At 41.1% G+C, this 67,628-nt stretch overlaps 4 protein-coding genes across 9 annotated transcripts in view; all 4 read right to left on the reverse strand.

Moving 5' to 3' along the window:
* Positions 1 to 34,021: 34,021 nt before the first annotated feature.
* Positions 34,022 to 59,765, reverse strand: LOC121591348 (pectinesterase inhibitor 10-like). The gene is made up of 4 exons (XM_041911736.1): positions 59,628 to 59,765; positions 59,182 to 59,551; positions 34,113 to 34,285; positions 34,022 to 34,054 (listed from the first exon to the last, which is right to left on the reverse strand). The coding sequence occupies exons 2-4, from the start codon at positions 59,462 to 59,464 to the stop codon at positions 34,022 to 34,024; spliced, it is 489 nt and encodes a 162-aa protein (XP_041767670.1). The 5' UTR covers positions 59,465 to 59,551; positions 59,628 to 59,765.
* Positions 46,254 to 50,202, reverse strand: LOC121593736. The gene is made up of 2 exons (XM_041916383.1): positions 49,330 to 50,202; positions 46,254 to 49,274 (listed from the first exon to the last, which is right to left on the reverse strand). Exon 2 carries the CDS (start codon positions 48,779 to 48,781, stop codon positions 47,150 to 47,152), a length of 1,632 nt encoding a protein of 543 aa, XP_041772317.1. The 5' UTR covers positions 48,782 to 49,274; positions 49,330 to 50,202; the 3' UTR covers positions 46,254 to 47,149.
* On the reverse strand, positions 50,364 to 54,497 carry LOC121593735. The gene is made up of 2 exons (XM_041916381.1): positions 53,603 to 54,497; positions 50,364 to 53,547 (listed from the first exon to the last, which is right to left on the reverse strand). Exon 2 carries the CDS (start codon positions 53,052 to 53,054, stop codon positions 51,423 to 51,425), a length of 1,632 nt encoding a protein of 543 aa, XP_041772315.1. The 5' UTR covers positions 53,055 to 53,547; positions 53,603 to 54,497; the 3' UTR covers positions 50,364 to 51,422.
* Positions 59,766 to 62,947: 3,182 nt separating the features above from the next.
* Positions 62,948 to 67,628, reverse strand: part of LOC121592014 (O-acyltransferase like protein-like) — a 55,225-nt gene continuing 50,544 nt past the window's right edge. For all 6 annotated transcript variants that reach the window (XM_041913211.1, XM_041913212.1, XM_041913214.1 and 3 more), the window contains 6 exons: positions 65,748 to 65,904; positions 65,601 to 65,677; positions 65,403 to 65,516; positions 63,919 to 64,069; positions 63,528 to 63,857; positions 62,948 to 63,461 (listed from right to left, as the gene is read on the reverse strand). In XM_041913211.1, the coding sequence (XP_041769145.1) occupies positions 63,336 to 63,461; positions 63,528 to 63,857; positions 63,919 to 64,069; positions 65,403 to 65,516; positions 65,601 to 65,677; positions 65,748 to 65,904 (955 nt within the window). In that variant the 3' untranslated portion in view covers positions 62,948 to 63,335. The remainder of the gene's footprint in view (positions 63,462 to 63,527; positions 63,858 to 63,918; positions 64,070 to 65,402; positions 65,517 to 65,600; positions 65,678 to 65,747; positions 65,905 to 67,628) is intronic.

Below are 67,628 nucleotides of genomic sequence, written 5' to 3' on the forward strand. Positions count from 1 at the left end.
CCGTCAACACGACCACCAAACCTCATCTCCTATAGCCACCCGAAACCGCTTTACAACACGCACACCAGCTACTAGTACTGATCACCGCTACACCACACGCACACCAACAACGACTCACCGTTTAGCAGCACGCACGTCTACTCCACCTGGTCCTGAAACAACATCATCACAACAGTGTCACCCCCCGGTGAATGATACCTTGGAAGCACCCAACTCAACACTTGTTTCTGGACCGCCCCAAAACCACTGCGCTTCATCTCAGCACCTGCACCAGTCTACAATCGATCGCCTTTTTCACAACTAGACGAAGTTCCGCTCATTGCACGCAACAAATACGCCAAGCCTCATGCTCTGACAACGCAGCTTAATTGACCTACCGTATACCGCTGAGTATTTAAGCTGCTATTATCAAAACGTTAGAGGTTTGCGTACTAAAACAAAAGAATTTCATCTAGCTGTATCGGAGGCTGACTTCGACCTCATCGCCCTCACGGAAACTTGGCTTGTTGACAACATTCCATCTGCTCTTCTCTTCAACAACAACTTCTCTGTTTACCGCTGTGATCGCTCTCTCAGCGGCTCTAGCTCTCGCGGTGGTGGTGTTTTGCTAGCCGTTTCTAACGCATACGAGTCGATAGAATTACCTTCCCGTGATCGTTCTCTCGAGTATATTTGTGTGCGCGTCACCTTCAATAACGCACATTTGTACGTCATGGTAGTATACATTCCACCGCAGCTTAGCTCCGAGATATCGACTCTTCGCTCTCTACATGATTGTATCAGCGGCCTCACTCTCACACTGAAGCCTTCGGATCTGCTGTTTGTTATTGGCGATTTCAATCAGCCTAGCATAAGCTGGTCCACAGCTGATCCTTCGTCCTCGCCAGCATACTTATCAATCACGCTCTATGAACCAACTGTGCGCTCACTGGCCAACAACACCTTTGTGGATGGATTTAAATTTAACGGATTAGTGCAACTTAATCACATCAATAATTCGCACGGACGCATGCTTGACCTGCTCTATGCTAACAATGCTGCAGCTAAATTGTGTTCTCCTGTCTTTCCAAGTGTTGTTCCGCTTGTACCTCTTGACTCCTACCATCCAGCGTTTGACTTCAATATACGTATTAACTCGTCGACCCGACGCAATTCGACGACTCGACAAAACTCGACGACAACCGCATTTTATCGTTATAACTTTGCTAAAGCTGACTATGTGAAACTGAACGACATGATATCAATGTTTAACAATAGCTTTCATTGTTCCAATTTTGTTTCACTTGACGAAGCAGTATGTTCATTCTCGTCCTTCATGCTGCAAGCCTTTGTTGTATGCGTCCCAGTTCAGCGTCCTAAACCTAACCCCCCCTGGGCGGACCGCACACTCAAACGACTCAAACGTGTAAAAAGAGCTGCTTATCGTCACTACCAAACGCGCCGCTGCCAAAGATCTCGCTCGATCTACTTGGATACGCACTCTTTATACTGCAGCTATAACAGGTTTCGATATCGCAGATATTTGAGTAAAATTCAACGTAACCTCTGCAGGTGGCCTGACTCGTTTTGGCGCTTCTACAACAGCAAAACAAAATCCACGCATACACCGAAATCCATTACGTACAAAGGAGCAACAAGTGCCAACACTAATGAAATGTGCAATCTCTTCGCGGATCGCTTCGCAGATTGGTTTTCACCGGCCATGAATGATACCGATACCATTGATGCTGCTCTCGTCAACACTCCGGCTGGCGCAATTAACATGAGCACTCCTTTCATCGACAGTGAGATCGTTTTATCTGCCCTAGCGCAACTAAAGCCTTCCTTCGCTCCTGGACCCGACGGAATTCCTTCTACCGTGCTGAAACGCTGTCAAACGACAGTAGCACCTATCCTTGCAAAATTGTTCAATGCATCGCTAGCCAAGGGCTACTTTCCCAAAACATGGAGGAAATCTTTGATGGTTCCTATTTACAAAAAGGGCGACAGGACAGATGCCATCAACTACCGGGGTATTACATCTTTGTGTGCCATTGCCAAGGTGTTCGAACTAGTGATATACAAACATCTGCTACATGCATGCCGCAGCTACCTAAGCCCGTATCAACATGGATTCGTGCCAAAAAAGTCGACTACCACGAACCTGGTTGAATTTGTAACCTATTGCACTAGTCAAATTGATGCCGGAGCTCAAGTCGATGCAATTTATACAGATCTGAAAGCAGCATTCGACTCTCTTCCGCACGCAATTCTTCTCGCTAAACTCGATAAGCTAGGAGTTCCCAGCTCGCTCGTACAGTAGCTTAAGTCTTACTTAATTAATCGCACATACATCGTGAAAATTGATAAGCACATGTCCAAAGAAATAGTCAGCAGCTCGGGTGTACCACAAGGAAGCAATATTGGCCCGCTTCTCTTCATATTGTTTATCAACGATGTTACCCTCGCTTTACCTCCCGACAGTATCAGTCTGTTTGCCGACGACGCAAAAATTTTTGCGCCTATTCACAACTCAGGTGATTGTACATTCCTGCAAGACTGCATCAAAATTTTCTGTTCGTGGTGCAAGCGTAATGGACTGACTATCTGCATCGAGAAATGCTACTGTGTGTCTTTTAGTCGATGCAGGAGCCCAGTGACTGGGAGCTACTTCATGGACGGCACTGCAGTTAATCGACAGAATCATGCCAAAGACCTGGGCGTTCTGCTTGACTCTAGTTTGAACTTTAAACAGCATATCGATGACGTTGTAGTCAGAGGAAATCAATTACTTGGCGTGGTTATCCGGTCAACTAATGAATTCCGCAACCCCATGTGCATCAAATCTGTGTACAACTGTATCGTTCGTTCGGTTCTGGAATATTCGTGCGTAGTCTGGAGCCCAATTACCGCTTCTTCAATTGCTCCGGCTTTTGCCGTGGCCGCAGTGAATTGCGATGCAAATCTTGTTTCTGCTATGTTTTTTTTTATTTTTTTATTGAACTGTTACATCTTAATTAGGCCATACGGCCCGTTGAACATTAAATAAATAATAATAAAAGTGCGAAGTGCACGCACTGTGCGAAATGCGCGCACAGTGCGAAGTGCGCGCACAGTGCGAAGTGCGCGCACAGTGCGGAGAGCGCGTACAGTGCGAAATGTGCACCGCACACTGAGATGTGCGTGTACGCACAGCACACTTCATTGTGCAACTTTACCCAACACTAGTTAAAACAATGTGCTAGAAGATGTGCGCTTGAAAGCGCGCACCGTGAATTGTGAACCTTCGCTCCTGCGCATCGCACAATCGCTCCTGCGTGCAACGCTCCGTGAGGTGTGTAACTTTGCTCCTGGGAGCGCATCGCACAATCGCTCCTGCGTGCAGCGCTCAGTAAAGTGCGAAATTTCGCTCCTGGGAGCGTATCGCACAACCGCTCCTGGGAGCGCATCGCACAATCGCTCCTATGTGCAGCGTTCTGTGCGGAGCTACCTCAAGCGCACCACACACTTTAGAGAGCGAGAGCGGTGCGCTCCGCTCTTGCAAAAGATCTACTTGACAAAACGCTAGTCCCAACGGGTGCATGGTGCGTTGAAAAAAAAGGCCCTATCTTATTGTCCGATACTGTACGTATGACCATCCAGCTTTAATTTGTACATACAGAATATGACCATTGCTACAGTCAACCACAGTCTTCTGTTGAACACATATCGGCTGGAGGTTTATGCAAGCCATCCGCTAGCTTCCTTGACCAAGGATTGAAAATGGAGGAAATTTATCAAAGAACTCACAAGGATGGAAAACTGATTCAAAGTAAACGAATTGTTAATACATTTACAGACCTCCTCCAAACACATTTCCCTGATTTCAAAATTGAAATTCTATAAACATTTGCTAAACTTAGAATAATCATAAGAATGAGATTGATCAATATAAAAAAGAGGTAATTTGAAGGAACACCAATGGAAAGACAAACGGCTAAAAAATTTAGAAGAATAGTGAATTAGTCATTGTATGCATGGAATACTGTTGCTCATTTTATTTATTTATTTATTTATTTATTTATTTTTGTTCTTGTAACTTCGATATTAGTTTTGTTAATTGTTACTTAGTTCTGTTTATTGATTTTATTTATATTGACTTATTATGTTGAAAGGCATCATTCTTGATAGCTTTATTGGAAAAACTGTGATATTTTATTAATAGATTCTACGAAACTCATTAATTTAAAAAAATAATGATAAAATAAATCATTAAAATACTGTGGTAGTCCCTAGCTGGTGGGGTAATCGGAACCGGCTGGAGCTGCTGCAATCTTTACAAACTTTCTAAACTAATTGATATAGTGTGACCTCAAAAAGTTTCACCGAAGTTAGTGTAATGCCGTTGGCATTTATATTTTGGTATTAAGTGTAGACAAAATATAATATTAAGTGCAATATAATACAGCACTAAACATAATAACAAAATTTAGGGCCGGTCTGAAGGTATATACGATACACGCGCTGGCTCCAAAAAGCCCGGACGTGTTTGACTACATTACAAGTAAGAAATGGCTATCTGGTTGTGTCATACTGTAATAAGAGTCAGTGAAGACTTTATAAGCCAACATGACCTCGCAGAGAAGAAAGAAGAGCACAGGCGAAATGAATGTCAAAGTTTATATGTATATACATACTAGTGCAGAGAAACATACTATACTAACTGAACTATATCACACCAAAGACATTACACTAACCTAAGTCGCACGTAAAGATGTCGATCTGTATTATTCAGTTTAGAATATTTGTAACGCTGTCACCGGCTCCGAACGGGTTATATTATGCCAACGTGTTGGTAGAATTTCGCTAACCTTCCAAAGAAACTTTCGATTGTGGTAGCAGTAGTAAGATTTGTTTATAGAGATTTTGAGTCTTGCGACTACATTCATCTCTTTGCAGGTAGATTATTGGTGTGGAGTTGGGTTGATTTGATTATATTTTGTTGTATAGGTCTGTGTCTTTCAGAAATTTGAGGAAGTTCTTTTGATGGAGTTTGTTATAAGATAGAGCATCATCAATGTTGTTTGAGATGTTGTATTCTATGCGTTTATGTTCGTAACCACGGCATTCAACCAAAAGGTGTTTGACAGTAATGGAGACACCGCAATAACTGGATAGTGGGGGACTGCTATTTTCCATTAGATAGCTGTGGGTGAGGAGTGTGTGACCTATCCGCAGTCTAGACAAAACTTTTTGGTCTTTTCTAGAGTCTGTATCTGGCCAACCGTTTGTGGATGTTTTGATTTGGCGTAGAGTCCGACTTGATGTTGTGTGCCATATTCTTTGCCATGACGAAGAAACGATGTTTTTGCTGAATCTGATTAGGTCTTCTTTAGATAATTCATCATCTTGATTAGTCGATTCGACTCTTCCCTTGTAAGCAAGATGGTCTGTTTTTTCGTTTCCAGGTAGGCCCATATGGCTAGGTACCCAGCAGAAAGCTACTTTAGATGTTTCGAGTAGTTCTTCTATGCGCTGTATGTATGGGTCGTGTGATGCTCCTGCTTCTAATGATCGAAGTACGCTGGCGCTATCTGTGGAAATCACATTGGGTTTTTCAGTGTTGAGATCTTCCATAGCTATGAGTATTGCTATGGCTTCTGCAGAGCAAATGCTGGTATGGTTAGGTAATTTTATGGCACAATTACTGGTGGCTGATGTTATACCACAACCGGCATCGTCATTTTTAACTGATCCGTCTGTTTAGATATGGTGATAAATTGAATATTTTGTGTTGACCAGCGCATTGAAATGTTGTTGAACTTGTAATATTACGGAATTTTCGGAACGGAAATTAGGAAGAATCGGAAGGTGTGCGCTGTTCTGATTCTCGAGCACGAATGCCGTTTTATTCTGACGTTTACGCCTGCGATACTTAAATGTTAACGTATGACCGCGACCAAGGTGTTTATGTTTTTCGAGGTGTATTCACATACAATTTTCGGTTTCTACAAACTATTGTTCTATTGTGTTCTTGCTTGTGTAGATTTTCCATATTCCAATCAATTATTGGTTGTGGTTGGTACCATGGTCGAGACCCGTGACGAGGTAGTTTAATGGCGTTTGAAAGATGATAGTTTGTAAGATTTAAAAATTCTTCATGTGCTCTGTTAATGAAGCTGAACATTGGCATATTTTTCTCCTGTAGTCTTGCAGCGATAGCTGTCATGTTTAGTGTTGCTAGGTGATCGAATGGAAGCTGTCCGCTTTCGCATATGATCGATTCAATCGGAATTGATTTAAAAGCTCCGGTGGCATATCTCAGAGCTGTATGGTATATTGGACCTAAAGCTTTAATAAAACGTGATTTTTGTAAGGATACTAGTTCAATGCCATAGAATATTTTTGGAAGAAGCCAGGATTTGATGATTTTAAGCATGGTGGAGCGGGAGGGGTGGGAAGAGCTACAGGAAATCATGCGGAGTAAGTTAAGTTTATTTTTACATTCTTTTTTGACGTTTGAGCAGTGTTTTGCAAAAGTTAGACGGTTATCAATTGTTATACCCAAAATTCTGGCTGATTTAACGAATGGAATTTTTGTTTTGTTTATCTTTATCGGGGTTTTTGGAATTTTTGTCCAATTGCTGTTTGATGGACGTGAAATGTGTAGTACGTGGCACTTGTTTAGATTTAGATCATGTCCGGAACATTTTGTCCACTGATTGATCCTTCTCATGCTCTCTGTAATATTTTTTTTTTGCTGTTCTGCAGCAGCTTGAGGAAGTGGCAAGGATTATGTCGTCAGCGTATATGAATATTTGGGTGTGTTTGGGGATACAGTGGAGTAAGGATTCTATGCTAACCAGAAAAAGCGTTGGCGAGAGGATGGCACCTTGCGGTACACCATTTTCTATCGACTTGAAATTGGAGACTGTACTACCAACCCTATTTTGGAAGAACCTATCATTGAGGAAGTCCTGGATGAACGCTGTGAGGCGCCCTCCAAAACCCCATTTTTTGAGCTGTTTAAGAATAGACCATCTCCAAGTGCGATCAAACGCTTTGGATAGATCAATAACTGCACAGTTTGACACTTGTTTTTTCTCTTGAGCTGCGGTCAGAAAACCTTCCAGTGCAGCGAAGTATGTTTCAGTACCTCTGCCCGTTCTGAAAGCGTGCTGGTCTACACTCAAGAGTTTTCTTGATTCCAATTCATGCATTAAACGCCTGTTTATCATTCGCTCAAGGACTTTACTGATGCAGTTTAGTAATGAGATAGGTCTATAGCTGTTTTGGTCGGTTGGATCCTTTCCTGGTTTCAGTATAGGAATTCTGATGCTCAATTTCCAGTCTTCGGGCATTGTACCTTCATCCCATATTCTGTTGTACAAGTGGAGAAGTGTTTTTTTACATGCGTATGGGAGGTTTTGCAAAAAAGGGTATGGTATGTTGTCCGGGCCAGCAGATTTTCCTGTGCATCTCTTTAGACTCCATTCCAGTTCAGGCATTGAGAAGTCTTGATTGTATTGGAGATGATTAAGGTTTGGGAAAGCTATCGGTTTGGCTTCGGAGGTATTTTTATGAGAGAGAAAAGTTAGGGAATAATTAGATGATGCAGAGCTTTCATAAAAGTGATTTGCTAAAGATTACGCAACATCTTTAGGTTTAGTAAGGAAAGAGGAATTTTGTTGCAGTATAATGGAGCAGGTTGAAATCTTTAGCTTGCCATATAGAGCTGAGATGTTACTCCACATTTTCCGGCTGTCTGTATGAAAGTTGATTTCGTCCAAAAAGGTATCCCAGCTGTCCTTTTTGGCCTTCCGTATCCCTTCTTTAGCTAATCTGTTTGCTTCGCGGTATTCTTCCGCTAGAATTGGAGTACTTAAGTTGTCTTTGATTTTGCTGCTTTTATGTAGAGCATGAAGTAGTTTCCTCCTTTTCTTTATTAAAGAAGCTACAGTTTTGTTCCACCATGGGGCATTTCGTTTGCTTGGCTTTCCTTTTGTTTGAGGGAAACTATGGTTGGCAGCTGTTAGGATAAACTGCTGTAGTTGTTCTGTATTTGGTGTGTAACCTTCAGGGATTAGTTGGGTAAGCTTCTTCTGGATTAGATCCCAGTCAGCTTCCCCTAATTTCCATCTAGTTTTTGTTGGTGGATTATGCACATGCATATCAGAATAAATTAGGAGTGGAAAATGATCGCTTCCGTGCTTCCATCCGGAACTATTTCCAGGTTAAAATTAGAGAGCATGGAGCAGGGCATAACACAGTGGTTCAAGGTGTTTCCAGTTCCTCTGTTAGGGCATATTCTTGTTATTTTTGAGTTTGGTATAGGAGTGATATTGTGATGGTAGAACACTTCCTGTAAAATATTGCCTCTGTTTGAGTTGGATTTATTGCCCCATGAATGGTGGCTTGCGTTGAGATCTCCTAGTAGTATTGCTGGAGAAGAGAGTTGTGAGAGTAGTCCTGTTATATCTTCTAAAATGTTTGCGTCATTTATGTTTTTGAATGGAATGTATAGGGAAACTATAGAGCATTCTATGGGAGCTTTCATTTTAATGCCTACTGCTGGAAATTGTGAGCTGATTTGTAAATATTCTGATGGAATATTTTTTTTGATGCCAATGAGTGAGCTATTTGGATTGTCATTAGTAGTTGTATAATCTGAGTGAGTAGTTTTAAACGGGCAGGTGTTGGGAGGAGTATTTTTTTTTGTTTCTTGGAGAGCAATAATTAACGGGTTGTTTTTGTTTATTAATATAGCAAGCTCGTTTAGATTTGTGATAAGACCTCTTATATTCCATGAGAGAGCGAAACATGTTTGGTAATTGTTAGAATTTCTATGATATGCGAAGAGGAAGAGAAGGGAGATTTTTTTTTTTGGCTTTTATAAAAAGGTCGTAGATATAAAAACGGCGGTAATGTTCTTTTTCATGGCAAAGCTTGAGATGAATCCATATTGCATTTCGGTAGCAAGTGTGAGGGCGGTTTAGGTGGGACGGCATGCGTGGGAGTGGTGGTGTGGAGATTTGGTGGTGGAGTTGTAGATTGGAGATGTATTTTGGGGGGAAGTGCTTCTTCTTCTTCTGAGCTCTTTTTTTGTTGTTGCGTTGTCGTTTGCGTTTAGATGATGAAGCTGATTCAGTTTCTTTTTCTGTTGTAGTGGTGTCAGTGTCATTGGTTTCTTCTTGATTTTGAGTTTGTGGCTGTTTATTGTCGGCTTTGTTTAATTTTTTTGACATTTCTTCCATTTGTGTTCTCATACTGTTTAGTTCGTTGGTAAGTTCAGCGATGGTGCGAGACAGGTTTTCGATGATTATGTCTTTATTGTCACTATTGTTGTTCGCGCAAGCTTGTGCAAAATTTAGTCTATTTTGGACTGAGATTGTTGTTTGACAAGCCATACGTGCCTCTTTGTGGGTGAGATTGTTGTCTACTCAATACTTGATTATTTCTTCTTCTTTCATGTATACTGGGCAGCTCTTTTCGTATGCATTGTGTGTTCCGCTGCAGTTAGGGCATTTCGCTTGTTTATTACATTCACCGTGTTCAGGTTCGCCACAATTTTTGCATAATTGGTTTGTGTTGCACCGGATTTTGTGTGCCCGTAGCACAGCATAGCACTTGTGGCACATCATTGGGCGTGGGTAATAAACTCTTGTTCTTACCTGAAAGGCTTCTTCTTCTTTGGCTCAACAACCGATGCCGGTCTAGGCCTGCCAACCCACTTGTGGGGTTGGCTTTCAGTGACTTATTGATTTCCCCCCATAGCAGGATAGTCAGTCCTACGTATGGCGGCACGGTCTATTTGGGGCTTGAACCCATGACGGGCATGTTATTAAGTCGTACGAGTTGACGACTGTACCATGAGACCTGAAAGGCACCCTGACGAATAATTTCCGGAATTTTTGGAGGTTCGATTGTCAGAAGAAAAGAGTTTGTTGGTGTGATCATTTGGTTTGTTTTTCGTATAAATCGCCGAACCTCTACTACATTCTGTTCGTTTAGTTCTTCTATGATAGCGCTATCTGGCATTCCGGATAATTGCGGAGCATAGATTACGCATTGAACTGAATTCATCGTTGCGTGCGGTACTATTGAGACTTTGGTGCCATCAATAAGCTGTGTCATTTTTTGTATTTTTTCAAACTGTTTAGCGGAGCGGGTCTTTATCAGTACTTTAGAGCCGTTTTCTATTTTTATTGCCGGTAGGAAATTTCCAATCATGTTTTCGATACTTTTCCCAATTAAAAAGGGTTGTTTGGGAAGGTTTTAGCTTCTACTAGACTCATGACCAAATATTTCAGTATGCCCGAATTACCGGTACGGTCCATCCATATCGGCATTAACGGGTTTCTATTTTCCATGGGAAAAAATTCCCTTGGAGGGGCGGGGGGCCCCATCATTCTGCACTACGAAACCAGCTGTTCGTTTTTTTTTCTACCACAAATGGGGGGAAGACAGAAAAAACGGGCCACCTGCAAACTACAGTCAACCTAGCAAAAACACGTTCACACACGTTTGTATCAGTCGCCGTGCTGAAACTGAATCTTGGAAAGTCTCTGCACACACTTTCTCACACACACACACGGTATTGCGGCTGTTGGCGTTTTTTTTTTTTTTTTTTTTAGGTGGGGAGCGTAGCACGGACACGTCTGAACTGGACCACGATCAACACACGATTGATTTTCGATTGTGGTATTATAACACGGGTCAGCATGTAGTTATCATTTAACTATAGTCTATTAAAATTAAAATTTCATCAAACTGTATATTGCTATAAGCGGAGTTTACGCCGCAAGATTCTTATAATTAACTAGGGTACCAGTTTTTTTTATTAACTGTACCTGTTTTCGGCACGCTAGTGCAGCAGTTTCACAAAAACTGCACACACATAAACATTTTTTTATTATTTGTCATGAAAGTGATGTTATTCTGGTTGATAAACTATCAAAGTATGTTATACTATTTTTGATTTGCCGGTTCAAAGCCCTTTTTCATAAATATTCGTAAAAATGCAAACTTTGATTTTGCTCCTATTTTCGGCAGGCTGCGTTCCTTTTTCGGCAGCGCGAATACGGGTCAGGAATTTTTTTATCAATGTTAATATGTACAAAAAAATGTTTAAAGCAATTTAACACTCTTACTTTCCTAAGATTGGAGTTAAAAAGCACATTAATTATTAATTTTATGTTGCTTATTTTGGCCCGTTTTGGCAGCCATTTTGATGCGACGTTCAAACAGAGCAGCCATTGAAGAAAATTGACAGTTTGATGGTTATAGCGTACGGTGCAAACTCAAAGTGGGTAGAAAGGAGGTGTCGTCATGTAGAACAATTGGGCATCGAGGCTTTAGAAAAAAGCACAAAACCAAGATCGACGGCAGTTGTCAAATGCGACGAATGTTGCTGGTATTTAGATATGATATATGAATTGTTTTCGTTTAATACACATTTTTTAGCATTAAAAATTCGTATTTTGCATCCACACTCCATAAATCGACATTTTACACGTTATAATGTAGCTGATGCCTGTAAACAAATATCGACGGCTGTTGTCAAACTGAATTTCAAAATGGCAACATTCCAAACGCTAAGAAAACACCTTCTCTATATTCCACCTTGGTGCAAACTGTCTTACAAATACAGGCGGTCCCCGAAATACACGGTTAATGGGGACCGAAAACGGCCGCAAAATACCGCGTATCTCGAATTTCCTCGTAAGTCAAATCTCGTGATTTCCAGCTAAAATATCACTAATTTTCGTGCAATTTTGCAAGTAGGGGATTTTTTAAGCCACCAAATTAATCATTTGATATGTTTCTACTGAATTGAACAGTTTTAAACGATTTGAAATAGTATTTCACATTCGATCAATACGGAAATTATTTGGTATTTCGCAATGGATGTGTCAAATCAGTACAATTTGCTCAAAGAACTGTCAAATTTAGAAAAACGCGTATCTCCGAATCCGCGTATAAGAGGTACCGTGTATCTCGGGGACTGCCTGTATTTGTTTTTCTCTGAAGTTAGTGCATTGTTTGTCATAAAATTGGTGATATTTGGTACAAGAAAGGTCATATTATGTGTCGACATACGCATTGTATTGTTCTGATCAATTTTAAAACGAATATTCAGCCAAATCCAAGGTGTGTTATTGTTCCGAGTTTCGGCAGCAGCCCACAACATTGAGCTGTCAAAAATGAACAATTACTGTGTACCAAGGTGGAATGTATAATAAGGTGTAGTTCAAGGTGGAATGTATAATGAGGTGTAGTTATAGCGCTTTTGGCGATCCCCCCCCCCCCTGTGCTCCGATTTTGACAGATGGTTTTCCGCTTGTACAGGCGGACCCCAAGATACACGGTACCTCATATACGCGGATTCCGAGATACGCGGTTTTCAAAATTTGACAGTTCTTTGAGCAAATTGTACTGATTTGACACATCCATTGTGAAATGACAAGTAATTTTCATATTGTTCGAATTGAAAATACCATTTCAAAAGGTTTAAAACTGTTCAATTCAGTAGAAACATCAAGTAATTAATTTGGTGGCTTAAAACAACCCCCTACTGACAAAATTCCACCAAAAATTATTGATATTTTAGGTGGAAATCACAAGATTCGACTTACGCGGAAATTCGAGATACGCGGTATTTTGCGGCCGTTTTCGGTCCCCATTAACCGTGTATCTCGAGGACCGCCTGTACATGTATTGATGGATTGTTTACGTTTTGCATGGTCAATATATGGTGGAGATCAATTTGGGTGAATATTTTAGTTTATTAGAACACAGCCCGTGATTTAAAATGGAAATTTTCCTTCGAGAACAAGAATCGTTCGCGAAACTCGGAAAACTAACTGTCAGTTTTCTTCGTCGATTCTTCTCCCACCTAGCTGTCAAAACGGGCTTATAACTTGACCTGATATCTTTACGGTCCTTGCTGTGTACCTATTTTCTGCAGCATTTAATCGTAGAGTTGGCAACCAGATTTACACACGTAAGTTGGCAGCCGGCATACCCGGGTATTCCACACGTTTTGATGCAAAAAATTAACGATTTTCATAGGTAAACAATGCTCTCTATATTTTAATGCTGTAAGCAAGTAATGCCGACCATATATTCTCTTCCATTTCATTTATTCATTAAGTTTTTTTCATTTTATAATACAAATAACGGTCAAATTGAAATTAGGAATCGCTTGAATTTGACTCAAAAATACCCGAGCCGCAATGATGGGTGATTTTTGACAGCTTTACGGTGACATCCTCCGAAATGCTATTTCGCGGGGGAACTCAGTGGTACTCAAGTTGAAGCCATCATGGGCACTCAATTTCCATCATGGCTGCCGCTAGTTAAAAAAAACGACAGTTGGTATAAAAAAATGCTCTAGTGCAAAAAACATAGTCGTACCCCCCATCTTTTTGAACACTTTGGTTTCTGTATCTTTGAGGTGTGCTTTATCTCTTTCACACAAGTAGGCACACATAGGCCCCACCGTGACGTCATCGTCATATTCACTCCATCAAGCATGACCGTGTCTATATGTGCCGACTGTTAGCCGCATTTCAATGCTGTGAATAGAAGAAAGCTTATTTAGGAAAATCTTTTATCAAGAGGCATACTTACGAAAACTTCACTCCATATCGGCTTTGTGGCTGTCCAGAACCTTATACACCCAGGTAAGTTGATGAGGTGCTTTGAATCATGTTTGAATCTAATATGAATCAAAGGTTATTGAAACAATTATCTTTTTAGGAAAATGCAAAACATGGATCATGATCACGGATATGCATCATTTGCATTGCAACCGAGTACCGAAATGATGGAACTACGTCCTATCTAATGGTTTTTTTCTGCTCTGACGTCAGTTTCATCGGTCGTGCCCGCTACTCCTATTATTCTTGCTTCGACATTGTTGGCTGTCTCATCGTCAACACCACCTATATTTGTTTCGTCAGATATGTTGACCGTTCCATCGTCACCGCCACCCATCCGTGATGTTTGCGGTACATTTCTTTTGGGTGGATCTATGTCCGGTTCGTCAGCCAAGCCGGGACAGCGATCCTCTTCCGGACCGTCATTGTTGACCGTCCCATCGTCACCACCACCCATCTGTGATGTTTCCGGTAAGTTTCTTTTGGGTGGATCTATGCCCGGTTCGTCAGTCATACCGGGACAGCGATCCTCTTCCGGACTGTCATTGTTGATCGTCCCATCGTCACCACCACCCATCACTAATGTTTCCGGTTCGTTTCTGTTCAAAGGATCAATGCCCAGTTCGTCTGCCAAGCCGGGACAGCGATCCTCTTCCGAAACGTCATTGTTGGAACATTTGTAAGGTTCCAACATCTGTCAGACCAGGCGATGTTTTGATCCGGTTCAAAACACATAAAAAGGGAGAAAAATCGCGGAATCGGCCCTTAACGACAAGAGCGAACAAGTGTACAAACGATTATAAGAGAAAGAATAAAAAACACTAAGTTTTTGGCAATGCGTTAAAGGAGTCCAAAGAATTTAATTCTCTAACTTTTTTTACACGGGAAGCAAACGTTTTCCAACATTCCAAAAAAATAATTGTTTAACAGTTTACACGCTAATTCGTCGCGAGTCGTATAACCGAATCGATAAAGTACCGCGTAAGTGAGTTACACCCGCGTCCGCGTAGTGAAAACAATAAAACATAGTGGGAAGATTACGAAGGTTGAGAACCGAACAATGGATCAAGCACGGAATTTGCATTACGATGTACAGGAGGCTTATTCTACTCCTGTGACGAGTCATGCGACAGGGCACAACGGCGTTCAAACTCCAAGAGCGTCGTCAAGCTCGGTTCCGGAACGCGATGCTGTGAATAATATCCCGCTGGAAGCAGGCACGAACCGGTGCGTTACGGGCGGTAACGCAATACCGCAAAGGCAGGAGCGGGACGAGACAGCGTTGGATGCAAGATCCAGGACATCGACCGTCAGTATCGGTGAGTCAGTGAAGGGCAACGGCATTTCGGGCCAAAGTGTGGTGAAGGAGGTGCGTGAAAAGCCGTGAATGTCGTTCGAAGAACGACGGCAACGAGATGCCGACATTAGCAACGAGCTTCAAGAGCTGCTAGAAATGCATGAGCTCGAAAAGGCGGAAGAATGGTGCCGAGAAACTGACCGTTTGGGGGTACCAAGATCAGCACCGCTGGTACACGAGCATGGTAGGGTACGCGAACCTGATTTTGACGAATGGGTTCGCGGAATGGAAAATTCGTTGCAAATTTGTGATAGGAGAGAAATCGGACCGGCTCGGGTTCAAAACCCTCCGACACAGGTTCACGACCCAAACAATGATGGCGTGCAGAAGACGTACGGCAATGGCGATTACGCTGCACAGACGGAACATTGCACGATGAACGCGTGATGTATAATGAACGCACAGGGTTTGATGACCTGGGAATGTACAACCGAAGGGGAAGCGCACACTATGCCACAGGACGCTCTTCGTATGCGCCACACACCACTGCACACACTTACACACAACGAACACCAGCGAACACATTCCTTAACCAAAGCCAAGTAACAGCTCGAAACGGTTTCCCACGGGATCTGCCGAGTTTCTACGGATCCTTAGATGAGTGGCCACGATTCATATCTACATATAATCGAACCACTATTTCCTGCAACTACACTGATTGCGAAAACCTTGAGAGACTGCAGCACTGCCTCAAAGGTACTGCGTTGGATATAGTCGGTCACTTGTTACTGTTTCCGGAAGGTGTGAAAGCGGCTATTGACACTTTGAAAGCTCGTTTCGGAAGGCCGGATTTGATTGTGGATCGGACGGTGGAGAAAATAAAAATGATGTGCTGGCTTCTGGATTGGTGGTTTACATCCACGACGTTATGCTGCTGAAGGAGCTGGTAAAAAAGTTACCACCTGTACTGTGTATGGAATGGGCACGACTCCGAAAGCGACTGCGATCAGTGAACTTGTACCAGTTCGGAATGTGGATCGGTGAGCTAGCGGATGATATCTGTGCGGTTATCGACATGCCCGAAGCCAGCACGGAGCAAGCTGAGAGGAGCGCACCACCCGCGCGTCATAATGTGCAACGACATGCGCCACATCGACCCGCGGCAATGCAGCCTCACCGTACCGCTCCATATGTACGTACTACTCCAGCTTACTGCAACGCCGTGGTACTCCAGGATGAGTCCAGCAGCGGTGTACCTTCATCGAGTAGCCACCCGGAGTCACCGTCGTGTATCCTCTGTGGGGGGACGTGCGTGTCGTTGCGCGCCTGCAAGAAGTTTCTCAGGACTACGGTAGCTGCCAGGAAAGCGTTCATCAACGAACGCAAACTGTGTCGCAGATGTCTCGGCTACCACAACGGAAGATGCAACATCACAACTCCGTGTGGCGTAGATGGGTGCAGTATTTTGCATAATTCACTGCTGCACCAGGAAGGCACCCATGGTAACTGCGGTATATCTAATGAAGCAATTAATAATTATTTTAATACACATTCAGGAGTGAACGAGAGCGTGCTGTTAAAGTACGTACCAGTGACGCTGTACGGGCCACGAGGAAAGGTGGAAACCTTCGCTTTCTTAGACGATGGCTCAACGTCAACGTTTATGGACCATGGGTTGATGGACGAACTTGGTCTTGAAGGCACGCCCCACCCTATCCAGCTTCATTGGACCGGTGACGTTACGAGAGAGGAAAGGGACTCGGTACAGCTCTCGGTAAAAAAATCGGGTAGACAGGGTTCGGCCACGCCGTATCTTCTAACCGATGTTCATACCGTGAAGGAATTGGCTCTCCCGAGACAATCGGTCAACACTTCCCAGCTTGCGGCAAAATACCAGCACCTACGGGAACTTCAGCTGCCGTCGTATGCGGATGCAGCACCACGCATCCTCATAGGGATAGACAATTGCATCCTTGGGCGTTCGTTGAAATGCGTTGAAGGGAAATGGGGGCAGCCGATCGTCTCAAAAACTCGCCTAGGATGGGTAGCGTATGGGCCCTGTCCGATAGCGACCAATACACCAGGAGTTTCTTTGCAAGCTTTCCACACACGGGTACGCGAGAGTTCCGTCGATCTCGTGGCCGTTGAGTTGAATGCACAATCTTCGCCGCGAGTCACTAACGTCAAAAGTGCAGAGCGTAGAAAGGTCGAAATTAGGGAACCAATTCGAATGACAGCGGTACCGTGTATAGAAATGCGTTTCATAGAAAACACGGTAATTGGTACTTCGCCGCGTTGTACATATCTGAGGAAAGGCAGGATTGTTGTCTTAGACGGTTCACCAGAATGTAGTAGAAAACATTATACTCACTTGCCAATAGAGACGGCCAAAAAAGACGGTAAACAGGATAAACACGAGAGCGCCGATAATAATGCGGATTTGATGAATGTGGTTCGGTTGATAGAAGATAGTTACACGCATAGAAATCTTACTCGAATAGGTAGAATAGATTCGGAAAGGTCGAAGCGAATTACGAAACCACCAGCTGAAAAGAATTAGCAAGATAATTAACTGAACCGCGTATGAACTTACCTTTAGAAGCGTCGGCCGGGTAGAACCGCGTGTATGCACATTTCGTTGTAGCGCGGAAGTAAACAAAGCAACGGAACAAGAGTCTGACAGATATGCGGGAGTGCGACAGCGATAGCTTCACACTCGGGGGGACAATGTTGGAACATTTGTAAGGTTCCAACATCTGTCAGACCAGGCGATGTTATGATCCGGTTCAAAACACATAAAAAGGGAGAAAAACCGCGGAATCGGCCCTTAACGACAAGAGCGAACAAGTGTACAAACGATTATAAGAGAGAGAATAAAAAACACTAAGTTTTTGGCACTGCGTTAAAGTAGCCTAAAGAATTTAATTCTCTAACTTTTTTTACACGGGAAGCAAACGTTTTCCAACAGTCATTGTTGACCGCTTCATCGTCACCATCAACCATCCCTGACGTTTCCGGTACGTTCCTTTTCGATGGATCTTTGTCCGATTCGTCAGCTATGCTGGGACAGCGATTCTCTTCCGATTCGTCAGCTATGCCGGGACAGCGATTCTCTTCCGGATCGTCATCCTCAACCAGTCTGCCGTCTTTACCTGATACTTTTTCATCATCCGGTGTACATGAATGTGTTATAACTCGAAAACAAGTGGACAATCTTATTAAGCTATCGAAGCAGACTACGGCTCGAAATTATGTTTTCCGCAATGGATACTATAGCAGGGACAACATCACGCAATGCAGCCATTACTGCCATTGATACAGAAGAGGCATTATAAGCATTTAATGCTAACTTAGAAGCTAACACGTATGTGACTGAGATGCTCAGCTCACTTTTGAATATAACATATGTTAAAAGAAGACCAAATAATAGATGTATTGTTTACTAAAGATGTTTTTCTAAATGTTGGTCAGGGATTAGTAATAAAAATCCAACAATTGCATTTTTTTATCTTTGAAACTTTACCTAAAGTTGCATAATTTAAGAAGCTAAGATAATTATTAGTCCAACGTAAGTTTGAAATCATGGGTTCAAGTCCCGAATAGACCGCGTAGGACCCGTACGTAGATACGTAGGACTGACTATCCTGCTATGGTAACAATAAGTCACTGAAAGCCAAGCTCACTCCACTTGTGAGTACAGGCAGGCCTTGACCGACAGCGGTTGTTGTGCCAAACAAGAAGAGAAGAAGTTTGAAATAATTGTTACGGAAATAAAAAAACATTAAAAAAACTAACTATGGATTCAAGTTCAAGAATCAAGTTCAACATTTATTTATGTACGACATCTATTACCATAAAAAGTTCCTCCATTGGTATTAGTGCATAATTCTGAAGCAATGCATCTGCATACTTCAATTACATTCTTGATAGTATCACGAGGAGGTTGGGATAGGAGTTAAAAATACGTATGAAGTATCTTAGCATTTGCTAGCCAACTGATAACGAAAAGTAATATAAACAAAAATTTAAATATTGATGTTCTGTATTTACTGTTGTGAGTTCACTGATTTATTAGAAAAATACTTCGGGTTTACAAAATTCGTTTTATACGCGATAACAATGGAAATCGGAGAGAGCGAGAGTAAAAAAAGCGCGGACGCAAGCGGCGTGGTCTGCTTGGATGATAGCTGTTGACGTCTGTCACTTATCCTGCGTTCACATACATAACAATTGAAATAAAGCTACTCTCTGTCTATTTCTATTGCACTCTCTTACTAGCTAGCTACTCTTGAAATGTGTGCGTTAAAGGACCTAAATGAAAATAGACTTCTCCATCTAATGATATTGCCTAAAACTTACATTACATTACATGTACTGACTGTTTTGTGTCTAACTAATGCCTTCTTACATCTATTTGCTAAGCTAGTGCCTATTTCTGCCTATTTGCTAAGCTATTTAGGTGTCAAAATGCAAGTGTGATTGTAAGATCTTTCTGGTTCTGATGGAAGCTCGGTCACGTTGGTACCACGCATGCACTGGTGTCTCGTTCCCTACGCCGTGTTGTCTGCGGGCTGCAGTCCGGTGTCATCCGATGCTCCGCAGTGTAAGCTGGATTCGTCTGGTCAGTATGTGCAGGTGCATAGGTGATAAATGATTAACCTTTGTAAGGTAAAAGAAATAAATTAAATGTAATAAAAGTTTATATACAAGACAGTCTTTTTAGGCCGTTCACAAGGACAAAGGAGGCGTGGAGGCGTCTGTAGAGAATGGAAATAGCATAGGAGGAGCAAAAGAAGAGAGAACGTAAAACTTGTACTAAAAACATCAAGAAAGTAATTAATTTCACATAGAAGAACGTAACCGGCTTTGTGACGTAACAGAGATTTCAAATAGCCGGCGAATCAGAAGGAGATGGAAATGGAGAAGCAGAGAGAGATAGCAATATCAGGGCGAAATAAAACCGAAACGGAGGAAACGTCAGGCAAGGAAAATGAAGAAAACGTCAAAAGAAGGAAACGAGCCAGTCTTGTGTTTAGAGAAGTCGAAGACAGACGTAAAACAGGAACAGGCTAAATACAGTTTAAAGAACCTTTTTAATTGGAAGGAACTTGTTTTAAATAGAAAAAATGTCAAAAAGAACCTTAAATCACGACAATGGCGCAACTCGGTAAGTACAACCTACAGTAGACTGTGCGTGGAATATTAATCGATGAGAGTTGGCAAACACGACAAGTATGAGAGCGTGCGAATTCGCACATCAGCCTGGCAGCCATTTTGCTGCAGAAATCAAAAGAATTTTATAGAAAATATTACAAGACTCAAAAATGTATACGCTGATTCGGTGAAATAAGGTTGTCGGTTGTACCCATAATAAGTGAAATAGAAGTGACATATATATATATATATATATATATATATGTATATGTATATATATATGTATATGCATATATATGTGTGTATATGTGTATATATGTATATATGTATCTATATATATATATGTATATATGTGTGTATGTGTGTATGTATATATATATATTTATATATGTATGGGGAAAAAGTAGGAAGAAAGCGCTTACGCATGTAAATCGCGCGTGCGAGTTTTTTTTATTTTTTTCTCGTGATCAAGGAACGCTGCGCTAACAGTACAGGAGCGCGGCGTGAAAAACAGAAGAACAGAAAGGTTAATGTCCAGAGCGAAGGTTTCTATATGGTTGTTCTTTTCATACAACAAGTCAGCTAGGCAAAAAAAATGGTCTATGTGAAAGGTGCTAAAGTGGAAATGGTGACGCGCTACATTGAGCTGCCAAAGAGGCGCGTACAGAAAATGGCGTCTTCTAAAGAGAATAGCGTTGGATCGCATTTACCGGCTCGTACTCTGCGAACGGGACTTTACGGCTGCACTGTAGGCCGCTCCCGACTCATAATCGGTGTCCACGGGTGGACACAAAATCGAACAAAAATACTTATATAATTTTATCATGCCCTAACTAATAATATATAGTATATATCTTTAGAGGCGATTACAATTACAAAGGCTAGAATCCTTAAAACTTTATATAATTATATTAATTCGCTATTGTTTTATATGCAAATTAAACGGTATGGACATATGAGAGAAATATGCTTACGCTGTGTAAATCGTGTTAACCGAGAATTTTAACCGCAAACACACGATGAATTATTTTATTAAAAAAAAAAGGAAAAGAAATTTAATTACAAAGCGATACACTGCATTTTTTGATCAAGTACGCCTAGAAAATGGTGACTATTATAGAGAATATCAATGTTCTTTAAGGACGAGTCGTACTTTGCGCACGGGACTTCACGGACGCACAGTGGGTGGCTCCTAAATCATGATGTTACAGTGAGCGTAAATAAGAACTATTTTATATTTTGCATAATAAAAAAATAAATAAATAAATAAATAAATAAATATGGTTCGGTGTCTCCGAGTGGACGTAAACCGATAATTACCGCAAAAGATAGATACTCCCCGAGTTGAGAATTCAAGATATCAGGGAGGATAGCATAATATCGGTGTCTCCGAGTGGACATAAACCCGAAAATAATCTTAGAATTTGTATAATTAAATTAATTGAAAAAAAAAACATTGTTTGGTGTCCCCGAGAGGATGTAAAACCAATGATAATTATTATTATACTAATAGTAAAAATAATTATAACAAAGAAAAATACTCCCAGAGTGGAACATTCACGAACCCTACGAGAATATGAAGCCATCGGTGTCCCTGAGTGGACGTAAACCCGAAAATAATCATATAATTTAGATAAGTAAAACAACACAAATTAACTGAAAAATCGGTGTCTCCGAGTGGACGTAAAACCGATAACCTTAGAATTTGTATAATTAAATTAATAAAAAAAAAAAACATTGTTTGCTGTCCCCGAGTGGACGTAAAACCAATAACAATTATTATTATACTAATTGTAATAATAATTATAGCAAAGAAAAATACTCTCTGAGCGGAACATTCACAAATCCTACGAGGACATCAAGCCATCAGTGTCCCCGAGTGGACGTAAACCCGGAAATAATCATATAATTTAGATAAGTAAAACAACACAAATTAACTTAAAAAAAAAATCGGTGTCTCCGAGTGGACGTAAAACCGATAGTTACCGTAAAAGAGAGATGCCCTTCGAGCGTAGGATTCAAGATACCTGTGATGATAACAAAATATCGGTGTCCCCGAGTGGACGTAAACCCGATAATTATAACAAAAGAGAGATTCTCTCCGAGTGGAGAATTCGAAATCCCCGTGAGGATATTAGGACATCAGTGCTCCAGGTGGACGTAAACCTGAAAATGTACCTAAAAATGGAAAATTGGAGGAATATTGTTCGGTGTCTCCGAGTGGACATAAAGCCGATAATTACTGCATAAAAGAGATAAGTTTTTTTACTACAATTTACGACCCCTAACATTAACATAAAAAACAATAATTGCCGCATATAAGGTTATTTAACACATTATTCAAAAAAACATTTTTTTACGATATATCGATGCTTCGTTATCTACGAAAGAACACTAGTTCGAAATTACTAATGTCTTACAGTCATAGCGTGTGGGACCTTTCGGGAATACTTTATTTATATATGTATACGTATTTGAGAGTGTAAGTAGGTGTATGTATATATTTATATAGATGTATATGGTTTAATGTATATACATATATGTATGTATGTATATATGGATATATGTATATAGGCAGCAAGTATACTTCTTTAGAGCTAAATGCTCGTTAATTACCCTTACAATAATTATATATATAAAAAAAATCCGTATTACTTATAATTATATAAAATTCCAAGAAAATCAAGATCGTATTAAAGAAATACTTCACTGTCTATGATAATATATAATGATATGTACATGGGTATGTGTGTTTGTGTACGTGCATATGTGTGGATATGTGTATTTATGTATACAGATGTACATATGCATTTATGTATACATATGCAGTTGTATCCATCAATACGCGTCTACATATCTTACAAAACGCAATATGATAAATTCTTCAACATATAATTTTAGCAAAAGTAACAAAACAGCACTGGACGTCGAAGCGTTAGTAAAGGCTCTGCGAGAAGAGAAAATGCGTAACGCTAAATTGTCCTCACTATTGGCTAAAAAATCTACGCAGGCGAGTGGTTGGCTAGAAGAACCGATTGAAAATTCTGGGTTGGGAACATCATCACGGGCAGCTCCAATCCCACTTCATGATCCATTGCAATTTTCTAACGAACCATCCATAATATCAACAATGTCTTTCGCTACGCTTCAAATATCCGAGTGTAAGCCCAAAGAGGGGGAGGATGAAATCGATAAGAAAACATTCGTTCGTTGGAAGGATCAATTCGAAGCAGGAATGCATTTCGCTGGTATTTCGCTGGAATTCATGAAAATAAGCGCTTTCAAAATGAAGGCAGGTAGTAAGTTGATAGATATGCTCGATAGTATTCAGTCTAACATCAAGTATGCAAACGAAGAACTACGTCCATACTCAAATGCGATTCAAAGATTGGAGACGCATTACAACTCACGTGACTACATATTCCTGCGGAAGCAAAAACTACGATCGTCAACTCAAAATATCGATGAATCAGATTTGGCTTACGTTAAAAGAATAATCGAACTTGCTAAGCTATGTGACTACAATGACGAACAAATGACTGAAATAGTAGCAGACGTGATTCAATCGCATGCTTTGAACGTAAGGATTCGCGAAGCAGCAAGGAAAATTGTACGTAAAAACGGTACTATTACAAACTTAATAGACAAGGTGCGGGAATGCGAGATCGAAAAGCTAAACGAAGAAATATTTAAAAATAACCATCAGCAAACCAGGGCTCCTGCAGAAGTAGCGGCGGTATCACGCAGACCCCAAACTGGTTACGGAGCTCGATCCGAAACAATAGAGCGGGATAACTGGAAGAACATGTACGGACCTCAAAGACCTTATCAACGATCGGGGAGTATGCAAAAAGGCAGAGGTATGCATAGAGCTAATGCAGATAAAAATTCAGGCACACGACGACCGCAGTGCTGGAGATGCACGAGCTTTTTCCATAATCCAGGAAATTGTCACGCTATCGACAAACGCTGCCGTCGTTGTCAATCCATGGGCCACATCGAACGCGCGTGTAACAATTATGCAGGAACAAAACGCCGCCCAGCAGAGGAAGAAGGACCGCACCATCCAAAAATAGGGAAGATCGCAGCAATCACAAACGGCGAGGACAATGTGAACGTAATAGCGGATGAGGACAAAGAAACCGTAAGTCTGTCCGAAACAAACAATTAGGGATGTCATTTCATCGTATAATGTTTTTCGTATTATCCTTAAACGATATTAAAATTCTCATGGTATGTTTCCAATTTACTTAATAGTTATTGAATGGTACAACGAACTCCTTATTATACAATCTTATTAACGCTGAAATATAATCCACATTTTCAAAAATTAAATAACATCCCAATTAATCTAGTTCAACAAAACAACTTGCGACTGTGAAAGAAAAAAAATAGTTAGGAAAATGAATGTCGCTTGATAAATTCCATACACTCTTACTCACACATTTTTTTTACAGGCAGAAGTAATGGCAATCGATAGCCAACAATTCTACGCTTCACTTTGTTACGAAAACTTAAACAAAGCAATCATTCGAGGCTATGTTGCGGGAATTCCCGTGGATTTTTTAATTGACTCGGGAGCAGACGTGAATACAGTCGACGAGAATACCTTAACCCAATTAAAAACTAGCGGCGCTACCGAAGGAATTATATTTAATTTAAAAGGAGGCTCAGACCGACCGCTAAAAGCTTATGGAATGACGGGCGAAATTCCAGTTGTAGCCTCGTTTGCGGCTCAATTACATATTACTGAGGAGCGTCCCTGCTATATGGAACAGTTTTACGTTATACAACAAGCTAGACCGCTACTAAGCAGAAGTACATCATTGAGATACAGTGTACTACAACTCGGAATAAACGTTCCAATTAATTCTCCTCCAGGAAGATTCACACCAAAAATATCACCAGGAGAAATATTCGTTTTATCTACGACAAAGGAATTTCCAAAGTTCAACGTTGCCCCCGTCATGATTTTCTACGACAAAACCGCCGCACCATCAAGAAATATTTTTACTAATATTCCTCCGGCATTTAGAAAAGAAACCGAGCGACGGTTGGAGGAGTTATTATCGTCAGGAATTATAGAAAAGGTCACCAACACAATGGAGAAGTCATTTTGCTCGTCGCTGTTAGTCGTCCCAAAAGGAAAGAACGACATTCGCTTAGTGGTTGATTTAAGAGGGCCCAACAAGAACATCATACGGACACCCTTCAAAATGCCAACGCTCGAAGCAATTCTAGCTAAACTAAATGGAGCATCCTGGTTTTCTACAATCGATCTTACGAGCGCTTTCTTTCATGTTGAATTACACGAGGATTGTCGCCACCTAACAAACTTCTTCGGAGGAAATGGCACATATCGTTTCAAAAGATTACCATTTGGGCTGTGTAATTCACCCGACATATTTCAAGAGCTACTTCAAACCGTAGTTCTGGAGAATTGTCGGGGGGTTCTAAACTATCTGGACGATATTCTAGTTTACGGGCGTTCCAAACTAGAACATGATGAGAACTTGCAAGCAGCTCTTAAACGTTTACGTAGTCATAATGTCTGCCTTAACACCAGCAAGTGCGTATTCGCAGCCCGTTCCGTCAAATTCCTCGGATTTAAGTTATCGGGAGACGGTTGGAGAGTCGAAGAGGACAAAAAGAAGGCAATTGCAAATTTTCGCAGACCCGAAACACTATCGGAGGTGAAAAGCTTTTTAGGCTTAATTAACTTCATTGAAAGATTCGTCCCCCATCGAGCAGATAAAACAATAAAATTAAGATCATTAGCAAAATCTGACAATTTCTACTGGTCAGAAGAGGAAGAAAATGAATTCGGTTATCTTAAACACGAAGCACTCCAAGCTGTGACAAAACTGGGCTATTTCGATATCAAAGATAACACAGAATTATTTGTGGATGCATCACCAACGGGTCTAGGAGCAATCCTCATTCAATTCGATGAAAATAATACACCTCGTATTATAGCATGCGCATCAAAAGCCCTCACACATGCAGAACAACGATATCCACAGACACAAAGAGAGGCACTAGCTATCGTATGGGGCGTTGAGAGGTATAAGTACTACTTAATTAATAAATCATTTATTGTCAGGACGGATTCCGAGGCAAATCAATTCATATTCGGCGGGTAGCATCGTACAGGCAAGCGTGCTATGACCCGCGCGGAAGCATGGTCACTTCGGCTACAACCATACCAGTTCAGTATTGAAAGCGTACCGGGTCGCCTAAATGTTGCAGATGTGCTATCAAGACTAATACACAGTTCACAAACGGATGAACCCTTTGATGACGGGGACGATAAACACCTCCTGTACGCTTTAGATGCAGCAGATATGAACATTACGTGGACCGAAATACAAACCGCGTCGGAGGAAGACCCTGACCTGATAAAAGTACGTAAGGCACTAAAATGTGGAAAATGGACTAAGGAATTACAGCGGTACGAATCAGAATCAAAACATCTTCGTACTCTGGGACCGCTAGTGTTCAAAGAAGACTTAATTGTGCTGCCTGGTATCCTTCGGCCAAAGGCGTTTGAAGCGGCACATCGCGGACATGTCGGATGCGGAGCGACGAAACGAATACTTCACGAATTTTTCTGGTGGCCAAATATGGCAAAGGAAGCAGTGAACTACGTGGGCGGTTGCGAAACGTGCTCAATGATAACGAGAAAAGGTCCACCGATCCCATTATCCAGTCGTCAGCTCCCTAACGGACCATGGGAAATCCTCCAGATAGATTTTCTATCGATACAAGGTTGCGGAAGTGGTGAGTTTTTAATTATTGTTGATACGTATTCTCGATATTTACAGATAATCGAGATGAGACAAACGGACGCCAGACACACAAACAAGGCATTATGCAGCATTTTCTCCACTTGGGGCTTGCCTTTAATACTCCAGAGCGATAACGGGCCTCCGTTCCAGGGCACAGAGTTTGTAGATTTCTGGGAGTCCAAAGGGGTGAGAGTACGTAAATCCTTACCTCTGAGTGCACAATCAAATGGAGCTATTGAGCGACAAAATCAAGGAGTGATTAAGGCCATGGCCGCTGCTAAAACCGAAGGAAAACACTGGAAGACTGCAATGGATGAGTATATCCATACTCACAACACGAGGAAGCACCATTCTCGTTTAGGCATCACACCATTTGAGCTGTTAGTGGGATGGCGTTACCGAGGCACTTTCCCGTGCCTGTGGGAATCGAGGCAACCGCTGGACCGCTTGGCAGTACGAGAGGACGATGCGTTTGCGAAACTAGTTAGCAAAACGTATGCTGACAAACATCGGGGGGCAAAAGATAGCAATATAATGGTCGGCGATAGGGTGGTGGTTGCAATTGTACAAAAAACAAAAACCGATCCCACATTTTCAAACGAAAGGTATACTGTACTAGCCAGAGATGGGGCTAAAGTTGTACTAGTGAACGAAAGAGGGACAAAGTTAACTAGGAACGTAAGCGATGTTAAGCGTGCTCTAGAGGTAGACGATCAAAAAGAAAGGCAACAGCATAGCAATAGAGAGACATTGGAATACTCTGAACCAAAAATTGTTACACAAACGGCCGAATCCATTAGTAATAGTCGAACAAAACGAGAAGTTCGCTTACCAGAGAGGTTTAAAAATGCAGTTTTGTATAATATTAACCAGTAAAGAGTAGGAATCAATTAGTCACTGAAAGCCAAGCCCACAAGTGGGTACAGGCAGGCCTTGACCGACATCGGTTATTGAGCCAAAGAATAAGAAGAAAGAGTAGGAAAGGAGGAAGATGTAGAGAATGGAAATAGCATAGGAGGAGCAAAAGAAGAGAGAACGTAAAACTTGTACTAAAAACATCAAGAAAGTAATTAATTTCACATAGAAGAACGTAACCGGCTTTGTGACGTAACAGAGATTTCAAATAGCCGGCGAATCAGAAGGAGATGGAAATGGAGAAGCAGAGAGAGATAGCAATATCAGGGCGAAATAAAACCGAAACGGAGGAAACGTCAGGCAAGGAAAATGAAGAAAACGTCAAAAGAAGGAAACGAGCCAGTCTTGTGTTTAGAGAAGTCGAAGACAGACGTAAAACAGGAACAGGCTAAATACAGTTTAAAGAACCTTTTTAATTGGAAGGAACTTGTTTTAAATAGAAAAAATGTCAAAAAGAACCTTAAATCACGACAGCGTCCTCCATTAAGGCCGGGATAACGGACTGGCAGACGAAGGTTCGAGACCGTGAGCGGTTTCGGACACTTCCTGACACTCCTGCCTCCGTGTTGGAGATTGGTTGGAGGATTGGACCGTTAAACGTGTGCACACACAAACTGCACATTGGAGCACAATTCATTACCCTCATTGCTATATTAAAATCTATAGCACCAAATATATTCACTGTAAAACTTCGAGGCGTTTACAAAACCTTTTTTGGCTCGATCAGACGATAGATCGAGTCCGTTGCCAACGCGCTGGCAGTACCACCTTTTAAAGACGAGGAAAAAAAGAACTTCCGACACTGACACACAGATCCTTTCTCTTTTAGATCTAAATAGCAAGTGTTTATTCAGAATCAAAATGAATTCTTATATACTATTCTTCTATTGTAGGAAGGTTATTTTACCTTCCTTTTACGCATATGTTCGTGTCGCTAGCCATTTTCCTATTCGCCACGCCTACGCATTTTTCTGAGAGGTTTTCTGGTTCTGTTTTATGTCAAAAGCATTATCCTGAAGGAAATGTCATCCCTTTTTTTATTGCTTTCTCTGGTGAGAACAAATTGTTGCATTGATTGCAGGCGTTGTGGTTTTTTCCCTTTTTGGCGTGACTGTACCTAACACTTGAATTCTGTGGTGCATGTTCCGGATGTATTGCATCATTGACAAATACTTGAACTTATTGCTTTCGAATTCATGATCTGGTTAATGTTATTAACGCATCTACGTTTGAGTGATTTAGGTTTAACAATTTAACCTAAAATGAATGGCCATGAGAAAAATGTATGTAGAATTTTTCTACGCTTCTACGGAATTGGTCTAGCTTGACACACATGCATGCTGTAATCCTAACCCAAGTGCCACAAATCCACTAAACGACCACTAAACGGCTTCTAAACGACTCAAGTTCTCTACCTAAACGGAATATAGAAAGACTTCGTTTAGCAGACGGCAAACGACTCATGCATTCTAAAAATAGCGAAAAAGCTGGTGGCGCTCTCTGTTGGTGGGATACCCCAACCAGTTGAGCCTCATCGCTTGGAGGAGAGCTTTCTCATTTCCTCTGTACTGTTGTATGGTTTCGCATTGAAGTTATGCATCGCTAGAACTAGAACGGCGATACGATTGTTTAAATACTAAACTCCAACGGAAACCACCAGTACTGAAGCAAGTGAGATTTGAGTAATGGTCGTTGGTGTTGATACCCACGAATCTGACCACACGACCATTCATATAGATTTTTGCTCGGAAAGTTAGAAGGGTATATAGGTCATGATAAGATAAAACTTGTCGAAACACATTGCAAGAAAAGGATAGCAATATAATGATGAGTTGTAATACGCCATCTATTGATCAAACCAATGAAGCTGTGGAGCTTTCATTTTTTTTTCTATGGATATTCAATTTTCCGGTCGTTTAAGCTTAATCTGTGGCATTTGGGAAGTTAACCGTTATAGGTTCGAAATGAATTGATGTAATTGACTGCTAAAAAATGCAAGTCAAAAACCAGATGGCCCTACTTGAAGGGTTTTGGATAACATTATGTTTGTCTCCTTGATGGTACGTCTGTTCTCGAGTACTTTTAAACTATCATATTTTAGTCTATTTTATGGTTAGAAAGAAATATAAAAAATCTGGATTGTCGCGTTCTCAACACTCACCATGAACTAAGCACAATACGAAAAGAGGAAGATGAGAAACGTCATTCTCCATACAATACCCGAGCCGCAGAGCTGAGCGACTTCTGAAGGAAATGAGGGAAAGAGATAGCACATGAGCCTGCTTCGAATGTCATTTTGGCAGACAACAGGCCGAGACGTAAGAAGCGCCTGGATGCGGAGTGGAAGAATGGTTGCCAAATTCGTATGTGACGTGAGAAAAAGTAAACAAAATAGAAAAGCGCCAAAACAAACCGATTTTTATAATCACTCTTAACGCATCAGCACGCATTACTGCCAAAAACGCATTGAAACCCCTTCTGTATTTGACCAATAAAGAAATACAAACCAATTTTCTTTGCGTTGCAAGCACAATTCGCGATTTTGCGGCACAATTTTGTTTTATTTGTTTATTTTTAGGTTATTATCATCATGGATAAGGCCCAACAAGTACATACCATTCGGAAAAAATATACAACCGGCAAAGCAATATGGACCCGTTTGGAACAGGAATGGGAAGCAGAAAACAATTTAGCAACAGCTTCTATATCGAATTCAAGCCAGGAAGTTCATGGTGAGTACATTTGGTGCTATAGTTTTTAATATAGTACAGTGAAAGTAGTGAATTGTGCAAGCTATCATACGATAGCTAATTGCACAAATGTGTAGTGTGTGGGACGGTGCAATCCACCAACCAATAGAGAAAACTACTTTTTTAGAACGATGCTCAATGCTTTCCAAGGGGAATTTAGGGGTCACGGGGACGATCGTCAGCCTGCACAACTTAACAGCATGCCCGTCGTGATTTTAAGCCTCATTTGACCCCCCATCCCACAGACTGACAATCCGTTTGCTTGGTAGTGAATAAGTCTCTAGAACCTGAAAGCCCGGTATGTCCGCGTAGGACGTTTCGCCAAATAGAATAAGGAGACCTCGGAGAAAGTATGTTAATTTATTTTAGTGTTAGCTGCTGCCGTCATCAAAGAGGCACCCTATGCGTGATGATATCCTCTTGAATTAATTTAGCCTCTCAGACCCTTCCCCCACCGCTGACATAAAAGAGGCACAAACAAATAACCAAAATGAGCATCCTCCCTGCTTTTCTCCTACTTAGTTGTTACATGACTGAAATTTAAAATTCGCCAGATAATTAGAAGGTCTGATTAGAGCCATTCAAGTAGAATTTCTTAATGTAAGGGTGAATTTTCGGATATTTTTTTTAAATCTTGACCTAATTAATATATCAAATTTTATTATATTTATTTTATTGCGTTTACTTTACACAGGTCAACCGGATATATCAAGCGTATGCTTTGATGAAGATCCATCAATTGAATGGTTGGAAGATGATGAGGACGTCCGTATCTACCGCCTTTCCATATCTCAACCTGATGTGTTGAATGACTCCCATGATGAGGAACAATTTGTTGAATGGTTGGAAGAAGAAGAGGACGGTCACAGCTGCCACCAAATGTCGGACGAAAGCGACATTGAAGATCAGGATGAGTATAGTGAATTTGATAGAGCCCACAAGAATCAAGTATTTGTTGAAACGAAGCGATTGTGGGCTCTGAAACATCAAATCACGCATGCCGCTATTAATGATTTCTTAGAAGCAATACTAAAAACAACTGATTTTTATGTTTCTAAAGATTCCAGGACATTTCTGAAGACTCCTGTAGGCATGGGAAAAGAAATTGAAAATTTGGCTGGTGGACAAATGTGGTACAAAGGAATAGATAAATCTCTGCAAGAACAGTTTCGGTAGTAACATCAATTCAACTGTTACCTTATTTTACTAGCCATTAATGTTTTTGTTTATTTCAGCACTACTCCGCCTCCTGTAGATTCATTTGAATTGAATATTTCTATGGATGGTATTCCTCTGCATAATAGCGGAACTACCCAGTTCTGGCCCATTTTGATGCAGCTGCATGGTATTCCTGACGTTCCAATAATGACTATTGGAATATTTTGTGGAACTTCTAAACCGGATAATGCAGAGGATTATCTGCGCCGTCTGGTAACAGAAATAAATGATGTCCAGGACAACGGAGTAGTTATAAATGGAAAACGTATTTCCATCTCACTAAGAGCGATACTTGCAGACGCCCCTGCTAGAGCGTTCATCAAATGTAAGTATTCACGATTGTACGATTTCATGAGAAGGAAAGATATGTAACACATTAACATTGTATTCGATCGATTTTAGGTGTTAAAAACCACAATGGCATACAAGGATGCCATAAATGCAAAATTTTGGGTAGAAGCTACATGGGAAGGATGATCTTCGAGGGAACAGCAGAAGCACGAACGAACGAAGAATTTAGAAATGGAGATTACTCCATAGGACATCAGATACGCCCATCGCCGTTGTTAGATATTAAACACTTAAACATAGTATTAAGACTACCTACTTCGGACGATTTACATTTAGTATATTATGGAGTGTTGAGGAAATTAGTGATAGGTTTTACGACAGGATGTTTTATAAACGAGAAATGGAATTTAGATGAGCAGGATGAAATATCAGGGCTTCTAGTTCAAATTAAATTACCAGCAGAATTTCAGAGAGCAGTAAGGTCCCTTAAATGTTTAAAATTTTGGAAGGCGTCCGAATACCGAACCTTCCTACATCACATCAGCGTTCCTCTTCTAAAAGGCAGAATAAGTGACAGGGCATATCACCATTTTAAACTGTTGGTTGTAGGTATTACAATGTTTTCCTCTAAAATTTATCAAGACTACTGGAAGTACGCAGGGTCATTATTAGATCAATTTGTTTCAGAATTTAGTTCAATTTACGACCGTAAGTTTATGACTTACAATGTTCATACTCTATTGCATGTACAAGAAGATGTAGAAAATATCGGACCCCTTCCAACAATTTCAACGTTCCCAGCCGAAAACAAATATCAGCAATTTGAAAGATTTGTCGGGACAGGGAATAATTGCTTGAGCCAAGTCGTAGGTAGGATAGGCGAACTTAGTAGAATTGAAACAAGTACACAGAAAACAAAATTAACTTATCCATATATAAAATTAAGACAGGAAGAGGCAATTTTACACGTGAGGTCAGATTTTGTTTTAAGACAGGGAAATAGAAACGCATGGTTTTTAACAAGAAATAATGAAATAGTTCGTTACATCAGGGCAACCGAATTATCAGGAACGTTCGTTATTGAGGGGCACCAGATTTTAAGGAAAAGGGCAGCTTTCACGTATCCATGTAGTTCAGAAGTAATATTTAATTACATAGCTAGCGTAGATGATTTATCATCTGAAATAGTTAGGATAAATGTTAGGGATGTTAAATGTAAGTTTGTAGCGATATCGTTAGATGGAGGAGTATCTTTTCATTTTAGTCCTTTAACGCACACGTTTCAAGAGTAGCCAGCTAGTTAAATAGTGCAATATAAATAGGCAAAGAGGAGCTTTTTTCAATATTTAAAATTTTGTTTGTATTATTTTTCTTTTTCAGCTGGCTAGCAAATGCTAAGATACTTCATGCGTATCTTTAACTCCTATCCCAACCTCCTCGTGGTGCTAGCTGGATTATAATTGAAGAATGCAGATGTATTGCTTCACAATAATAAACTAATAGGGATGGAGGAACTTTTTATATGTTACTAAATTTGGTTCATAAATAAATGTATTACTTGATTTCATTGATTAATAATTGTTTACATTTTTTATATTTCTGTGAATCTTTACAAATTTACTTATAATATTCTAAGCTTCTAAAGTGAAACTATTTCCCGCAACGTTTTTGTTTCATTTCTTCCCTTCCCATGATCCATTTTACTCACTAAAATCTTCTTCACGTAGTCGTCATTCAATTGAAGAAATTTGTTTCCTCCAGCAAATTTGATTAATACGAATACATTTTCAAACGCAGCAAATGCGACTTTTTGATTGGGACGACCAATCCCTGACCAACTACATTTTGAAAGAAATTCCCCAGTAAACAATAGATCTATTATTTTGTCAAGTCTTTCTTTAACATATTTTATATGATCAATTGCATACAAAAGCGAGCATAGCATCTCAGCCATATACGTATTAACTTCTAAGTTAGCATTAAAGGTTTCTAACTCTTCTTCTGTTTCAATGGCAGTGATGGCTGTATTGCGTGAGGTTGTCCCAGCTCTCGGATTCATTGCATTAAACATAATTTTGACCTCAGCCGCAGTCTGCTTCGATAGTTTAATAAGAATGTCCACTTTTTTATCAAGTGAATTATTATGCGCGCCGGTTGATGAAGATGAACCAGGTAAAGACGGCAGACTGGGCGAGGATGACGGTCCGGAAGAGGATCGCTGTCCCGGCATGGCTGACGAACTGGGCATAGATCCTTTGAAAAGAAATGTACCGAGAACATCAGTGATGGGTGGCGGTGACGATGGGATGGTCAAAAATGACGGTCCGGAAGAGGATTTCTGTCCCGGTATGGCTGACGAACCGGGCATAAATCCATCGAATGTCGAATCAAGATTAACAGCGGGGACGACCGATGGAACCCAAGCGCCACAGATTAAGCTTAAACGACCGGAAAATTGAATATCCATAGAAAAAAAATGAAAGCTCCTCAGCTTCATTGGTTTGATCAATAGATGGCGTATTACAACTCATCATTATATTGCTATCCTTTTCTTGCAATGTGTTTCGACAAGTTGCATTTTATTATGACCTATATACCCTTCTAACTTTCCGAGCAAAAATCTATATGAATGGTCGTGTGGTCAGATTCGTGGGTATCAACACCAACGACCATTACTCAAATCTCACTTGCTTCAGTACTGGTGGTTTCCGTTGGAGTTTAGTATTTAAACAATCGTATCGCCGTTCTAGTTCTAGCGATGCATAACTTCAATGCGAAACCATACAACAGTACAGAGGAAATGAGAAAGCTCTCCTCCAAGCGATGAAGCTCAACTGGTTGGGGTATCCCACCAACAGAGAGCGCCACCAGCTTTTTCGCTATTTTTAGAATGCATGAGTCGTTTGCCGTCTGCTAAACGAAGTCTTTCTATATTCCGTTTAGGTAGAGAACTTGAGTCGTTTAGAAGCCGTTTAGTGGTCGTTTAGTGGATTTGTGGCACTTGGGTTAGGATTACAGCATGCATGTGTGTCAAGCTAGACCAATTCCGTAGAAGCGTAGAAAAATTCTACATACATTTTTCTCATGGCCATTCATTTTAGGTTAAATTGTTAAACCTAAATCACTCAAACGTAGATGCGTTAATAACATTAACCAGATCATGAATTCGAAAGCAATAAGTTCAAGTATTTGTCAATGATGCAATACATCCGGAACATGCACCACAGAATTCAAGTGTTAGGTACAGTCACGCCAAAAAGAGAAAAAACCACAACGCCTGCAATCAATGCAACAATTTGTTCTCACCAGAGAAAGCAATAAAAAAAGGGATGACATTTCCTTCAGGATAATGCTTTTGACATAAAACAGAACCAGAAAACCTCTCAGAAAAATGCGTAGGCGTGGCGAATAGGAAAATGGCTAGCGACACGAACATATGCGTAAAAGGAAGATAAAATAACCTTCCTACAATAGAAGAATAGTACAGGCGGTCCCCGAGATACACGGTTAATGGGGACCGAAAACGACCGCAAAATACCGCGTATCTCGAATTTCCGCGTAAGTCGAATCTCGTGATTTCCAGCCAAAATATCACTAATTTTCGTGCAATTTTGCAAGTAGGGAGTGGTTTTCGCCACCAAATAAATTATTTGACATGTTTCACCCAATTGAACAATTTTAAACCTTTTTAAATAGTATTTTACATTCGTACAATACGGAAATTATTTGGTATTTCACAATGGATGTGTCAAATCAGTACAATTTGCTCAAAGAACTGTCAAATTTGGAAAACCGCGTATCTCCGAATCCGCGTATAAGAGGTACCGTGTATCTCGGGGACCGCCTGTATATAAGAATTCATTTTGATTCTGAATAAACACTTGCTATTTAGATCTAAAAGAGAAAGGATCTGTGTGTCAGTGTCGGAAGTTCTTTTTTTCCTCGTCTTTAAAAGGTGGTACTGCCAGCGCGTTGGCAACGGACTCGATCTATCGTCTGATCGAGCCAAAAAAGGTGTTGTAAACGCCTCGAAGTTTTACAGTGAGTATATTTGGTGCTATAGATTTTAATATAGCAATGAGAGTAATGAATTGTGCTCCAATGTGCAGTTTGTGTGTGCACACGTTTAACGGTCCAATCCTCCAACCAATCTCCAACACGGAGGCAGGAGTGTCAGGAAGTGTCCGAAACCGCTCACGGTCTCGAACCTTCGTCTGCCAGTCCGTTATCCCGGCCTTAATGGAGGACGCTGTCGTGATTTAAGGTTCTTTTTGACATTTTTTCTATTTAAAACAAGTTCCTTCCAATTAAAAAGGTTCTTTAAACTGTATTTAGCCTGTTCCTGTTTTACGTCTGTCTTCGACTTCTCTAACCACAAGACTGGCTCGTTTCCTTCTTTTGACGTTTTCTTCATTTTCCTTGCCTGACGTTTCCTCCGTTTCGGTTTTATTTCGCCCTGATATTGCTATCTCTCTCTGCTTCTCCATTTCCATCTCCTTCTGATTCGCCGGCTATTTGAAATCTCTGTTACGTCACAAAGCCGGTTACGTTCTTCTATGTGAAATTAATTACTTTCTTGATGTTTTTAGTACAAGTTTTACGTTCTCTCTTCTTTTGCTCCTCCTATGCTATTTCCATTCTCTACATCTTCCTCCTTTCCTACTCTTTCTTCTTATTCTTTGGCTCAATAACCGATGTCGGTCAAGGCCTGCCTGTACCCACTTGTGGGCTTGGCTTTCAGTGACTAATTGATTCCTACTCTTTACTGGTTAATATTATACAAAACTGCATTTTTAAACCTCTCTGGTAAGCGAACTTCTCGTTTTGTTCGACTATTACTAATGGATTCGGCCGTTTGTGTAACAATTTTTGGTTCAGAGTATTCCAATGTCTCTCTATTGCTATGCTGTTGCCTTTCTTTTTGATCGTCTACCTCTAGAGCACGCTTAACATCGCTTACGTTCCTAGTTAACTTTGTCCCTCTTTCGTTCACTAGTACAACTTTTGCCCCATCTCTGGCTAGTACAGTATACCTTTCGTTTGAAAATGTGGGATCGGTTTTTGTTTTTTGTACAATTGCAACCACCACCCTATCGCCATAATGGTCGGCGCCATTGCTATCTTTTGCCCCCCGATGTTTGTCAGCATACGTTTTGCTAACTAGTTTCGCAAACGCATCGTCCTCTCGTACTGCCAAGCGGTCCAGCGGTTGCCTCGATTCCCACAGGCACGGGAAAGTGCCTCGGTAACGCCATCCCACTAACAGCTCAAATGGTGTGATGCCTAAACGAGAATGGTGCTTCCTCGTGTTGTGAGTATGGATATACTCATCCATTGCAGTCTTCCAGTGTTTTCCTTCGGTTTTAACAGCGGCCATGGCCTTAATCACTCCTTGATTTTGTCGCTCAATAGCTCCATTTGATTGTGCACTCAGAGGTAAGGATTTACGTACTCTCACCCCTTTGGACTCCCAGAAATCTAGAAACTCTGTGCCCTGGAACGGAGGCCCGTTATCGCTCTGGAGTATTAAAGGCAAGCCCCAAGTGGAGAAAATGCTGCATAATGCCTTGTTTGTGTGTCTGGCGTCCGTTTGTCTCTTCTCGATTATCTGTAAATATCGAGAATACGTATCAACAATAATTAAAAACTCACCACTTCCGCAACCTTGTATCGATAGAAAATCTATCTGGAGGATTTCCCATGGTCCGTTAGGGAGCTGACGACTGGATAATGGGATCGGTGGACCTTTTCTCGTTATCATTAAGCACGTTTCGCAACCGCCCACGTAGTTCACTGCTTCCTTTGCCATATTTGGCCACCAGAAAAATTCGCGAAGTATTCGTTTCGTCGCTCCGCATCCGACATGTCCGCGATGTGCCGCTTCAAACGCCTTTGGCCGAAGGATACCAGGCAGCACAATTAAGTCTTCTTTGAACACTAGCGGTCCCAGATTACGAAGATGTTTTGATTCTGATTCGTACCGCTGTAATTCCTTAGTCCATTTTCCACATTTTAGTGCCTTACGTACTTTTATCAGGTCAGGGTCTTCCTCCGACGCGGTTTGTATTTCGGTCCACGTAATGTTCATATCTGCTGCATCTAAAGCGTACAGGAGGTGTTTATCGTCCCCGTCATCAAAGGGTTCATCCGTTTGTGAACTGTGTATTAGTCTTGATAGCACATCTGCAACATTTAGGCGACCCGGTACGCTTTCAATACTGAACTGGTATGGTTGTAGCCGAAGTGACCATGCTTCCGCGCGGGTCATAGCACGCTTGCCTGTACGATGCTGCCCGCCGAATATGAATTGATTTGCCTCGGAATCCGTCCTGACAATAAATGATTTATTAATTAAGTAGTACTTATACCTCTCAACGCCCCATACGATAGCTAGTGCCTCTCTTTGTGTCTGTGGATATCGTTGTTCTGCATGTGTGAGGGCTTTTGATGCGCATGCTATAATACGAGGTGTATTATTTTCATCGAATTGAATGAGGATTGCTCCTAGACCCGTTGGTGATGCATCCACAAATAATTCTGTGTTATCTTTGATATCGAAATAGCCCAGTTTTGTCACAGCTTGGAGTGCTTCGTGTTTAAGATAACCGAATACATTTTCTTCCTCTTCTGACCAGTAGAAGTAGTCAGATTTTGCTAATGATCTTAATTTTATTGTTTTATCTGCTCGATGGGGGACGAATCTTTCAATGAAGTTAATTAAGCCTAAAAAGCTTTTCACCTCCGATAGTGTTTCGGGTCTGCGAAAATTTGCAATTGCCTTCTTTTTGTCCTCTTCGACTCTCCAACCGTCTCCCGATAACTTAAATCCGAGGAATTTGACGGAACGGGCTGCGAATACGCACTTGCTGGTGTTAAGGCAGACATTATGACTACGTAAACGTTTAAGAGCTGCTTGCAAGTTCTCATCATGTTCTAGTTTGGAACGCCCGTAAACTAGAATATCGTCCAGATAGTTTAGAACCCCCCGACAATTCTCCAGAACTACGGTTTGAAGTAGCTCTTGAAATATGTCGGGTGAATTACACAGCCCAAATGGTAATCTTTTGAAACGATATGTGCCATTTCCTCCGAAGAAGTTTGTTAGGTGGCGACAATCCTCGTGTAATTCAACATGAAAGAAAGCGCTCGTAAGATCGATTGTAGAAAACCAGGATGCTCCATTTAGTTTAGCTAGAATTGCTTCGAGCGTTGGCATTTTGAAGGGTGTCCGTATGATGTTCTTGTTGGGCCCTCTTAAATCAACCACTAAGCGAATGTCGTTCTTTCCTTTTGGGACGACTAACAGCGACGAGCAAAATGACTTCTCCATTGTGTTGGTGACCTTTTCTATAATTCCTGACGATAATAACTCCTCCAACCGTCGCTCGGTTTCTTTTCTAAATGCCGGAGGAATATTAGTAAAAATATTTCTTGATGGTGCGGCGGTTTTGTCGTAGAAAATCATGACGGGGGCAACGTTGAACTTTGGAAATTCCTTTGTCGTAGATAAAACGAATATTTCTCCTGGTGATATTTTTGGTGTGAATCTTCCTGGAGGAGAATTAATTGGAACGTTTATTCCGAGTTGTAGTACACTGTATCTCAATGATGTACTTCTGCTTAGTAGCGGTCTAGCTTGTTGTATAACGTAAAACTGTTCCATATAGCAGGGACGCTCCTCAGTAATATGTAATTGAGCCGCAAACGAGGCTACAACTGGAATTTCGCCCGTCATTCCATAAGCTTTTAGCGGTCGGTCTGAGCCTCCTTTTAAATTAAATATAATTCCTTCGGTAGCGCCGCTATTTTTTAATTGGGTGAAGGTATTCTCGTCGACTGTATTCACGTCTGCTCCCGAGTCAATTAAAAAATCCACGGGAATTCCCGCAACATAGCCTCGAATGATTGCTTTGTGTAAGTTTTCGTAACAAAGTGAAGCGTAGAATTGTTGGCTATCGATTGCCATTACTTCTGCCTGTAAAAAAAATGTGTGAGTAAGAGTGTATGGAATTTATCAAGCGACATTCATTTTCCTAACTATTTTTTTTCTTTCACAGTCGCAAGTTGTTTTGTTGAACTAGATTAATTGGGATGTTATTTAATTTTTGAAAATGTGGATTATATTTCAGCGTTAATAAGATTGTATAATAAGGAGTTCGTTGTACCATTCAATAACTATTAAGTAAATTGGAAACATACCATGAGAATTTTAATATCGTTTAAGGATAATACGAAAAACATTATACGATGAAATGACATCCCTAATTGTTTGTTTCGGACAGACTTACGGTTTCTTTGTCCTCATCCGCTATTACGTTCACATTGTCCTCGCCGTTTGTGATTGCTGCGATCTTCCCTATTTTTGGATGGTGCGGTCCTTCTTCCTCTGCTGGGCGGCGTTTTGTTCCTGCATAATTGTTACACGCGCGTTCGATGTGGCCCATGGATTGACAACGACGGCAGCGTTTGTCGATAGCGTGACAATTTCCTGGAGTATGGAAAAAGCTCGTGCATCTCCAGCACTGCGGTCGTCGTGTGCCTGAATTTTTATCTGCATTAGCTCTATGCATACCTCTGCCTTTTTGCATACTCCCCGATCGTTGATAAGGTCTTTGAGGTCCGTACATGTTCTTCCAGTTATCCCGCTCTATTGTTTCGGATCGAGCTCCGTAACCAGTTTGGGGTCTGCGTGATACCGCCGCTACTTCTGCAGGAGCCCTGGTTTGCTGATGGTTATTTTTAAATATTTCTTCGTTTAGCTTTTCGATCTCGCATTCCCGCACCTTGTCTATTAAGTTTGTAATAGTACCGTTTTTACGTACAATTTTCCTTGCTGCTTCGCGAATCCTTACGTTCAAAGCATGCGATTGAATCAGGTCTGCTACTATTTCAGTCATTTGTTCGTCATTGTAGTCACATAGCTTAGCAAGTTCGATTATTCTTTTAACGTAAGCCAAATCTGATTCATCGATATTTTGAGTTGACGATCGTAGTTTTTGCTTCCGCAGGAATATGTAGTCACGTGAGTTGTAATGCGTCTCCAATCTTTGAATCGCATTTGAGTATGGACGTAGTTCTTCGTTTGCATACTTGATGTTAGACTGAATACTATCGAGCATATCTATCAACTTACTTCCTGCCTTCATTTTGAAAGCGCTTATTTTCATGAATTCCAGCGAAATACCAGCGAAATGCATTCCTGCTTCGAATTGATCCTTCCAACGAACGAATGTTTTCTTATCGATTTCATCCTCCCCCTCTTTGGGCTTACACTCGGATATTTGAAGCGTAGCGAAAGACATTGTTGATATTATGGATGGTTCGTTAGAAAATTGCAATGGATCATGAAGTGGGATTGGAGCTGCCCGTGATGATGTTCCCAACCCAGAATTTTCAATCGGTTCTTCTAGCCAACCACTCGCCTGCGTAGATTTTTTAGCCAATAGTGAGGACAATTTAGCGTTACGCATTTTCTCTTCTCGCAGAGCCTTTACTAACGCTTCGACGTCCAGTGCTGTTTTGTTACTTTTGCTAAAATTATATGTTGAAGAATTTATCATATTGCGTTTTGTAAGATATGTAGACGCGTATTGATGGATACAACTGCATATGTATACATAAATGCATATGTACATCTGTATACATAAATACACATATCCACACATATGCACGTACACAAACACACATACCCATGTACATATCATTATATATTATCATAGACAGTGAAGTATTTCTTTAATACGATCTTGATTTTCTTGGAATTTTATATAATTATAAGTAATACGGATTTTTTTTTTTATATATAATTATTGTAAGGGTAATTAACGAGCATTTAGCTCTAAAGAAGTATACTTGCTGCCTATATACATATATCCATATATACATACATACATATATGTATATACATTAAACCATATACATCTATATAAATATATACATACACCTACTTACACTCTCAAATACGTATACATATATAAATAAAGTATTCCCGAAAGGTCCCACACGCTATGACTGTAAGACATTAGTAATTTCGAACTAGTGTTCTTTCGTAGATAACGAAGCATCGATATATCGTAAAAAAATGTTTTTTTGAATAATGTGTTAAATAACCTTATATGCGGCAATTATTGTTTTTTATGTTAATGTTAGGGGTCGTAAATTGTAGTAAAAAAACTTATCTCTTTTATGCAGTAATTATCGGCTTTATGTCCACTCGGAGACACCGAACAATATTCCTCCAATTTTCCATTTTTAGGTACATTTTCAGGTTTACGTCCACCTGGAGCACTGATGTCCTAATATCCTCACGGGGATTTCGAATTCTCCACTCGGAGAGAATCTCTCTTTTGTTATAATTATCGGGTTTACGTCCACTCGGGGACACCGATATTTTGTTATCATCACAGGTATCTTGAATCCTACGCTCGAAGGGCATCTCTCTTTTACGGTAACTATCGGTTTTACGTCCACTCGGAGACACCGATTTTTTTTTTAAGTTAATTTGTGTTGTTTTACTTATCTAAATTATATGATTATTTCCGGGTTTACGTCCACTCGGGGACACCGATGGCTTGATGTCCTCGTAGGATTTGTGAATGTTCCGCTCAGAGAGTATTTTTCTTTGCTATAATTATTATTACAATTAGTATAATAATAATTGTTATTGGTTTTACGTCCACTCGGGGACAGCAAACAATGTTTTTTTTTTTTTATTAATTTAATTATACAAATTCTAAGGTTATCGGTTTTACGTCCACTCGGAGACACCGATTTTTCAGTTAATTTGTGTTGTTTTACTTATCTAAATTATATGATTATTTTCGGGTTTACGTCCACTCAGGGACACCGATGGCTTCATATTCTCGTAGGGTTCGTGAATGTTCCACTCTGGGAGTATTTTTCTTTGTTATAATTATTTTTACTATTAGTATAATAATAATTATCATTGGTTTTACATCCTCTCGGGGACACCAAACAATGTTTTTTTTCAATTAATTTAATTATACAAATTCTAAGATTATTTTCGGGTTTATGTCCACTCGGAGACACCGATATTATGCTATCCTCCCTGATATCTTGAATTCTCAACTCGGGGAGTATCTATCTTTTGCGGTAATTATCGGTTTACGTCCACTCGGAGACACCGAACCATATTTATTTATTTATTTATTTATTTATTTTTTTATTATGCAAAATATAAAATAGTTCTTATTTACGCTCACTGTAACATCATGATTTAGGAGCCACCCACTGTGCGTCCGTGAAGTCCCGTGCGCAGAGTACGACTCGTCCTTAAAGAACATTGATATTCTCTATAATAGTCACCATTTTCTAGGCGTACTTGATCAAAAAATGCAGTGTATCGCTTTGTAATTAAATTTCTTTTCCTTTTTTTTTTTACAAAATAATTCATCGTGTGTTTGCGGTTAAAATTCTCGGTTAACACGATTTACACAGCGTAAGCATATTTCTCTCATATGTCCATACCGTTTAATTTGCATATAAAACAATAGCGAATCAATATAATTATATAAAGTTTTAAGGATTCTAGCCTTTGTAATTGTAATCGCCTCTAAAGATATATACTATATATTATTAGTTAGGGCATGATAAAATTATATAAGTATTTTTGTTCGATTTTGTGTCCACCCGTGGACACCGATTATGAGTCGGGAGCGGCCCACAGTGCAGCCGTAAAGTCGCGTTCGCAGAGTACGAGCCGGTAAATGCGATCCAACGCTATTCTCTTTAGAAGACGCCATTTTCTGTACGCGCCTCTTTGGCAGCTCAATGTAGCGCTTCACCATTTCCATTTTAGCACCTTTCACATAGACCATTTTTTTTGCCTAGCTGACTTGTTGTATGAAAAGAACAACCATATAGAAACCTTCGCTCTGGACATTAACCTTTCTGTTCTTCTGTTTTTCACGCCGGGCTCCTGTACTGTTAGCGCAGCGTTCCTTGATCACGAGAAAAAAATAAAAAAAAACTCGCACGCGCGATTTACATGCGTAAGCGCTTTCTTCCTACTTTTTCCCCATACATATATAAATATATATATACATACACACATACACACATATATACATATATATATAAATACATATATACATATACACATATACACACATATATGCATATACATATATATATACATATACATATATATATATATATATATATATATATATATATATATATATATATATATATATATATATATATATATATATATATATATATAGATATATATATATATATATATATATATATATATATATATATATATATATATACATATATGTCACTTCTATTTCACTTATTATGGGTACAACCGACAACCTTATTTCACCGAATCAGCGTATACATTTTTGAGTCTTGTAATATTTTCTATAAAATTCTTTTGATTTCTGCAGCAAAATGGCTGCCAGGCTGATGTGCGAATTCGCACGCTCTCATACTTGTCGTGTTTGCCAACTCTCATCGATTAATATTCCACGCACAGTCTACTGTAGGTTGTACTTACCGAGTTGCGCCATTGTCGTGATTTAAGGTTCTTTTTGACATTTTTTCTATTTAAAACAAGTTCCTTCCAATTAAAAAGGTTCTTTAAACTGTATTTAGCCTGTTCCTGTTTTACGTCTGTCTTCGACTTCTCTAAACACAAGACTGGCTCGTTTCCTTCTTTTGACGTTTTCTTCATTTTCCTTGCCTGACGTTTCCTCCGTTTCGGTTTTATTTCGCCCTGATATTGCTATCTCTCTCTGCTTCTCCATTTCCATCTCCTTCTGATTCGCCGGCTATTTGAAATCTCTGTTACGTCACAAAGCCGGTTACGTTCTTCTATGTGAAATTAATTACTTTCTTGATGTTTTTAGTACAAGTTTTACGTTCTCTCTTCTTTTGCTCCTCCTATGCTATTTCCATTCTCTACAGACGCCTCCACGCCTCCTTTGTCCTTGTGAACGGCCTAAAAAGACTGTCTTGTATATAAACTTTTATTTCATTTAATTTATTTCTTTTACCTTACAAAGGTTAATCATTTATCACCTATGCACCTGCACATACTGACCAGACGAATCCAGCTTACACTGCGGAGCATCGGATGACACCGGACTGCAGCCCGCAGACAACACGGCGTAGGGAACGAGACACCAGTGCATGCGTGGTACCAACGTGACCGAGCTTCCATCAGAACCAGAAAGATCTTACAATCACACTTGCATTTTGACACCTAAATAGCTTAGCAAATAGGCAGAAATAGGCACTAGCTTAGCAAATAGATGTAAGAAGGCATTAGTTAGACACAAAACAGTCAGTACATGTAATGTAATGTAAGTTTTAGGCAATATCATTAGATGGAGAAGTCTATTTTCATTTAGGTCCTTTAACGCACACATTTCAAGAGTAGCTAGCTAGTAAGAGAGTGCAATAGAAATAGACAGAGAGTAGCTTTATTTCAATTGTTATGTATGTGAACGCAGGATAAGTGACAGACGTCAACAGCTATCATCCAAGCAGACCACGCCGCTTGCGTCCGCGCTTTTTTTACTCTCGCTCTCTCCGATTTCCATTGTTATCGCGTATAAAACGAATTTTGTAAACCCGAAGTATTTTTCTAATAAATCAGTGAACTCACAACAGTAAATACAGAACATCAATATTTAAATTTTTGTTTATATTCGTTATCAGTTGGCTAGCAAATGCTAAGATACTTCATACGTATTTTTAACTCCTATCACAACCTCCTCGTGATACTATCAAGAATGTAATTGAAGTATGCAGATGCATTGCTTCAGAATTATGCACTAATACCAATGGAGGAACTTTTTATGGTAATAGATGTCGTACATAAATAAATGTTGAACTTGATTCTTGAACTTGAATCCATAGTTAGTTTTTTTAATGTTTTTTTATTTCCGTAACAATTATTTCAAACTTCTTCTCTTCTTGTTTGGCACAACAACCGCTGTCGGTCAAGGCCTGCCTGTACTCACAAGTGGAGTGAGCTTGGCTTTCAGTGACTTATTGTTACCATAGCAGGATAGTCAGTCCTACGTATGGGGTCCTACGCGGTCTATTCGGGACTTGAACCCATGATTTCAAACTTACGTTGGATTAATTATCTTAGCTTCTTAAATTATGCAACTTTAGGTAAAGTTTCAAAGATAAAAAAATGCAATTTTTGGATTTTTATTACTAATCCCTGACCAACATTTAGAAAAACATCTTTAGTAAACAATACATCTATTATTTGGTCTTCTTTTAACATATGTTATATTCAAAAGTGAGCTGAGCATCTCAGTCACATACGTGTTAGCTTCTAAGTTAGCATTAAATGCTTATAATGCCTCTTCTGTATCAATGGCAGTAATGGCTGCATTGCGTGATGTTGTCCCTGCTATAGTATCCATTGCGGAAAACATAATTTCGAGCCGTAGTCTGCTTCGATAGCTTAATAAGATTGTCCACTTGTTTTCGAGTTATAACACATTCATGTACACCGGATGATGAAAAAGTATCAGGTAAAGACGGCAGACTGGTTGAGGATGACGATCCGGAAGAGAATCGCTGTCCCGGCATAGCTGACGAATCGGAAGAGAATCGCTGTCCCAGCATAGCTGACGAATCGGACAAAGATCCATCGAAAAGGAACGTACCGGAAACGTCAGGGATGGTTGATGGTGACGATGAAGCGGTCAACAATGACTGTTGGAAAACGTTTGCTTCCCGTGTAAAAAAAGTTAGAGAATTAAATTCTTTAGGCTACTTTAACGCAGTGCCAAAAACTTAGTGTTTTTTATTCTCTCTCTTATAATCGTTTGTACACTTGTTCGCTCTTGTCGTTAAGGGCCGATTGCGCGGTTTTTCTCCCTTTTTATGTGTTTTGAACCGGATCATAACATCGCCTGGTCTGACAGATGTTGGAACCTTACAAATGTTCCAACATTGTCCCCCCGAGTGTGAAGCTATCGCTGTCGCACTCCCGCATATCTGTCAGACTCTTGTTCCGTTGCTTTGTTTACTTCCGCGCTACAACGAAATGTGCATACACGCGGTTCTACCCGGCCGACGCTTCTAAAGGTAAGTTCATACGCGGTTCAGTTAATTATCTTGCTAATTCTTTTCAGCTGGTGGTTTCGTAATTCGCTTCGACCTTTCCGAATCTATTCTACCTATTCGAGTAAGATTTCTATGCGTGTAACTATCTTCTATCAACCGAACCACATTCATCAAATCCGCATTATTATCGGCGCTCTCGTGTTTATCCTGTTTACCGTCTTTTTTGGCCGTCTCTATTGGCAAGTGAGTATAATGTTTTCTACTACATTCTGGTGAACCGTCTAAGACAACAATCCTGCCTTTCCTCAGATATGTACAACGCGGCGAAGTACCAATTACCGTGTTTTCTATGAAACGCATTTCTATACACGGTACCGCTGTCATTCGAATTGGTTCCCTAATTTCGACCTTTCTACGCTCTGCACTTTTGACGTTAGTGACTCGCGGCGAAGATCGTGCATTCAACTCAACGGCCACGAGATCGACGGAACTCTCGCGTACCCGTGTGTGGAAAGCTTGCAAAGAAACTCCTGGTGTATTGGTCGCTATCGGACAGGGCCCATACGCTACCCATCCTAGGCGAGTTTTTGAGACGATCGGCTGCCCCCATTTCCCTTCAACGCATTTCAACGAACGCCCAAGGATGCAATTGTCTATCTCTATGAGGATGCGTGGTGCTGCATCCGCATACGACGGCAGCTGAAGTTCCCGTAGGTGCTGGTATTTTGCCGCAAGCTGGGAAGTGTTGACCGATTGTCTCGGGAGAGCCAATTCCTTCACGGTATGAACATCGGTTAGAAGATACGGCGTGGCCGAACCCTGTCTACCCGATTTTTTTACCGAGAGCTGTACCGAGTCCCTTTCCTCTCTCGTAACGTCACCGGTCCAATGAAGCTGGATAGGGTGGGGCGTGCCTTCAAGACCAAGTTCGTCCATCAACCCATGGTCCATAAACGTTGACGTTGAGCCATCGTCTAAGAAAGCGAAGGTTTCTACCTTTCCTCGTGGCCCGTACAGCGTCACTGGTACGTACTTTAACAGCACGCTCTCGTTCACTCCTGAATGTGTATTAAAACAATTATTAATTGCTTCATTAGATATACCGCAGTTACCATGGGTGCCTTCCTGGTGCAGCAGTGAATTATGCAAAATACTGCACCCATCTACGCCACACGGAGTTGTGATGTTGCATCTTCCGTTGTGGTAGCCGAGACATCTGCGACACAGTTTGCGTTCGTTGATGAACGCTTTCCTGGCAGCTACCGTAGTCCTGAGAAACTTCTTGCAGGCGCGCAACGACACGCACGTCCCCCCACAGAGGATACACGACGGTGACTCCGGGTGGCTACTCGATGAAGGTACACCGCTGCTGGACTCATCCTGGAGTACCACGGCGTTGCAGTAAGCTGGAGTAGTACGTACATATGGAGCGGTACGGTGAGGCTGCATTGCCGCGGGTCGATGTGGCGCATGTCGTTGCACATTATGACGCGCGGGTGGTGCGCTCCTCTCAGCTTGCTCCGTGCTGGCTTCGGGCATGTCGATAACCGCACAGATATCATCCGCTAGCTCACCGATCCACATTCCGAACTGGTACAAGTTCACTGATCGCAGTCGCTTTCGGAGTCGTGCCCATTCCATACACAGTACAGGTGGTAACTTTTTTACCAGCTCCTTCAGCAGCATAACGTCGTGGATGTAATCCACCAATCCAGAAGCCAGCACATCATTTTTATTTTCTCCACCGTCCGATCCACAATCAAATCCGGCCTTCCGAAACGAGCTTTCAAAGTGTCAATAGCCGCTTTCACACCTTCCGGAAACAGTAACAAGTGACCGACTATATCCAACGCAGTACCTTTGAGGCAGTGCTGCAGTCTCTCTCGTTTCCTTCTTTTGACGTTTTCTTCATTTTCCTTGCCTGACGTTTCCTCCGTTTCGGTTTTATTTCGCCCTGATATTGCTATCTCTCTCTGCTTCTCCATTTCCATCTCCTTCTGATTCGCCGGCTATTTGAAATCTCTGTTACGTCACAAAGCCGGTTACGTTCTTCTATGTGAAATTAATTACTTTCTTGATGTTTTTAGTACAAGTTTTACGTTCTCTCTTCTTTTGCTCCTCCTATGCTATTTCCATTCTCTACAGACGCCTCCACGCCTCCTTTGTCCTTGTGAACGGCCTAAAAAGACTGTCTTGTATATAAACTTTTATTTCATTTAATTTATTTCTTTTACCTTACAAAGGTTAATCATTTATCACCTATGCACCTGCACATACTGACCAGACGAATCCAGCTTACACTGCGGAGCATCGGATGACACCGGACTGCAGCCCGCAGACAACACGGCGTAGGGAACGAGACACCAGTGCATGCGTGGTACCAACGTGACCGAGCTTCCATCAGAACCAGAAAGATCTTACAATCACACTTGCATTTTGACACCTAAATAGCTTAGCAAATAGGCAGAAATAGGCACTAGCTTAGCAAATAGATGTAAGAAGGCATTAGTTAGACACAAAACAGTCAGTACATGTAATGTAATGTAAGTTTTAGGCAATATCATTAGATGGAGAAGTCTATTTTCATTTAGGTCCTTTAACGCACACATTTCAAGAGTAGCTAGCTAGTAAGAGAGTGCAATAGAAATAGACAGAGAGTAGCTTTATTTCAATTGTTATGTATGTGAACGCAGGATAAGTGACAGACGTCAACAGCTATCATCCAAGCAGACCACGCCGCTTGCGTCCGCGCTTTTTTTACTCTCGCTCTCTCCGATTTCCATTGTTATCGCGTATAAAACGAATTTTGTAAACCCGAAGTATTTTTCTAATAAATCAGTGAACTCACAACAGTAAATACAGAACATCAATATTTAAATTTTTGTTTATATTCGTTATCAGTTGGCTAGCAAATGCTAAGATACTTCATACGTATTTTTAACTCCTATCACAACCTCCTCGTGATACTATCAAGAATGTAATTGAAGTATGCAGATGCATTGCTTCAGAATTATGCACTAATACCAATGGAGGAACTTTTTATGGTAATAGATGTCGTACATAAATAAATGTTGAACTTGATTCTTGAACTTGAATCCATAGTTAGTTTTTTTAATGTTTTTTTATTTCCGTAACAATTATTTCAAACTTCTTCTCTTCTTGTTTGGCACAACAACCGCTGTCGGTCAAGGCCTGCCTGTACTCACAAGTGGAGTGAGCTTGGCTTTCAGTGACTTATTGTTACCATAGCAGGATAGTCAGTCCTACGTATGGGGTCCTACGCGGTCTATTCGGGACTTGAACCCATGATTTCAAACTTACGTTGGATTAATTATCTTAGCTTCTTAAATTATGCAACTTTAGGTAAAGTTTCAAAGATAAAAAAAATGCAATTTTTGGATTTTTATTACTAATCCCTGACCAACATTTAGAAAAACATCTTTAGTAAACAATACATCTATTATTTGGTCTTCTTTTAACATATGTTATATTCAAAAGTGAGCTGAGCATCTCAGTCACATACGTGTTAGCTTCTAAGTTAGCATTAAATGCTTATAATGCCTCTTCTGTATCAATGGCAGTAATGGCTGCATTGCGTGATGTTGTCCCTGCTATAGTATCCATTGCGGAAAACATAATTTCGAGCCGTAGTCTGCTTCGATAGCTTAATAAGATTGTCCACTTGTTTTCGAGTTATAACACATTCATGTACACCGGATGATGAAAAAGTATCAGGTAAAGACGGCAGACTGGTTGAGGATGACGATCCGGAAGAGAATCGCTGTCCCGGCATAGCTGACGAATCGGAAGAGAATCGCTGTCCCAGCATAGCTGACGAATCGGACAAAGATCCATCGAAAAGGAACGTACCGGAAACGTCAGGGATGGTTGATGGTGACGATGAAGCGGTCAACAATGACTGTTGGAAAACGTTTGCTTCCCGTGTAAAAAAAGTTAGAGAATTAAATTCTTTAGGCTACTTTAACGCAGTGCCAAAAACTTAGTGTTTTTTATTCTCTCTCTTATAATCGTTTGTACACTTGTTCGCTCTTGTCGTTAAGGGCCGATTGCGCGGTTTTTCTCCCTTTTTATGTGTTTTGAACCGGATCATAACATCGCCTGGTCTGACAGATGTTGGAACCTTACAAATGTTCCAACATTGTCCCCCCGAGTGTGAAGCTATCGCTGTCGCACTCCCGCATATCTGTCAGACTCTTGTTCCGTTGCTTTGTTTACTTCCGCGCTACAACGAAATGTGCATACACGCGGTTCTACCCGGCCGACGCTTCTAAAGGTAAGTTCATACGCGGTTCAGTTAATTATCTTGCTAATTCTTTTCAGCTGGTGGTTTCGTAATTCGCTTCGACCTTTCCGAATCTATTCTACCTATTCGAGTAAGATTTCTATGCGTGTAACTATCTTCTATCAACCGAACCACATTCATCAAATCCGCATTATTATCGGCGCTCTCGTGTTTATCCTGTTTACCGTCTTTTTTGGCCGTCTCTATTGGCAAGTGAGTATAATGTTTTCTACTACATTCTGGTGAACCGTCTAAGACAACAATCCTGCCTTTCCTCAGATATGTACAACGCGGCGAAGTACCAATTACCGTGTTTTCTATGAAACGCATTTCTATACACGGTACCGCTGTCATTCGAATTGGTTCCCTAATTTCGACCTTTCTACGCTCTGCACTTTTGACGTTAGTGACTCGCGGCGAAGATCGTGCATTCAACTCAACGGCCACGAGATCGACGGAACTCTCGCGTACCCGTGTGTGGAAAGCTTGCAAAGAAACTCCTGGTGTATTGGTCGCTATCGGACAGGGCCCATACGCTACCCATCCTAGGCGAGTTTTTGAGACGATCGGCTGCCCCCATTTCCCTTCAACGCATTTCAACGAACGCCCAAGGATGCAATTGTCTATCTCTATGAGGATGCGTGGTGCTGCATCCGCATACGACGGCAGCTGAAGTTCCCGTAGGTGCTGGTATTTTGCCGCAAGCTGGGAAGTGTTGACCGATTGTCTCGGGAGAGCCAATTCCTTCACGGTATGAACATCGGTTAGAAGATACGGCGTGGCCGAACCCTGTCTACCCGATTTTTTTACCGAGAGCTGTACCGAGTCCCTTTCCTCTCTCGTAACGTCACCGGTCCAATGAAGCTGGATAGGGTGGGGCGTGCCTTCAAGACCAAGTTCGTCCATCAACCCATGGTCCATAAACGTTGACGTTGAGCCATCGTCTAAGAAAGCGAAGGTTTCTACCTTTCCTCGTGGCCCGTACAGCGTCACTGGTACGTACTTTAACAGCACGCTCTCGTTCACTCCTGAATGTGTATTAAAACAATTATTAATTGCTTCATTAGATATACCGCAGTTACCATGGGTGCCTTCCTGGTGCAGCAGTGAATTATGCAAAATACTGCACCCATCTACGCCACACGGAGTTGTGATGTTGCATCTTCCGTTGTGGTAGCCGAGACATCTGCGACACAGTTTGCGTTCGTTGATGAACGCTTTCCTGGCAGCTACCGTAGTCCTGAGAAACTTCTTGCAGGCGCGCAACGACACGCACGTCCCCCCACAGAGGATACACGACGGTGACTCCGGGTGGCTACTCGATGAAGGTACACCGCTGCTGGACTCATCCTGGAGTACCACGGCGTTGCAGTAAGCTGGAGTAGTACGTACATATGGAGCGGTACGGTGAGGCTGCATTGCCGCGGGTCGATGTGGCGCATGTCGTTGCACATTATGACGCGCGGGTGGTGCGCTCCTCTCAGCTTGCTCCGTGCTGGCTTCGGGCATGTCGATAACCGCACAGATATCATCCGCTAGCTCACCGATCCACATTCCGAACTGGTACAAGTTCACTGATCGCAGTCGCTTTCGGAGTCGTGCCCATTCCATACACAGTACAGGTGGTAACTTTTTTACCAGCTCCTTCAGCAGCATAACGTCGTGGATGTAATCCACCAATCCAGAAGCCTGCACATCATTTTTATTTTCTCCACCGTCCGATCCACAATCAAATCCGGCCTTCCGAAACGAGCTTTCAAAGTGTCAATAGCCGCTTTCACACCTTCCGGAAACAGTAACAAGTGACCGACTATATCCAACGCAGTACCTTTGAGGCAGTGCTGCAGTCTCTCTCGTTTCCTTCTTTTGACGTTTTCTTCATTTTCCTTGCCTGACGTTTCCTCCGTTTCGGTTTTATTTCGCCCTGATATTGCTATCTCTCTCTGCTTCTCCATTTCCATCTCCTTCTGATTCGCCGGCTATTTGAAATCTCTGTTACGTCACAAAGCCGGTTACGTTCTTCTATGTGAAATTAATTACTTTCTTGATGTTTTTAGTACAAGTTTTACGTTCTCTCTTCTTTTGCTCCTCCTATGCTATTTCCATTCTCTACAGACGCCTCCACGCCTCCTTTGTCCTTGTGAACGGCCTAAAAAGACTGTCTTGTATATAAACTTTTATTTCATTTAATTTATTTCTTTTACCTTACAAAGGTTAATCATTTATCACCTATGCACCTGCACATACTGACCAGACGAATCCAGCTTACACTGCGGAGCATCGGATGACACCGGACTGCAGCCCGCAGACAACACGGCGTAGGGAACGAGACACCAGTGCATGCGTGGTACCAACGTGACCGAGCTTCCATCAGAACCAGAAAGATCTTACAATCACACTTGCATTTTGACACCTAAATAGCTTAGCAAATAGGCAGAAATAGGCACTAGCTTAGCAAATAGATGTAAGAAGGCATTAGTTAGACACAAAACAGTCAGTACATGTAATGTAATGTAAGTTTTAGGCAATATCATTAGATGGAGAAGTCTATTTTCATTTAGGTCCTTTAACGCACACATTTCAAGAGTAGCTAGCTAGTAAGAGAGTGCAATAGAAATAGACAGAGAGTAGCTTTATTTCAATTGTTATGTATGTGAACGCAGGATAAGTGACAGACGTCAACAGCTATCATCCAAGCAGACCACGCCGCTTGCGTCCGCGCTTTTTTTACTCTCGCTCTCTCCGATTTCCATTGTTATCGCGTATAAAACGAATTTTGTAAACCCGAAGTATTTTTCTAATAAATCAGTGAACTCACAACAGTAAATACAGAACATCAATATTTAAATTTTTGTTTATATTCGTTATCAGTTGGCTAGCAAATGCTAAGATACTTCATACGTATTTTTAACTCCTATCACAACCTCCTCGTGATACTATCAAGAATGTAATTGAAGTATGCAGATGCATTGCTTCAGAATTATGCACTAATACCAATGGAGGAACTTTTTATGGTAATAGATGTCGTACATAAATAAATGTTGAACTTGATTCTTGAACTTGAATCCATAGTTAGTTTTTTTAATGTTTTTTTATTTCCGTAACAATTATTTCAAACTTCTTCTCTTCTTGTTTGGCACAACAACCGCTGTCGGTCAAGGCCTGCCTGTACTCACAAGTGGAGTGAGCTTGGCTTTCAGTGACTTATTGTTACCATAGCAGGATAGTCAGTCCTACGTATGGGGTCCTACGCGGTCTATTCGGGACTTGAACCCATGATTTCAAACTTACGTTGGATTAATTATCTTAGCTTCTTAAATTATGCAACTTTAGGTAAAGTTTCAAAGATAAAAAAAATGCAATTTTTGGATTTTTATTACTAATCCCTGACCAACATTTAGAAAAACATCTTTAGTAAACAATACATCTATTATTTGGTCTTCTTTTAACATATGTTATATTCAAAAGTGAGCTGAGCATCTCAGTCACATACGTGTTAGCTTCTAAGTTAGCATTAAATGCTTATAATGCCTCTTCTGTATCAATGGCAGTAATGGCTGCATTGCGTGATGTTGTCCCTGCTATAGTATCCATTGCGGAAAACATAATTTCGAGCCGTAGTCTGCTTCGATAGCTTAATAAGATTGTCCACTTGTTTTCGAGTTATAACACATTCATGTACACCGGATGATGAAAAAGTATCAGGTAAAGACGGCAGACTGGTTGAGGATGACGATCCGGAAGAGAATCGCTGTCCCGGCATAGCTGACGAATCGGAAGAGAATCGCTGTCCCAGCATAGCTGACGAATCGGACAAAGATCCATCGAAAAGGAACGTACCGGAAACGTCAGGGATGGTTGATGGTGACGATGAAGCGGTCAACAATGACTGTTGGAAAACGTTTGCTTCCCGTGTAAAAAAAGTTAGAGAATTAAATTCTTTAGGCTACTTTAACGCAGTGCCAAAAACTTAGTGTTTTTTATTCTCTCTCTTATAATCGTTTGTACACTTGTTCGCTCTTGTCGTTAAGGGCCGATTGCGCGGTTTTTCTCCCTTTTTATGTGTTTTGAACCGGATCATAACATCGCCTGGTCTGACAGATGTTGGAACCTTACAAATGTTCCAACATTGTCCCCCCGAGTGTGAAGCTATCGCTGTCGCACTCCCGCATATCTGTCAGACTCTTGTTCCGTTGCTTTGTTTACTTCCGCGCTACAACGAAATGTGCATACACGCGGTTCTACCCGGCCGACGCTTCTAAAGGTAAGTTCATACGCGGTTCAGTTAATTATCTTGCTAATTCTTTTCAGCTGGTGGTTTCGTAATTCGCTTCGACCTTTCCGAATCTATTCTACCTATTCGAGTAAGATTTCTATGCGTGTAACTATCTTCTATCAACCGAACCACATTCATCAAATCCGCATTATTATCGGCGCTCTCGTGTTTATCCTGTTTACCGTCTTTTTTGGCCGTCTCTATTGGCAAGTGAGTATAATGTTTTCTACTACATTCTGGTGAACCGTCTAAGACAACAATCCTGCCTTTCCTCAGATATGTACAACGCGGCGAAGTACCAATTACCGTGTTTTCTATGAAACGCATTTCTATACACGGTACCGCTGTCATTCGAATTGGTTCCCTAATTTCGACCTTTTTACGCTCTGCACTTTTGACGTTAGTGACTCGCGGCGAAGATCGTGCATTCAACTCAACGGCCACGAGATCGACGGAACTCTCGCGTACCCGTGTGTGGAAAGCTTGCAAAGAAACTCCTGGTGTATTGGTCGCTATCGGACAGGGCCCATACGCTACCCATCCTAGGCGAGTTTTTGAGACGATCGGCTGCCCCCATTTCCCTTCAACGCATTTCAACGAACGCCCAAGGATGCAATTGTCTATCTCTATGAGGATGCGTGGTGCTGCATCCGCATACGACGGCAGCTGAAGTTCCCGTAGGTGCTGGTATTTTGCCGCAAGCTGGGAAGTGTTGACCGATTGTCTCGGGAGAGCCAATTCCTTCACGGTATGAACATCGGTTAGAAGATACGGCGTGGCCGAACCCTGTCTACCCGATTTTTTTACCGAGAGCTGTACCGAGTCCCTTTCCTCTCTCGTAACGTCACCGGTCCAATGAAGCTGGATAGGGTGGGGCGTGCCTTCAAGACCAAGTTCGTCCATCAACCCATGGTCCATAAACGTTGACGTTGAGCCATCGTCTAAGAAAGCGAAGGTTTCTACCTTTCCTCGTGGCCCGTACAGCGTCACTGGTACGTACTTTAACAGCACGCTCTCGTTCACTCCTGAATGTGTATTAAAACAATTATTAATTGCTTCATTAGATATACCGCAGTTACCATGGGTGCCTTCCTGGTGCAGCAGTGAATTATGCAAAATACTGCACCCATCTACGCCACACGGAGTTGTGATGTTGCATCTTCCGTTGTGGTAGCCGAGACATCTGCGACACAGTTTGCGTTCGTTGATGAACGCTTTCCTGGCAGCTACCGTAGTCCTGAGAAACTTCTTGCAGGCGCGCAACGACACGCACGTCCCCCCACAGAGGATACACGACGGTGACTCCGGGTGGCTACTCGATGAAGGTACACCGCTGCTGGACTCATCCTGGAGTACCACGGCGTTGCAGTAAGCTGGAGTAGTACGTACATATGGAGCGGTACGGTGAGGCTGCATTGCCGCGGGTCGATGTGGCGCATGTCGTTGCACATTATGACGCGCGGGTGGTGCGCTCCTCTCAGCTTGCTCCGTGCTGGCTTCGGGCATGTCGATAACCGCACAGATATCATCCGCTAGCTCACCGATCCACATTCCGAACTGGTACAAGTTCACTGATCGCAGTCGCTTTCGGAGTCGTGCCCATTCCATACACAGTACAGGTGGTAACTTTTTTACCAGCTCCTTCAGCAGCATAACGTCGTGGATGTAATCCACCAATCCAGAAGCCTGCACATCATTTTTATTTTCTCCACCGTCCGATCCACAATCAAATCCGGCCTTCCGAAACGAGCTTTCAAAGTGTCAATAGCCGCTTTCACACCTTCCGGAAACAGTAACAAGTGACCGACTATATCCAACGCAGTACCTTTGAGGCAGTGCTGCAGTCTCTCAAGGTTTTCGCAATCAGTGTAGTTGCAGGAAATAGTGGTTCGATTATATGTAGATATGAATCGTGGCCACTCATCTACGGATCCGTAGAAACTCGGCAGATCCCGTGGGAAACCGTTTCGAGCTGTTACTTGGCTTTGGTTAAGGAATGTGTTCGCTGGTGTTCGTTGTGTGTAAGTGTGTGCAGTGGTGTGTGGCGCATACGAAGAGCGTCCTGTGGCATAGTGTGCGCTTCCCCTTCGGTTGTACATTCCCAGGTCATCAAACCCTGTGCGTTCATTATACATCACGCGTTCATCGTGCAATGTGCGTTTTCCTAGCATCGAACGTTCGGTCAATACCGCGCCTTCGTTGTAAACACTGTGTGGTTCTCTGTACATTGCGTGTTCGCCACGCCTGCCATATGACGCCGTCTGTGCAGCGTAGTCGCCATTGCCGTACGTCATCTGCACGCCATCATTGTTTGGGTCGTGAACCTGTGTCGGAGGGTTTTGAACCCGAGCCGGTCCGATTTCTCTCCTATCACAAATTTGCAACGAATTTTCCATTCCGCGAACCCATTCGTCAAAATCAGGTTCGCGTACCCTACCATGCTCGTGTACCAGCGGTGCTGATCTTGGTACCCCCAAACGGTCAGTTTCTCGGCACCATTCTTCCGCCTTTTCGAGCTCATGCATTTCTAGCAGCTCTTGAAGCTCGTTGCTAATGTCGGCATCTCGTTGCCGTCGTTCTTCGAACGACATTCACGGCTTTTCACGCACCTCCTTCACCATACTTTGGCCCGAAATGCCGTTGCCCTTCACTGACTCACCGATACTGACGGTCGATGTCCTGGATCTTGCATCCAACGCTGTCTCGTCCCGCTCCTGCCTTTGCGGTATTGCGTTACCGCCCGTAACGCACCGGTTCGTGCCTGCTTCCAGCGGGATATTATTCACAGCATCGCGTTCCGGAACCGAGCTTGACGACGCTCTTGGAGTTTGAACGCCGTTGTGCCCTGTCGCATGACTCGTCACAGGAGTGGAATAAGCCTCCTGTACATCGTAATGCAAATTCCGTGCTTGATCCATTGTTCGGTTCTCAACCTTCGTAATCTTCCCACTATGTTTTATTGTTTTCACTACGCGGACGCGGGTGTAACTCACTTACGCGGTACTTTATCGATTCGGTTATACGACTCGCGACGAATTAGCGTGTAAACTGTTAAACAATTATTTTTTTGGAATGTTGGAAAACGTTTGCTTCCCGTGTAAAAAAAGTTAGAGAATTAAATTCTTTGGACTCCTTTAACGCATTGCCAAAAACTTAGTGTTTTTTATTCTTTCTCTTATAATCGTTTGTACACTTGTTCGCTCTTGTCGTTAAGGGTCGATTCCGCGATTTTTCTCCCTTTTTATGTGTTTTGAACCGGATCAAAACATCGCCTGGTCTGACAGATGTTGGAACCTTACAAATGTTCCAACAATGACGTTTCGGAAGAGGATCGCTGTCCCGGCTTGGCAGACGAACTGGGCATTGATCCTTTGAACAGAAACGAACCGGAAACATTAGTGATGGGTGGTGGTGACGATGGGACGATCAACAATGACAGTCCGGAAGAGGATCGCCGTCCCGGTATGACTGACGAACCGGGCATAGATCCACCCAAAAGAAACTTACCGGAAACATCACAGATGGGTGGTGGTGACGATGGGACGGTCAACAATGACGGTCCGGAAGAGGATCGCTGTCCCGGCTTGGCTGACGAACCGGACATAGATCCACCCAAAAGAAATGTACCGCAAACATCACGGATGGGTGGCGGTGACGATGGAACGGTCAACATATCTGACGAAACAAATATAGGTGGTGGTGACGATGAGACAGCCAACAATGTCGAAGCAAGAATAATAGGAGTAGCGGGCACGACCGATGAAACTGACGTCAGAGCAGAAAAAACCATTAGATAGGACGTAGTTCCATCATTTCGGTACTCGGTTGCAATGCAAATGATGCATATCCGTGATCATGATCCATGTTTTGCATTTTCCTAAAAAGATAATTTTTTCAATAACCTTTGATTCATATTAGATTCTTATATGATTCAAAGCACCTCATGAACTTACCTGGGTGTATAAGGTTCTGGACAGCCACAAAGCCGATATGGAGTGAAGTTTTCGTAAGTATGTCTCTTGATCAGTGTTGTTAATTGTCGACATTTTTTTATGATATTCGCAGTAAGCGGGTGTCAAAATAATTTTTTGATCATGATATTCATGGTTACCATGACACGACTTTCCAAAAGCGATAATCATTTGTGCAATAACAATCAATGGTTTTTTGATGACATGATTGCAAAAACTGTAGAATTAATGTCATTTGACATTTTTCATGAGACGCCAGAACTGATCTATCGTGCATTTATCGATACTTAGCCATTAGACCACTTGATATTTTCACTCAGTCAACCTGGAAAATGGTGTTCTCTTACAGGAGTATAGAAATTCTCTCCGGACCCATTTTCGATGAAGATCTAGTTCACTTGAGGTACGGCAAAATCAAAAAGTCAAATGATTGTAGCAGAAAAATATCATCGTGTCAAATGATATTTTTTCCGTGATTGTCGAATGAATGCGTGGATCTAGAATGCGATGCTTCAAAAAGTATCATTTTGTAAAATTTGATGTCGACGACTATCACCGTTCGCAACACTGCTCTTGATAAAAGATTTTCCTAAATAAGCTTTCTTCTATTCACAGCATTGAAATGCGGCTAACAGTCGGTACATATAGACACGGTCATGCTTGATGGAGTGAATATGACGATGACGTCACGGTGGGGCCAATGTGTGCCTACTTGTGTGAAAGAGATAAAGCACACCTCAAACATACAAAAACCAAAGTGTTCAAAAAGATGGGGGGGTACCAAAGTGGGTAGAAAGGAGGTGTCGTCATGTAGAACAATTGGGCATCGAGGCTTTAGAAAAAAGCACAAAACCAGGATCGACGGCAGTTGTCAAATGCGACGAATGTTGCTGGTATTTAGATATGATATATGAATTGTTTTCGTTTAATACACATTTTTTTAGCATTAAAAATTCGTATTTTGCATCCACACTCCATAAATCGACATTTTACACGTTATTATGTAGCTGCTGCCTGTAAACAAATATCGACGGCTGTTGTCAAACTGAATCTCAAAATGGCAACATGCCAAACGCTAAGAAGACACCTCCTCTATATTCCACCTTGGGGGGTACGACTATGTTTTTTGCACTAGAGCATTTTTAATACCAACTGTCGTTTTTTTTTAACTAGCGGCAGCCATGATGGAAATTGAGTGCCCAAGATGGCTTCAACTTGAGTACCACTGAGTTCCCCCGCGAAATAGCATTTCGCGGGATGTCACCGTAAAGCTGTCAAAAATCACCCATCATTGCGGCTCGGGTATATACAGGGTGTTCGAGATAAATTTGACAGTTTCTGAGGGAATAGGAAAGGAATTTTTATCAAATTTATGTTAAATATTTTAAAAAAAATGTTTCTACAAAGTTTAGCTTACCATGTTTGCCGCATTTTTTATTCGAAGTACCCCCCCCTCCGCGTCGATGGCCGCCTGCACCCGCTTCCGGAATCGCGCGCATTCCCGGACAACTATGTCTCTGGGGATGGCCGCAAACACGGCATTTATTCTGGCCATCAGCTCCGCTTTGGTATTGCAGTACGCCCTGTTGGTGTCCCACTCAACTGTGCCCCACACAAAGTAATCCATATGATTAAGGTCAGGGGAGCTGGGTGGCCAAACGTCGGTGCTGGTGTATCGGTCGAAATTGGCAGTGAGCCATTGGCGAGTTTTTGCGGCCGTATGGCATGGTGCAGCATCCTGCTGCCAAACGTACGGCCGCCCATTGTCCACCGTATTGTTTTTACGGTGTTCAGCGAACACATCGCCGCCTTACGAATTTCGGCATTCGTATGGCCGGCACGAACCATCACAACACACGTTACGCGCTTGTACAATTCGGACGGGTTCCACATATTTACGGAGCTAGACATTTTTTACACTTGTTCGCACAACTTTTGGCAATCGAATGACATATCAATCATTTCGATACGTCAACTCAACCCTGAGATATAAACCCAAAGGCAAGGTGTCAAATTTATCTCGAACACCCTGTATGTCCCGCCAAAATCGCTCCGAGCTAGATCGTTACTCCCCGCCATGCAATTGACAGCGATTTGCGAGGGCGTGCGAGGGCTCGCACGCCATACAAGTTCACAGCCCCACAGCCCTCGCATTAAAGAGCTTGCGAGCCTTGGTAGTTTTTTTCACTCCTAGTTTTAGCAGTTATAATTATAGCAACACGAGATCAGGTATAACAGTGCAAATTGTAGCACACTAAATAACTAAATTCAGACATTTTATTTTGCAAAAATCCACAAAAATAGAAACAGTGATCTTTTAGACGAATTACACGGCAAAAAAAATTATTAATAAATAAAATATAAATAATATTTAAAATACCATAAGATTAGGAGCATATAATATTACTTGCAACCCTCGCAATGTTTGACGGGTCGACGTGGAGGAACGTCACACTCGCTTTGGCTCCTCTGATTCGTTGATCCGTATGTGCCGTAAGTTTAATGTCATTTGTGATCGTCATCAACCAGACACGTCGTGAGCGCGTTTTCAAAGAATATTCGTGTCGTGTGACCGTCTACGTGTTAACTATTTTAATGTAAGACTAACAGTGACAAAAACGATAAGTAAACCTAAACTAAATCATGTATGTTTGTTATATTATGTAATGTATATAACCTAGTTTTGCTTCAAGAGGGCCACTAGCGGTCCATTGAATATTAATAAATAAAAAACAAAATAACAATTACAGGCGTCCCCCGAGTTACGACCCCCTCGAGTTACGACGATTCGCAGATACGACGATTTTGATTTTGACAGTTGAAAGTTGTCATTGACAAGAAATTGATGTATTTTTTTGAATATCTGGGCTGATAACCGTTATATACACTTTTCCAAGGATTCGACAATTACCCTATATTGCATATCTATATTGTGTACGGTTTTTTAAATATAATTATTACATTATCGAACATTATTTTAAATAAAATACACTATATCATAAATTCCAATTCTTCAACTTCGGCTATAAAATTTATATTCATAGATATTCGACATACGACTTTTTCGACTTACGCCTTGCTTTGAGACATTTTTTCGGTCCCAAATACAGTTGTATCTCGGGGGACACCTGTAATAAACAAAATCTTATAAAAATTCGATTAAAAATTATTGTTTTCGAAAGATGCCTTTTGAATGAAAAACATATACATTTTACTATCAAACAATGTATTACTTTTTTCTTGTTAGCATTGTGATATTCAGCTTAGGATGGATATAAACACAGCACACAGAGAAATAGCTTTCTTCACGTCTACTCGCGAAGCCGTTCCGGGTCAAAGCGACCGCGTGTTTATTGAATCGTCAACAAGACCATACACGAATGTAAAAGAAACGCAATAAACTGCGCTCTAACAACTTGCCTGTTGGTTGGAAATTCTTCCACTTAGTATATTATTCACTTAGTACATTGATTCGCACCTTAACTCTTTACTCGGAAACTAGATAAAAAAACGGGGATAAAAAGGCAGTCAAAAGCCGCCTGGTAGTTCTTATGTGGAAGGTAGCTCCTCCCTCCGTACTATGGGTGAAAGGATAAATAGAAGTAACTAAGACGCGATCATACTTTTTCTACAATCGCGTCATCAGACAAGCTTTTGTGAAAGATAAAACGTTTACACATCTTGATTTTTTTACTTTTTAGCTGTCTCGTTTCTCGTTATTTGTTTAAGAAACAAGTTGAATGGGAGCTCAATAAATATATGTAACATAAACGCTACACAGAATGTAATGTTAACTATGGCAGCTGTAAAGAGAATCTATGATGGTAAAAAAAAATACAATCAATTAATAATATCCTTGTTGATCAATACAGCAAAACTTACAATTGTAAAACTTTCGTACACTATTGGATATGTGATGTGTTTATATACAGCATAAATTATACCATATTGTACAAGGTATATGCTATAGCTCAGTTTAGATCCAACTAATAATATAGGATGTTGCAGGAAATTTACTAATAAGGAATGCTTTTCCTGGAAAGCCATATAAACCAGAAGTACAGACGGAAATATACCCCATGCACTTTTCAACAATGATCCGTATATAGCTAAGGAAAGTGAAGGTTGGTTTATGTGATCTGAAGGCAGCATGATTGTGAGACTGTTTAATAAAATGAACATCAGAGCAGAAGCTGGCAAAATAAAGTTTAGCTGGAAATATGGAAAAAAAATTATGTAATGAACTGTGACACACAATTTACCATTGCATTACCTTTAAAATACTCTTCGCGTTTGGGTTATCTTTTAGGCGGTAATACGTAATGCCTGCAAGCATACCGAAGAAATAGTTACCAGCATTGGTCTCGGAAGGAATGTAAACATGTAAATAGTAAGGTAAAGTTCGAATTTCTTGCAGAACATGTCTGAAACAAAAAATATAAATTTATTTGAAGATATTAAAATATCATATTTCAACGTACTCAATAAATATTTGCCCTCACTCTCGCACCCTCGACCCATCCCCATCCATCCATCTCTCTGTTTCTCAGATTGCGCATACCCCCCGCCATGCAATTGACAGCGATGTGCGAGGGCGCGCGAGGGCTCGCACGCCATACAAGTTCACCGCCTCAGAGCCCTCGCATTAAAGAGCTTGCGAGCCTTGGTAGTTTTTTCACCCCTAGTTTTAGCAGTTATAATTATAGCACGCCGAGAGCAGGTATAACATTGCAAATTATAGCTTACTAAACACCTACATTTTGAGATTTAATTTGGCAAAATTCCACAAAAATTGGAGAAGTAATCTTTTCGGCGAATAACACCTAAAGAACAAAAACTTATGTATGAAAAATAAAGACTATTTTTAAGTATCATAGGATTTCGAGCAGATGATACCACTCTCAACCCTCGCAATGTTTGACGGGTCATAGGATTTCGAGCAGATGATACCACTCTCAACCCTCGCAATGTTTGACGGGTTGCGAGGGTTGGGAGTAGTATCATCTGCTGGAAATCTTAAAGTATGTTAATTTTTTTTAAATAAATTTATATTTTTTGCAGTGTAATTTGTCGAAAAAATCACTACTTTAATTATTGCAGATGTTTTTCAAAATAAAATAAATCAAATAAAATAAAATTATAATCAAAGCACTCCGAGAGCAAGTGTAACTGTGCAAATTATAGCAAACTAAAACTAGAAGTTTGACATTTTATTATGAAAAAATCCACAAAAAATTTTAAAAATTGATCTTTTCAACGAATAATACCGTAAAAAAATTTGAATAAAAAATAAGGATTAATTAAAAATACCATGAGATTTCGAGCAGATGATACTACTCACAACCCGTTAAACATTGCGAGTGTTATTTGCCATAAAACTTTGCAAATGTTGGTAATATGAGAATCCTATGACAAATTGAAAACAATCTACTACAGCTATTGCTGTTTTACTTTTTTTTTACGACAAAGATTTAACTTTTATAACGTAACTATCATCTCAAAATTAAATGGAAAGATCTGCTAACGATCTGAGTTTTGTATCAAATAATATGGTAAAAACCTGTGCTACTATTTTCAGAGGCATTTTGGCCGACGGGGTCTAATGAGTTTGACATTGCTGGTCTAATGCGACCATTACTTGCGCTACATTGTTTATAATACATCGACTTTTTTATTTTAACTATTGATAGAAATTTGTGCTGGTATAAATTTATACCATCTTCTTTGTATTATAATAATGAATAAAAAAAACTATACCTTAAAATCATCATTACTGTAGCATCCAGATGATATCGATAGATGATGCCAATCGGCACAACAAAGGCAGTAATCGTCATGCATATTACAATTGGTTTGAATAATCTTGGAATCCTAATAAACCAATACACATAAGATTTATTTAAAATATATTGAGTAAATTTAGAAGCAAGTTTATAAGTTTATATAGATTCTCACCGCATGAGCAACATCAGTATTGTACCAAGTAGGTACAGCTGAAAATCAGCACCTAAATACCAGGAAAACTGAATACACTGAAAATGAGATTAAAAAGCATAAATAAATTTAATGCAAATTCATACCATTTATTTTTAGCTATTATACCGGTTCACTTGGGTTTATATAGTTGTTTATGAAAAATAAATTCGTCCACCAGTTTGTTGTGCAATAATCGCGAAAACGATTGCCTATAAGACCTTCTTTCATCCGAGGATACCATGATGCATGAAATAAGATCACAAAAAGATACAGTGGAAGTATTCTGAAATGAAAAGAGAAATGTTTGTTATATTTATAAGTTACCAGTGGGTTTAGTTCATTAATTCGCTACAAGAAAAAGTAGGGGAAAGCGGGGCAAAATGTGCACCATCTATTTAAGCATTATTTCACTACAAAGATACTTTCCAATGCTAAAAATGTATTCATTAGAGTGTTCTATAAACACCATGTAAGTTTCATAACCCTTACATTACCAATAACCAAGAAAAATACAAAATAAGTTTAACTAGCATATTAATGTAATTTTTGCCGCTTTGAAATTAGGCGTAAACCAGAGTCACAGGGATTCGTTGAAGTTTTTCATGATATATTTTTAAAGATATGATACTTCTATACAATTTTTATGAACAATGCAAGGCGATTGAACGTGTATTTTTACTAACATAACAAAAAATACACAAAATTTTCACGTGGGGCAAAATGGGCAGTTACGCTTGGGGCAAAATGGGCAGATACTTTTGACATATGGCACTTGGTGAGGCTATGGTATTGTATTTGTCGCCTCAACAATGATGGCAGGCATAGCTTCAAAATATTCGATTTTGTAGATTTAAACGTGTAAAAACTGATAACATATTTGTGGAAGAATTTAAAGGGGTTTCCTGACCAGCAAAACAAAAGATAAAACGAAAATACATTTCACGAAACGTGAGCAAAAGCATATACCATTACCTAAGCGCAGTTGTTGTGGCCCATGTTGCCCAAATGTTTTGACCCCGCTGCGCAAATTCGAGCAGTTTTCTGCCCACTGCGCAAAGCGACAGGCGAAATCATGGCGTTCGGAGAATTTTATCATGCCTTCCTTTTCTCTCCAACGGCAAATTTGTCAAGCAGCTCGTCGAGCTACCCGTCCCTGGCTCCGTCTCATACCCCTTGCCTGAACGCGCTGTCGAAGGTTTAGTTGTGTTGGTGCGCCAGACGGCCAATCGCTGTCAGCCGTCGTCCGTGCTTTTTCCCTCCATAGCGCTATCTCTTTCTCGCGTGTGGTCAATGCGAGTGGTCGAGCTGTTGTGGCGCTCAAAAAAGCCGTTAACAAACGTTGCAGCGATGAAGTTGCATTTTCACAAATCAAACCAAAAAAGCGCAATGAGTTCAAACGCTGCCACGTAAAAATCAGGAATCGCCAGCTCACGCGCATCCGAATTCGCATTAACACGTTCATCCCGGCGCTGATTTTCATCATCTTTCCTTTCCGCCGGCATCTAGAACGCAAGCTGATTGTGAAACCGGTATACTGGAAAGTTCACTGGGAGTCTCTGGGGCCTGCCATAAAACTGAACATGTAAAGCATTAAGGGGAAGGGAGGGGGGTGCAAATGGTTCTCCAGCCACGGGGCCCCAACGACCATCTTTCCGGGGGCCCTTGTCGCTAATACTCTGTCCACTTGTAAACATATTGCATACTACAGACTAGACATCTTCGGCGACCGCCTAATCCGCCTACCGTTACATCCGCCGCTGGTTCATGACGGTGTTTTTTTATTGTACGATGCATCCTTCCCCCTGCCTGCACCGTATGCATCGGGCAGGAGACAGTGTTACAGTATGAAAGTTGTCCGCTGGATAGGAGCGGTCCCGCGGCACTGTCATCATTCCTCGCATTTGCATGCCCGTCGTGGGTTCTAACCGCGTATGAACCGTTCGCCGTAGCAAGGGCTGACTATCCGGCTACGTGGTATTCAAGTCCTGAAAAGGCCGGCATGATCGC

This window comes from Anopheles merus, chromosome 2L (assembly GCF_017562075.2).
Source record: "Anopheles merus strain MAF chromosome 2L, AmerM5.1, whole genome shotgun sequence".
NCBI lineage: Eukaryota > Metazoa > Arthropoda > Insecta > Diptera > Culicidae > Anopheles > Anopheles merus.

Excerpts from the sequence above, each read along its gene's own strand:
- LOC121591348 (XM_041911736.1), bottom strand. The coding sequence starts at position 59,464 with ATGGTTTTTTCTGCTCTGACGTCAGTTTCATCGGTCGTGCCCGCTACT. Across the intron at positions 34,286-59,181 it reads ACCCATCTGTGATGTTTCCG|GATCTATGCCCAGTTCGTCA; the intron begins GTAAGTTTCTTT and ends TTCTTTTCAAAG. Across the intron at positions 34,055-34,112 it reads CGAAGCAGACTGCGGCTGAG|CCATCACTGCCATTGAAACA; the intron begins GTCAAAATTATG and ends CACGCAATACAG.
- LOC121593736 (XM_041916383.1), bottom strand. The coding sequence starts at position 48,781 with ATGCTGCTGAAGGAGCTGGTAAAAAAGTTACCACCTGTACTGTGTATG.
- LOC121593735 (XM_041916381.1), bottom strand. The coding sequence starts at position 53,054 with ATGCTGCTGAAGGAGCTGGTAAAAAAGTTACCACCTGTACTGTGTATG.